This window comes from Geospiza fortis, unplaced genomic scaffold, assembly GCF_000277835.1.
Source record: "Geospiza fortis unplaced genomic scaffold, GeoFor_1.0 scaffold172, whole genome shotgun sequence".
In the NCBI taxonomy this organism is placed as follows: Eukaryota; Metazoa; Chordata; class Aves; order Passeriformes; family Thraupidae; genus Geospiza; species Geospiza fortis.
The window spans coordinates 7,693,832-7,755,062 of record NW_005054309.1 but is presented as its reverse complement, the minus strand read 5'-3'; the positions used below and the strand labels follow the sequence as shown (position 1 = coordinate 7,755,062).

The 61,231-nt window shown below is 46.8% G+C and overlaps 1 protein-coding gene across 1 annotated transcript; it reads right to left on the bottom strand.

Annotated features, from left to right (window-relative positions):
* Positions 1–552: 552 nt before the first annotated feature.
* Positions 553–44,653, bottom strand: PLD1 (phospholipase D1). The gene is made up of 26 exons (XM_031055389.1): positions 44,473–44,653; positions 44,020–44,147; positions 43,577–43,722; positions 42,715–42,823; positions 41,221–41,286; positions 35,605–35,663; positions 35,021–35,113; positions 32,425–32,577; positions 31,577–31,726; positions 30,714–30,797; positions 28,943–29,024; positions 26,836–26,946; positions 25,413–25,625; positions 23,823–24,039; positions 22,791–22,904; positions 20,678–20,806; positions 20,266–20,384; positions 19,980–20,093; positions 14,347–14,457; positions 13,602–13,690; positions 10,161–10,274; positions 8,646–8,695; positions 7,594–7,728; positions 5,533–5,686; positions 4,798–4,912; positions 553–4,235 (listed from the first exon to the last, which is right to left on the bottom strand). The coding sequence occupies exons 1-26, from the start codon at positions 44,564–44,566 to the stop codon at positions 4,011–4,013; spliced, it is 3,174 nt and encodes a 1,057-aa protein (XP_030911249.1). The 5' UTR covers positions 44,567–44,653; the 3' UTR covers positions 553–4,010.
* Between the last annotated feature and the right edge of the window lie 16,578 nt (positions 44,654–61,231).

Here is a 61,231-nt window from a genome sequence, read left to right as displayed (position 1 = left end):
GAGCTCCTGGCTTCAGCAGGACCTCAGCATGGCAGCAGCCATTGCTTGGCTGAAACCATCTGCAGAATGAGCACCATGAGCTGTGAGTGTGTTCACATCTCACGGGGCACCCAAGGGGTGCCAACCTCTGCTCACATCCTGCTCTGCTTCTCTTCCCCTTGGCCACCACACCATGAAAGGCTCTGCTGCTGCTGAGAGGGCTCAGCCTAGCCCAGCATGGATTTGGGGCTCCACGCGCAGCAGGAGAGGGAAATGGCATTATCCTGCAGTTCTCTCACACTTGTATGGGAGTGTCCCCACAAAAGCAGCTCTGTGACCAGACGCAACCCCCAGAGTGTCCTTGCTACAAGTGTTCAAGGCTCGTTACACTGAAATAACAACAGCACATCTGCACTTGATTGTACAGGGATGCTCCCTCTGGAAGGAAAAAACACATTGGAAATAATTCATGGAAGAGTCCCAGCCAGGCAACACCTGCACTGAGGTTCTCCCAGGGACAGCACCAGGATTGCAAAATCATGTTGTGAAACTTGATCAAAAGAGAGGAAAATGGAGTGTTTGGGGTTTAATGCAGCACAGCTCATCAAGTCAGGGGTCAAACTGAGACCAAGAGACCAGATACTGAGCTGAGCACTTTGCCTCTTCATGGAGCACTGGAGTGGTTCTCTTATAAACTGTTTTAGTACAGTTCTTGCAGACAATGACATTTTATCCCTCATTTTTTAGGTCATGCATTAACTTTACACTGAGACATTCATCCAATCCAATATCTATACAACAAAACACATATTTTAAAATATTAGACTGTTAAAATTTAAGGAAAGGAGCATAAGTTCTCAAAATGATACCTGTTAAAGAATAATTTAAAGGGAAAAGAAGTGTTCTACTCGGGTTGAATTACAAAATAAAGTCTGAGCCTGGGAGAATTTCTCATTTCCTATAGTTGTAACAAATAAATGCCACAAGAAACAGCTGATGTTTCTGGGGTTGCTAGTGCTTGGATCCACATCACCTGTTCCAGCTCTGGGTACCGTGGGTGACCTTCTCCAGTCTGAGGCCCACGCTGGTATGACAGACTAAGAAGTTGTGATTGTTCAGGTGCACAAACCAACTCTCTCAAGGTGTTCAACCTCATAGGCTTCTTAATATAAGAAACAAATCTGCAGCAGACAGGACACAAACAGCACAGCCTGGGCTGTGAATGAGCAGGGCCTTCACTGGAGTGGCTCCAGCCCTGCTGTCTGTCTGGGGTGAGCAGTGCTGCTTCCATAGGGAACCTGATGGCCCCACAAGCCACTGGAGATGCTGGGATCTCCTCACTGTGCTGAGGCTGCACACCCTGCTTGCATTTATTTGAATGTTTCTAAACTCCTGGTATCAGGAATTTAGCACCAGCCCAGGGCAGGGATGGTCAGCACAGTGCCTCTGTTTCCACAGAGGGGAACCTCCTCCCAGACAGAGAGCCAACATCAGGCCTGTCTGCTACCTCAATAATGAAAGACCTCCTTAATTAGCACCTTCTCATACCAAATCAGTCGATTAAATGTCCCTCCATGGCTCTGCTGTGTCACTGGGGACCAGCAGCTATCACACAGGGGCTGAGCATTGCAGAACCTGAGTGGTTGTTCCCCAAAACAGCCTGGCAGAGGGGGGGTTAACACCTCTGGAGTTAGGAAGCCCCAACAATTAGCAACCTACCATTTTAAAAGACAATGTAAGGATAATTTAACAATTATAAAAACCTTTGCTAGTATGAGGAGGAGGAGAATAAGAGCACTTAGAAGGTGACAGGTTCAGTGCACAGGCGGTGGGGTTGAACAATTTCTGACTCTGAACATGGACCTGTGTGACTGACAAGGATTCTCTGGCAGGCTGTAATTGTTTAAAGTCAGCAGCTTCAGTCAAACTAAAACAGCTAAAAACATCAGGAGAGAAAAGCTCTGAACCTGCACTGATGTGAAATCACAGGACCCCTTTGATCTTTCTGATTGGAAATGGTCAGGGCACACATTGCTTTGGCTCTGCGGGGGGTGACCCCGGGTCAGGTTTCTAAGGGAAAAAAAGTCAAGGGAAGATATTTATGTGCTTACAGCATGCCAGGTAAAACCATCAACCCCCTGGACTCAATCATATAAAATGCTGCACATGCACTTCCCAAAGGTGAACGAGACCACAGATGCCAGAAAGGAGCATAGGAGGCAACTGCATCTACAAAACACAAGTGTAAAACAGTGGAAGCTGTAGGAATGGGCTGAGATTTGGAAGAACATCTGGGGTTTGTTCCCTATTTGGGTGATGCAGCAGGGACAGAATAAGCTGGTGCCTATTTACAGGTCTGAACACAGAAGGCAATCAGCTAAAATGTCATGCCAGCTACCTTCTGGGGATAGGTAGGTGACCAGTGGGATTATTTTCCAGTTAAAAAACTGCTGGAAGACGTAGAAAAGAAAAAATATAAATTCTTCTGTGAAACAAAATAAATACCAGTTCACTGGGCCTTTTGACCAAGGAGTGTTGGGCACAGGTATAACCTTGGGAAGGGAAGGGATGCCCAGATGCAGGGACAGCAGAAGAGCTCAGCCTCCCACTCCTCCAGATCCAACTCTCCTCAAGTGTTTCCTAATGCTCCATTTCCCAGTGGCTGACACAGCACTGCAGACAGCCAGGAACACCCCAGGCTGGAGCTGGGAGACGTGGCCTCACTGCAGGATGGAGCATGGGGTGAGACCCAGGCTGGTGCCCACCACACGAGGTCCTAACCCAGGAGCTGTAGTGTTTTTCCCAGGATGCTGGATTGAACTGCTCTGTACAGGGAGGTGCAAAAGAGCTTTGGAAACCTTTTTATAGCAATGTAAAACAGGAATGTGCATGCTGAGTTTTACCTCTGCTTGGGAAGACACATCCTGCATGACTGCACTCAAGGCTGTGGCTGGTTCAGTAACAAAGCAGAGCAGAGACAAGGCTTTGCCATCTGCTCCCCTTCCCCCTTGCATTCACCCCATCTACAAATCCACACATCAGCTTGGTCTGAGCATGGTGTCAGCTTACTGGCCTTTCCCTTCTTTTAAGTAGGGGGAAAGGGATGGAAATTAAAATCTACCCATAGGCAGCAACATGAACACACAAGCAGAGTGCAGAGCTTGGTTCAGATCATGCTGCCTTTCCAGTCTCAGTCCTGTCACTTGCAGTGCCTTGGCTTCCCCCAGCTCTGGACACCTCAGGCTTGAGTTGGAACCCTGATCCTCTCCTGAGGAAACCAGTCACACTCAGTGGGACCAAGCTGATGTGCTGTGTCTGCGAAGGCCAGCAAGCTCCAGTGATCTCCAGCACCTCCAGCTCCAGAGACTGCCTTCTGCCAAGCCTGAGGGCTGCTGATTGCTCCAGCTGCAATAGGAAGAGGATTTTTTTCCCCCAATAGGATGAAGAGACTGAAATGCTGATTCTGATACAGGATTGTTAGTCTGTTTCCCTTTAAGAAGTGAAACACACTCAGAAAGCTGCAGGACAGTCCAAGGCAGCAGCAAATGGCACTTCCAGCAGTGGCAGGGCTGCACAGTGTGCTCTGATGGCACGTGGAAGGGTGAGATGGGGAACTCCAGCGAGCCAGGGTGCAGATACCCAAAGCCTGAGAAGCAGCACAGGCAGCCCAGGACTCCTGTGCAGCCACAGCACAATCACAACCACAGGATACAGCTGGCAGTGGTGACAACATCGACTGGGAGTCAGTTCCTGTCCTAGGAGCAGCCTGCATCCTTTAGATGTTCAGAACATGCCTGAAGAAGTAACTCCTCCAGAAGTTAAACTTTTATCTGCCACCATTTCCAAGTTTTTCCGCTCCTCTTGTCTGCTAGTGTTGATTTGCTTCAAGCTCCTCCACCAAAATCCTTCTGAAGGGCTCATTACCTTGGTGGAGAAGCTTTTAGTCTTCTTTCACATTCCAAAATCCTGTATTTTTCATTAACTTCTCTCCTGAAAACAAGACTTTAAAAGGTAAAGCAGTCTGCATCTTCTTAAGTCCAAACCTCCATGGGTACCATGGATTCCTTTGTTCCAACAGAGGGAAGCAAATACTCTTCCTCCAGAAAACGAAAGGGGAATTGTACTAAAAACCCACGAATCTTTTTCAATTCTTCTGCTGCTTTCACAGGATCATCAGTTGCTAATTTGGGCTTGTTGATGAAATCACGCAGTTGGGTTAAATTATTCACCTGGTCACTGGGCAGGCATCGAAACACCTGAGCAAAACAGAGAGAAGTAGTCACCTGTCAGTGGAGGGGAAATGCAGCAATGCAGAGCTCCTGAGAAAAAACCAAGCTTCCAGTGCAAATTCCCCAGGATGGGAGTGACTGAATCAATAGCCCAGAGAACAGGGAGGGAAGAGGTAAGTGCCTGCCCTGGGTGAGGATGGAGCAGGCAGAGGGGAAGCTCCAGGGCCTTTTCTGATCACTGCAAAAAGTCATTAAAAGACAGAAGTAAAATTTGCTTCTACTCCAGTTACACTGTGGCTAATTACAAGCAGTAACTACACCATGGCCATTCACTGGAGCTACAGCTGATGCAAACACAGAGAAATCTGATCTGCTGCCTTCATGGGGGCTGTCACACTGAGAATGCACCAGCTCCAGTTTCCTGTTCACAGCTCTTGCATCTGACACAACTCATTCCTTCTAAACATCTCTGGAAGTTCAACCCCAGGAACTGGACCTGCTGTCTTTGCCCTCCCTGTGCTGCTGCTCCCATTGGCATCTGCTGCCTCTGTGTGGGATGGAGAGAGGGGGAAATTGCTGTGCTCCTCACTTTATCAAAGATGGTGGCATTCCGAGCTGCTGTGGCAATCCACACCTCCTTGAAGAATTTGTCACAGACGGGATCCTGGTGTTCCGGATTGAGGTCGGAGCCGCCAAGGACAACCCTGAGAAGACAAAGGGATGGATGCTCACACAGGCTGAAGCACTGGGCACTCCCCTCTTGATAAATGCCAGGAGACAAGGAGTTTCCTTGGGACTTGCCAAACCCTGTGTGCTCCCAGCACCCTCCCACTCCCATGCCCTGTGATAATCTCTCAGCTCTAAAGCTGCTTGATTTTCTCCTTTTCTTCTGTGCAGTAACTGTCCAGATGGGGAACAGGGTGGGAAAAGAAAAAAAAAAAAAAGAAAAAGGCCTTAAACTAAAAATGCCCGTGTTGTGGGGCCAGATGGCTGCTCCCAGCAAAGAAGCTTCCTTTAAAAAGTGACACTGCCACCCAAGATTGAGAGAGTGTGCAAACGGGATCTGGAGGGGAAACACCACTTGTTTATGAGCTCTGCTAGTGAAATCCCAGAGCAAAAAAAATTTGTAAAATCAAGCCAGCAAGCTGTGGACAGGAGCAGCGTGAGGAAACAGCAGCAAAACCCTGGGCTAAGTCCAGGCCGAGCAGAGCTAAACCTGGGCAGGCAGTGTTAACCCATTGGTTTGAAAGGCTGTGGGGCAGGTGAAGCCTGAGCAAGCCCTCCCCTATCCCCTCTCCCTGCCCAGTGTCCCCTGCAGCCCCACCTGAAGCAGCGCAGGCGCAGGGACTGGGCGAAGCGGCCGGCGCGGTACTCCTGGCCGTCCATGACCGAGGGCACGGTGTCGCTGTCCTGCACGATGATGGCCATCTCACTGTCCCTCTTCCCCAGCATGCTGCGGTCGTTGATGTTGGCAGAGCCTGGGCAGGGCAGGACAGGCACAGGCAATGTCTCCCTGCTGCTCCAGGTGCTCCTGCACAGCCTCCACCACCACCCCTGCACCCCTCGGCCCCATGGGGAACACCCACGGCTCCGACAGGTAAAACCCAAGCCAATGCATTAAGGTTTTAGTTTTTTAGCTGTTGTGTTTAAGGTTTTAGCTGTTGTGTTTTTCAGATCCTGGACTGCATTAGTGTGTAACTCTGAACTCCATACAGAGTGTTGGTAAGCTCTCTTCACATTTTGGTCAGATCCTTCTAAGCCTGAGAACCAAGGACACCATCTGCCTCAGGCCCCAAAAGTACAAACAAAAGTGAATTGGGGTGGGGAGCAAATGGGAGTATATGATTTCATTACTTGAATCTCCAATTAGGGAATTAGTCTGATATGCAAACAGACCAAACTTATATCTGAGAAACTCATGACCATTGTCCGTTTTGGGTGTAGCCCCTTGGGGAGGCTTTGTCTGCCCTTACTGTACCTGAAGGCCCTTCAATAAATACATACACTTGTATCTTTTTAACTTTGTCTGGCCTCTGTTTCTAGGTAAGCCCAGGCATCAGCCAGGGGGCTTCCTTATGGAAACACAGACCCTGAGAGGAGCTGGGAGAGAGAAAAAAACCCAACTAATTTTTGTAGGCTTCAATGGAAGAAAATTAAATCACAGCCAAGCCCAAGCCAACATTTTCAAAATTTGTTCTTTCTGCAACTTCCCAGATACTTCTGCTGAAGGAGCCACATCTTTCAAAGGTCTGAACTGCATTTGGTTTGGATACCCAGTTACCTGAGGCAGGATGAGCTCTCTGGGTAAATCACAGAATGGTTTGGCTTGGAAAAGACTTTCAAGCTCCTCTCCTTTTAACCTCCCTGCCATGGTCAGGGAAACTTTCCACTAGACCAGATTGCTGTGCCATTCAGGGGGATCTGCTCAAGACCAGCTGAGGCTCTGTCCCCCAGACAGGTTTCTCTGTCCTACACAGACATCAGAAAGCAGGGCATGGGGGAACACTGTTTGCTTGCAGCTGTTGGCTCAAAGGGAACAGCAAGATTGTAGGTACAGAAAATAACAACTAAGAACTGCCTCAGGCCCCCCAGACCATCCCAGCTGGAACAACACAGCTCCTGCTGTGATATCAAACCACCTCAGAGTCACTCTGTGCACTGGGGACAGGATCTGAGAAGGTGACAGAGAAGCAAACCTCACCACAGGGCATCTGCTTTGAAGGGAGGGAGTATTTTGAGTCTTGTAAAATCTGGTATTAAGGTATTGATAGGCAAAGCTTTTATTGCTGATGTAACAGCTCAAAAAGGGCTTCTTTAAAGAAACAGGCTGAAATTCTGCTGCAGTGTAGAGCTCTGAGCCTGAAATCCCTTGTCTTTGCTTCATGTTCTCATAATAAATATGGTAAGAGAAGAGGATGAAATGATATCTATTACTCCCTATAGCATATTGTCCCATTCTTAGGAAATGGAGCTGACACATGACACATGTTGTCCAAACCTTCCAAATTTTACAGCACATTCTGTTCTTTCAGGAACAGATGACAAGTCTCACAAGTCTTCCTGCTAGAGCAGAGTTTGATACAAGACAGATGGACAATATTCCCTGCACTGGGATTCTCTGCACGGTTACACACAGATTTAAAAGATTTTAGAAAAACAAATGAAATGACAGCCCTCTGAATCCTTTCTTCCCTCTTGATGAATTTATGAGTTTGGTTTTTGGGGTTGTTTTTTTTTTTTTTTTTTACAGCAGAATATTTCTCAGGAAAGAAATGACAACATAGCAAAGTCCATGGCACTGCAGCCTGCACTGTGCATGGGGATGGGAAGGGATGATCCAGGTAGAACCCAGTGCCCCCAGCCCCTCCTGAGAGCCCCTGCTCACCAATTATAACTGTGTTGTCATCAGCAATGAGCAGTTTGCTGTGCACATAGATGAGCTCTGTGACCAGTTTTCCTTCCAGCTCTGCATATGTTCGAAGGCCACAGAAGGATATGTAGTTTATCCACTTATCTCCAACTGAAAATTAAAAGACAAGAAAACTGATGGGATGAGGGAAGTGGAAGAGAAAAAAAAAAGACCTTGTTTATATGAAGATCCCTATGAATAATAGTTCACTTTTGACTTTTAAAACTTATAAATGAACAGGTAACAGAAAGAGTTTTTTTGAAAAATAGACTTGCAAATTTGCTTGTGAACTCATTGTGCTGCTCTGATCTTGTGCTGCCTGCTCAGAGACTCCCACTTCAGTGAGAAATTACTCCAGTCTCCTGGGCACAGCACAATAGGTGGACTATGAGACTGTTTTTCTGCAGAGCCTGAGAAAGGAGGCTGGAAGCAGGTGTTTTGTCCATGGTCAGTATGGCAAATGTGTCCTAATGCACTTGTGTGCAGTTCAGATTTACACCAGGACCTAGAACAAATGAGGCATTATGCATGGTCCCAGTGTTTGTGATATTGGAGCACTGTGGGTTTTCACAGCGCTCCAATTCCCAGCAGAGCAAATTCCAGCAGGATTCCTCATGGCAAGGAAACAGCCTCCTGCTTAGGCAGGTTCTTCCTCTCCACATCTGACAACTGCCAGGAATAAGCCCTGTGTGGGATCCACGGGGAAGGCTGAGCGCTCACGGCTCCCAGAAGCGTGACCCCGCTCGGGACATTTTCCAAATAACACAATCCTGAGCAGCTGCAACTGTGCTGTGCTCTTCCCTGGGGTGCTCCCCTCCTCTGGATGAGGGCTGCAGCCAGGTCTGAATTCTGACAAGTGGCCATGGCTTGTGTGACCCAGCAGAGCTCACCATGGGAGGACAGGCAAGGAGGAGGTTGCCCAGAGCGCCACGAGCCCGCAGCACGTGTTGCATTACGTGTTATAGATGCATCCACCAAACAGCAGCCTCCAAAGTAAACAACACAGAGGAGAGGAATAAGGTTCTTACCCTCTGCCTTCAGCTGACCCAGGATGGAGTTTTCCCCTCGGCACATGGTCCTGTAAAGAAGGTAGGCAGCCATCAGCACCCCCGTGGCTCCAGACAGCAGCTTGTGCTGGAGCAGAACCGGGTGGGGTAAATCACAAACACAGCTGCCTCTCAAACAGCAGGAGAAACAGGGTGCTTCTTTTCCCAAATGACTGTTACTACATCAAGGACTGCTTATGTTCCAAAAGGAGCTTATTCCAACCCACAGAGGAGCTGGGGAACACTTCTGCCTTCTAGAGCACATGGCAATGATTGTAAACGTGTGACAAGCAGGGCTGCTACCCCCTGTGCCAGGCCTGGGTGTGAAATCATGTTAAGAAAACGTGGAAAACACCAGGTCAGGGAGTTTGTGTGATTATGGCTGGGCTGGAAAAGCCACAGCTGGAATTCCACTGAGAACCGACCAACCCATGGGCAATCTCCTCTGGCTGCCCTTGCAGGAGGAAGCTCAGGCAGAAGCATCAGGGGCATGTTCTGCTTTACATCTGCTTGTGTCCCCTGCCCCTCATCCTCCTGGAGGTGCAGCAGGACCCCTGCAGGCCAGCAGACAAGGGGGATTTCACTCTGAGGGTTCCAGCAGTCTCTGCACACTGACTGTGCCCTGGCCATACTGTAACATAGCAGCTTTCCAGTAAAACCATCTTGGGCTGTTTTGCCTTCTACATTTCTCAGCACAAGGACTACCCTGCTGCATCTCAGTCCTTCCTATGAGACCTGCTGGGCTGCAAGTGCCCCCCACAAAACATCCATCCTGGAGTCACACTGGGGAAGATGCCATTGACTGCATGGGGCCAACAGGCAGAGCCAGGGCAAGTATTGGTCAAAAAGGCAGATTTGGAGACAAATCTTGGTCAGCAAATCTGATTAATCAGCAAAGTGGAAAAAGTGGAAAATGTGATGGTGTTCGCAGGGGTCTTAGGATGAGGGAAGAGATGAGGATTTGACTCTATGTTTCAGAAGGCTTGATTTATTATTTTATGATATAATTATATTAAAACTATACTAAAAGAATAGAAGAAAGGATTTCATCAGAAGGTTAGCTAAGAATAGAAAAGGAAAGAATGATAACAAAGGCTTGTGTCTCAGACAGAGAGTCCGAGCCAGCTGTGATTGACCATTAATTAGAAACAACCACATGAGACCAATCACAGCTCCACCTGTTGCATTCCACAGCAGCAGATAACCATTGTTTACATTTTGTTCCTGAGGCCTCGCAGCTTCTCAGGAGGAAAAATCCTAAGGAAAGGATTTTTCAAAAAATATCATAGCTACAGAAAACAACTCATGGAATGGTTTGGGTTGGTTGAGCCTTAAAGCTCATCTAGCTCCATGCCCCTGCCATGGGCAGGGACACCCTCCCCAGGACCAGGTTGCCCAAAGCTCTGTCCACGCTGGTCCCACTGATGGCAGGTGGGGCTTGGGGACCCCCTGCAGCAGTGGAGGCGTGCAGGGGGCTCTGACAGCCTGGTGAGGTACCTGTAGTTGAAGTGCATGATGGCCTGCAGGGCGTTGCCCCCTCCTGTGGAGATGTCCCCTTCGAAGCCGGGCAGCAGCGGGATCACCACGTACACTCGGAACCGCCTGTTCTCCCTGGCAACAGAGAGCGTGGGCAATGTCAGCCTGGACAAGGCACAGCTTCACACCAGGTGAATACCCTCGGTTTCACTTCCCCTGACATGACTGAGCTGGTTCCCATCCAAGGCCACCATACAAATTCTGAGGGAGCAAAGTGTGAAGTGCATTTCCAGTTTCAGGAAATCATCATTTGCCATCAGTGCTGCTCTGAGAGCTCCTTCAGGAGCACAGGGAATAATTTACTCTCAGCTAACAACAAAAGAAGCTAAAGGAAAAGAAACACACTTTTACTGAAATTCAGGGGTAGGCTAAGGATTTTTCAGATTGTGTCTGCCACTATAGAAGTTTGTTTGAGCACCCCAATAGGCCAGTCACATTGATTCTGGTGCAGACTGGTGGGGACAGCTGCCTGGCAGAGCACAGCAAAGCTTACAGAAACCCAAAACCTAACCCAACATTCCCACCGCCTCCTGGTTTTCAGAAGTCAGAAACACCACAAAAGGTGGAAAAAGTTCAGGGCACAAGCAAAACATTGATCACTAGGGGAAGGCAAATATATCCTTGATACACCACAGCACCCAAAAATCTCAGTTCCAGAGTTCTCCAAATCAATCCTGACCCCATTCAGACAAAAGCTACCATGACGGCACTGCTTGGGGCTTTTCTCAAAGCTGCCTTTGGGTTTCCTCTGCTGACAATTGACAGGTGCATCTGCTCTGAGAGCACTTTCCAGGTGGCCCTGGGCGCTGGGAATTCCCTGCTCTGTGCCACGGAGAAGGAAGAGGAGGACGAGGATGATGCTCCATGGAAGGATGCTGCCACTAGATGGCAAACACAGTTTAACCAGCACAAACCCATTTCTTTTACTGAGGAAGAGCCAGTCTGCAGTTTTTGCTAACAGCACTCCTTCCTTGGGCAAGCCATGGCAGTGAATTTAGGGGTGTGGGAATTGTGAAGCACTGGGGTCCCATCTGAGCTGGGAGGGAGACAATGAGGATCTGTGTGTCTCATTTCAACCAGAGCTTCCTTCCAGCTGTGCTGGGCACTGCAGACTGGCTCTGGTTCACCAGCAGAGCTCAGAAATAGTTAATGAGGCCTGACCCAAACACAAGAGACTGTGAAACCAAGTCTGTTTGTATCATGAGAAAGGTCTACCAACACAAGCATTCCCCCAAAAGCAGCTTGTTTGTATAAGGACAGTGTTTACTAAACTGCTTAGAGAGCCACCCATGAAAAAAAGAGGAAACCAAGAAAAGAACATTATTAATAACATCAGTAGAAAATATTTAGTCTGGAAGAGTGAGAAGTATACAAGCTCACTAGAGACCTTAATTTATAATTAAATGCTGTTCTCCTGGGGCAGTTTGGAAAATTAGCATTGTGATACAAACCATTTAGGTCTGAATTTACTTTTAATCTTAGGTAATACAGAATTTGAACCTTATGTTCCATTAAGAATTGCCAACATTAAGCCAGTACAATACTGGCATACAGTTGGAGTAACGCAGAAGTGAGCATCATATCTGGAAATGGGTCACTAAGAGTCTGTGTGATCCCCTTTTGTGACAGACTTTTAGTATCTGGACAGAATGACAGATTACATAAAGTCTATAAAATGGGAATACCTTAACAGATTACCTGGAGAACTGGCTGCTGCCTCAGTAGCATTGCTACCAGCAGGCAACTGATGCAAAGGACCTGTGGTGGTCAGCTCCCAAAGGCAGGAAAGGCAACCCAGAGAGGCTCTCCAGGGGGACATCAATCAGCACAGAGATCACAGGATCCCAGAATGGTTTGGGTGGAAGGGACCTTACAGCTCCTCCAGTTCCAAAGTCATGGCAGGGACACCTTCCATTGTCCCAGGCTGCTCCAAACCCTGGCCTTGGACACTCCCAAGAATGGGGCAGCCCCGGCTTCTCTGGGCAACCTGTGCCAGGCCCTCAACACCCTCACAGGGAAGAATTTTTTCCCAATACTCAATCTAATCCTCTTTTACTTCAAAGCCATTTCCCTTGTCCTATCACCCATGCCCTTCCCCAAAGTCCCTCTCCAGCTCTCCTCTAGCCCCTTTAGGCACTGGAAGGTGCCCTAAGATGCTCTGTCCAGCTGTCTCTGAGCCTCAAAGCTGCACTACAAACACAGCAACAGCATTTCCAGCAGCACTGGCACTGCTCCTCATTTACTACAGGTGAGGAAATCCATCCCACCTTTTAATCCTTAGCTAATTTCAATTTTTCAGGCTACTCACTGCAGCTCACATAGATCACAGGCAACTCCACCCCGTTGTTAATGGCACAGCAGATAACACCCAGGCTCTCCCTGTTGCAATAGAGCTCTTCTTTCCACAGTGCTCTGAGCACAACCTGACCCAGGGCAGCTCCTGTGGCCTTGCAGACATTTCCTGCACTCTGGTGGCTGTCTCAGGTTGGGTGCCTTTATCCAAGTGGGAATTTCCAAGCTCAAGTGCAAAAAAGAAAAAAAATTCCTGCAACCTTGGAGAAAGAACCTCTGGAAAAGCAGGCCCTGCAGAGTTCTGGACAACTACAATGTGGAAAAAACAATCCATGCAAAAAAACATCTCCGTGTGTGGTGAAAAAGCCCATGAGAGATGAAAGGGAAAAGTTTAGAAAGTTTCCTGTATTTCAGCCCAGCAGGAGCAGGGTACAGTTTTATACTATGAAATGTATGTCTCAAAGAGACTCCAGGGAGCAACCCTAAGCAAGGCTGCCCAGGATCAAAGTGAAGACAAGCCACTACCTGTGGCATTAATGTTAACACAGGGTTAGGTGTGCTGAAGGAGTGTCTAAAACATGGTTGGATTCAATCCATCCAGGAACAAACAACGGTCCCCTTGCAAAGACTGGAGGTGGTGAACACCCTCCAGCATGTACCAGAAAAAGTTGTTCAAACAATAGCAGAACCCTGCAGTCAAATCCTCAAAATGTGTTTGCTTCCCCAGTTTGAAGCCGCTCCTCTCTAGATGATTTAAATAAACCACAAATCCCAGTTCACACTTCCCACCCATGGAACTGCCTGACCACCCAGCTCAAGGCAAACTGGCAATGGAGCAAAGGTGTCACTGAACCAGAGCACAAAGGACTTGTTTTTAAACAAGTTCTGTAGTTAAAAAATACATTTACATTGGGGTAAGTCCAGAAAATCACTTTCTGGATGCAAAGAAACCACTCAGGAGTCTCAGTGCTGCAAATGCAGATGCTGGACGCTGTCAGTTCTGTGTTGGCAGGGCTACTGTCCAGCTGTGGCCACTGAGGGGTTATTTTTTTGCACCACAGCATGGAAATGCACCTGAAGAGTTCCACTGCCTTATTAAGAACAGGTTACCTGTGAGCTTTAAGAATCCTCTGAGCAATTGCATCACCGATCTTGTTCCAGACAACTTTGTCATCAGCACAGCTAATAAAAAACTGGTTCTGCAGGAAAAGCAAGAGAAGCTACTGTCAGACACTGCCAGCAACCAACCCAAAGTATTTGCATGCTTTATTTCAGACCAAGAACAACTAAAGATAGCTGGGTTTGTGTGCCGTTGGATTGTAGGCTTTTTTAAATTATGATTAAATGATGTGTGTGTCTGTGCTTGCTTAGGGAATGAATTAGTCCTTATTAATCACACTCCTTAGAAAGTTCATGTAAAGAGCAACCTAACAAGAGCCTAAGGGGAAAAAAAAGAGGAGAAAAAGCATCTCTATTCAGCCAGCACTGAGTGTCACTCTGACACAAGAGATTGCTGCAGCTGAAGGCTGTGTGGCTGAAGAGCTGCCCTGTGAGTGGGAGGTTTGGGCATGCACAAGGGACACTGCAAAGCCACTGAGGGGACAGGGAGACTATTGCACAGGCCATTAAAGCTGCTGGCAATTTTCCAAAGAGCCTTATAAAGGAGAGGTCTGCTTTTTTCCACAGCTGTCACGGTACACAGCCATCAATCTGGCCTGAAGACCACTGAAGGTACAGGATATGTCTAAACGCCTAAAAACTGAGGACCAAACCTCATGAAGTAATTACCCTCCTGATGGCTGCAAGCCATGCTGAGAGCATCAGGACCCTCCTGCCTTCCCTCCCTGGCACTGACCTCTATGTAGATGTAGTGCTTGCTGTTCTCTATCACGCTGATGTAGGCTTTGTGGATGGACTCCTCGTGGTATTTAATGCCAGCAGACCAGTCAGCAGCAGAGCGGATCACCTGGAAAGCAGGAGAGAGACACCTTCAGCTCTGTCCATCCAGGACAGCACCATGGCACCTGAATTATCCCAGGGCCAAGGCTCTTCCCTGGCACAGCCAGGCTGTCACTAAATTAGGTAGTAAGTGCAACATTTATAGTGCATTTGTAATTGTGAGAGAGGGCAGACAGAAATAGTATTGATGCTTAGCAATGTTCAGATTAAAAACATAAGAGCCCTGTCCCATTGCTGTACTACTGGGCTCTCCCACCTGAGCAGCTGCAGATGCTTGCTCATGCTTAAGGTCTTATCATAAACTGCTTTTAAAACAACCTAAATTTGCAAGCTTTAGGGATGCACATCCCCATGAGTGATCTGCCCAGCACTTTAAAGCTGGTCCCCAGCTGGGGCAGGGTGTTTTTCCCCCAAGGAGGCTGTACAGAATCATACAGTCAGTCTGATAACGCAGCCGTGCCTTTGTCCTCACAGCACTTGAGGTCATTTGTTTCTTCTGCCAAATTCTTACACAAGCCATCCCATTTGTGATAATACAACTTTTTACATTTTTTTGTTCAGCTGCCCACATTTATTTCTCAGTTTTTACTGGAAATCCACTTTTAAAGTAGATTCCTGCAGTATTGCCAGGGCATGTCCTGCCCCTCCACCCTGCAGTTTTTGTGCAAGAGAGCCCAACCAACATGAGAAACAGCCTTTGTGCTCTGGGTCATGCTGAGCAAGCCCCACAGCAGTCAGCATCCTGTCTCCCCCAGCCAGAGATGCTGTGGCACCTCCTGCTCCTGCACTTTGAGTCAAGAGGCAGCCACACTTCACCCCAAGTGGGGCTTTCCTAGATGGAAATGTAGTTTTTAATTAAGTGTTGGCGGAGTACGTGCTTGGGAGAATAGTTACTCGTCATTAGCCTCTCTCTTTAAACATTGTCAAGACAAAAACATTGAAACAATAGTCTTAAAATATCTCCTTAAAATAGTATAACCATTACACTGGAACTCAGGGCCAGTCCCACACAGCATAAGACTCAGAAGCTGGGGATCTGTGAAATGTGTGCAAAATCCTGATCTCTTGGGAATCCACCAAACCAATCCTCTTGTCTCCAGAGGATCTCTGGAAATGGCACTCAGGGCCATGGCTGTTAAACAGCAGATGGCTCCTGAGCTAATTCCTTCACCTGGACAGGAGCTTCTCCCACATCTGCTTTTCCCAGTAAAAAACAGGCCCTGCAACTCTCAGCTGCTCTCTTGGCCAACAGGAGGGTGCACTCTTGTTGTGTGAGTGTTGGGGTCACAAATGTTGGAGTGAGGGAGCCAGCCTGAATGCAAGGGCTGTCACAGCCTTTAGCAGTGCCAAACAGCTGCACTTTGCCTGCACAAACCTCTGCAAAGCCATGCTGATCATTCCAAAGGTGTTTAATCATTCATTTTGTTTACAAAGCCAAGGCTGAGAGTTCCCACTCATCCCAAGCTGTGCACTGCTGAAACAACACTGAGCACCATGGCAGACTGAGATCTTGAACAAAATTCCACCACTGGCATTAATAAGCTGTTACTGGCATTAATAAGAAGAGAAAAAACAGTGTTTCAGGGTTGAACGCAGGGTAATTATTCCATATGCAGGACTGGAGCTCACAGCACTTCCACCCTCAGCAGCACAGCAATCTGGAACTGCACTTCAGAAAGTGGCAGACTGTAGCTTTTTAGTCCACAAAATCTGATTTTTTTTTTTTTGCTAGTTAACACAACAGAATCATCACTCAGGACCATCCCTTTGCAGCACCATGACTTCCCAGTACATCATCCCATCATCCACCTGCCCTTCCCTACATTCCTCCTCACCCCTCCACATAACAGGCACCCAGCTCACTCCATACCCTGGGCTGCCCCCATTACAGTGCCACCATCCTCTGCCTCACCCCAGAACAATGTGTCATGGCTAATTCCAAAAAGCTGGCACAGCACCACCCAAAAAGCTCCCATCAGGTACAACCTCAAATCCCCCTGCAAAGGGAAGAGGAGGTGTCAGAAAATGTTGGATGAGACACAATGAGTATAAGCTGTTTCATCTAGGACTTCCTCAAAATAAAGTTGTTTTTAACAGGTCTGCAGCCACAGGGACAGGACAGTGCCACCAAGGCAACATCCCATGGAGACAAAGCTGTGACACTCACACATACCCACACCTGGAAATGTGATACACAGCCCTTCCCTTATCACTGATGTTTCACTTCACATTTCTGGACACCTCTCTTTCCTGTCAAGGTGTTTAAAGGCAGCTGGTTCAAACCCAACCTATTTCATGGGGACAAAAGGCCACATGCTGCCCAGCAGAGCCCCTCCCATGCAGAGCTGGAGTCTCCATGTTCCAGCCTCTCCCTTCCCCTCCCTTGAGCCTCTCCATAGCTTGTCATCTCTTTAACTTCTCTAACTGATACAAGGGTAATAAATGGGATGTTTGCTGAGGGTTGGTGCATAAACCCTGAGCAAAGCAGGGCTCTCACGCAGACTTCAAAGAGGTGAGGGCGTCAGCTGCTGCCAGAGCATTAAACTTTCATTGCATTTCCATCAGGAATGGGATGTTGCCTCACCACATCACATCTTTTGCAATGCTGGCTTTGGCAGATAACTGCAAACTCTGGAGTGGAAATTGGGAGATGGAATAGTGGAAAAAAAATCTGGCAGTGCCTTTGGCAGATCTCTATTTGACTCTTGCAAAAATCAATGTGCTCTTGCAAAAATCATGTTGCTCATTGCAAGTTCAAATGAAAAAGGATGGGAGAGCATGCCTGACTCCTTTTCCTCCTTCCCAGCCTGTACCTCCACAGTGTTTCCCACACACACTGCATTCATCCTCCCTGCCCAGGGGAAAGCCCTTGTCAGTGCTCTATCCCCCCAGAAACGCTTTCCTACCCCTCTCCTCTCACAGAGGAGAGCAAAACCAGATGGTACAATGAGGCTGGAATCTGTTGCTGACAGGTCAGTGGTTTGGGCTTGCAGCAACGTTGCAATCCCCAAGGATCCTTTGTGTTTTCCCTTCCTCTGATCTGCCCACAGTTGAAGACAGATTTGCAAACAAGGTCAGAAACAAGAAATCCAACAGCCAGCCTTTCCTCAATCACCCCATAGCCAAGGACAGTCCTGGGATGCTGGATTTTACCTTGGGGCAGTAACTGCTGCCTATAAAATCCCTACACAGTACTCAAATGGAGATAACAGGGGATTGGCTGCTGGCCAGCCAAAGGATTCAATACTAAGGAGAACAAGAATATTGCTGTAGTTTTTCTGGATAAAAAGTTGGTAAAAGGTTTTAGGATATCTGCTTATTTCTGTGCAGAATTGTACCACTGAGAGGAGATGCAAGCACCTGAGCCCTCTCCTCCAAAATGAATAAACTGGACAGGCAAGAGATTGATATTTCTGTCCCTGCGAAAAGGAGGAGTCACACAGGGATGCCTTGATGCACCCCCTGGGAGCTCCAGAAAACGGCAACCAGGAGAGGGAGTTCAGATCCAGGCTGCAGGTGTTCTCCCCTGTCCCCACTTCCTACAGCAGCCAAATGTGAAACCTCCATCAGGAGGGGAGACTGAGTCACTTTTGGATTCACAGTGGGACTTCAGGGATGCTCAGGGCACTTGTGTCACCTGGGGACCAAGGGAAACCAGGCCAGTGTGGGTATTAGGGAGGAGACAGTCAAAATTTTACTAAGTGCCTGCAAATCCCTTCCTTGGAGCTTGAGGAGGTCACCCAGAAATCATAACCCAGCTGAAGCAGCCTGGAGACCTGCACCCAGACAGGGTGCCCCAACCTGGGCAGAGGAGCCCCCCTCGCTGGTTCCACCTGGCTTGGCACTGCAAATGCTCTTCCCCACCAGTTTTCCCTCATACTGGGAAGGTTGGTACATTTCAGGACAACCCATCTGCAGCCTAATATCACGTAGGTTTATTTGTCTACATGCAGGCCTGTTTTGACAGATGCATAAATAAGAAATGAGCAAGGTACTTTCAAATGAATAATTTACAAGACAAACCTGCTCTCTTTTTTGCTGTTTATGGCATCACTGAGAGCAGCCCCTCATTTCCTGGATGTATCAGTTCTTTGCAATGCCTCAGCAATGTGGTGGCCAGGCTGGTTTTCCAAGTGCTCACCCATCACTCAGCACCGGAGCCTGCGGATCCCGCACTCACCGCCTGAGCTCCATCCTCCTCTCCCACGGCCTGGTGCCCTGAGCCAGCAGCTCTGCAGCTGGGCTGAAGAGAAGCTGCATCTAGGTTTTTCTCAGTTTAATTTCTCCTTTGGGAACTGCTTCCAGTTCTGTAATCAGCAGAGCTTAACTTTTTGCTACAGCAAACCCCATGATTTAGAAGTTGTGGCTTATCTTGCGGCTAAAGTGTGCTCAGGGGACACAAGCCCCATCAATTCCATGAGAACAAGATTTCCCAAAAAGCTGGTGTCAGACACAGACAGGGAGGCATTTACAGCCACAGGGAACAGGATGATGCCTGAAGGGAACTACTTCCCAGCAAGCTGGGAGCCTTGCTTTGGAGGCTGATGTGAAACACCCCAGAACCCCGACACAAGATCCCTGTGCTGCCCATCCCTCACACCACACAGAGAGGAGCAGACAATGCCCTGGCAACCCACAAACCCAGGAAAAAACATCTTATTTCACTAAGCTTCCCCAGGCAGTGCTGTCATCTGGGCAGACCACTCCTTACAAAGAGCAAAGTCATGCATTTTTCCTGGTTTTGGTCTAACTGCTCTTACTTCATACATCTTTCATCCACAGAGACACACAATGGTTTTGCTGCTTCAGCATAACTATTTTGACTTTGTACTCTTCAACAAGTTCCTATTTCTGCTGGGTAAGAGCAATATTCAAGTATTCAAGTATGTGCACTTGACAGAGCAAACTGGGCTTTTAAACAGAGGTATCTTGGCAATTCTGACTGTGAGACTGATTGTCACAAATCAGACTGTGGGCTGACTGTGTGGAACTGCAGAGGACCCACAGGGGTGTAGGGCTGCATAATGAAGTGCAGATGAAGCTCAAGGCAGGAAGCAAGACTCCAGCCCCAAGACTCCACTTAATGCTGGGCTCTCACTGACCACCACCCATCTGAGCGAGGCATCAGGGCCTGGCAGACTCTCTGAGATCTGAGATAAATACTCAGTGGGTAACCTCAACCCATCAGGCCTCCATGAATCACAAAGCCCAAATGTTAGGTGTTAGAGGAAGAGCAGCAGAAAACAAACCATTAAACCACACAGCTGTACAAAGTCACAGTGTTCCCACCACTTGAGTACTGCAGACACTTGAGTTTCCTTACCTCAAAGGTGGAGATATAAATTAATGCCTCTCTACTAAAAGTGTTGCATTATTCTACTGCATTTGACGATCTGATCACCTAATCTATGAGTTGAATTAGACAAGAGTTTTGCATTTTATAATTCAAGTTCTGCAGAGGGTTCAAACTTCCTGGGAGGATGCAGAACAAGCCCTCCGAGGAGTATGTGACAGGAGACCAACACCCACCTGGACTGTGGCAGGAACAGCCTCAGGCACCTGATACTTCAACTCATGAGCAGTTTGCTGAGATTTTGGCAACAGGAATGGGTAGGACAGGGACCGGTATTTGGGTTTCATAATCTGCACAGGGGAGAAAAGAACAGATAAAGAAAAAATGCTTGCAACAGATAAAGAAAAAATGCCTGCAACGTACCAAACAACACAAGGAAACAAAACAGATGCCTGCAGAGGGCAGGGGGATGAGGCAAGGCTGTGCTTACCTGCATGCCCCCAGCAGTGAGGGCACACCCACCTTGGTGAAGTTCCAGCGCTGGATGAAGTGCCGGGCGATGTCGCGCGCGGCTCTGCCGTGCACCACGGAGGAGATGTCGTGCCAGGGCATCCTGGGCGTGGTGTATCTGTCAATGAAGTCTGGGCGACAGGGGAACACAGCTGAACTTCCTCAGATAAAGGACATGAGTGTGGAAAAGCACAGCATCCCCCTCCTCACACTGAGGTTTCTGGCACCAAGCATCCCCAAGGCAGATGACTTGGACTGCAACAGCATAATTGGCCCTAAAATCCCTCAAAGGGAGTTTTGCTGTTTTTTCCTAGCAACCAAACCAAACCAGCCTTGTTACTTCTGGCTTGAAGGCAGGAAAAATAAGATCTGAGACCGAAAAGGTACAGAAGAAAGTTTGGGGAATGCAAAGACTCCCACTCACCAGCAAAAGGCTTGTCGAGTTGAACCCAGTCTTTAAAGACAAAGTTGCAATAGTCTTTTCCATGCCAGAACCTGGTTTCCCCAAGCAGCTCTCCAACACCTGTCTTCAGGCTACGGATGGATCCTTTATCTGTGCAGGCAAACAAAAGAAAAACATGCTCCAAAGTCATGTCCATCCATTGCACACAGCAGTGAGAGACTCAGAGGAACAGCACTGCTGAGACCTGCCAGTCCCAAGTGGCTGAAGCTGGTTTCTCCCTGGTCCTCCTGTTACTTTCAAGGGGTATATGTCAGCATTTTTTCTTCCCTATTTTAGTATTTCTTGTATAATCAGAAGAGGTTATAAATAGGAGTCTATTATGGAAATGAAAAGCAGATGCTGAATTTTATCTTGGACTGCATCACCCAATAACCATTTGCCTTTCCCCAGTTCAATAACACCTAAATATTCCCATATGGCAGATCATGTATATCATCTACTTCATATATTTTACATTAACAGTGAACTAATTCCATCTTCTCTGCTAGAGAGTTTATTATTTTGCCTCTCTAGCAGGGTGCATCTCCTCTAATAGAAGTAGTATTTATTATCTAGAATGAGACATTCATGTTCCCTCATGAAGTATTGTGGGTTTTCTTAGTATCATTTTGTTTTTTCCAAATAGCAGTGACATTTGTGATACAATTTTATATGTTGAACAAATGGATCCTGAATTCCAAATTAGTGTTGACTGAAAACAGTCTGAAATATTGTATGCAGGGATATTCCCTCCTAACAGGATCCCTTTTCCAGAGCACATATTTTAGTGCAGTGAACTCTTCTTCCAGGCTCTTAAAAAATCCAAAAATGTTGGCCTAGACCATAAACAGCTACCTGGTGTTATTTCCTGACTGTGAGAGCTGCCTTCATCCATGACACCAAATATTAATGCAATAATTATACAGTGATGCCACGAGCAGAAACTTCCTCCTAACCCAACCACACCACCAGGTAACCACAAAACCCCTCAGTACACAGAAAAACCAACTTTAAACAGTCAACAAAACACACACTGGCAGCAGCACAAGACCAGGGGACACAAAGCAAGCCCTGCCAGCACCGCTGTGACCCTGCCAAGCCGAGCTGAGCCAAGCCATGCCAGAAATGCCATGCAGCAGGTCTGCACCACAGCTGCCTTGGGAAGCTCCAGCCTCTAGTGAGAGTCCAGGTGGAGCTGGGGAATCACTGACTCCACATGCCTGGGTGGGAATGGCAATGTGTGGGATGCAGGCCACCACACGCTCTGATGACTGCACAGTGACTCATGAGTGAGCATGAATGGCCACGGGGGAGACTGCACATTGTCTCCACAAAGACATGGAAATGCTTTGTTGCCTGCCACTACTTTGTAACCAATATTCTCTAATTGGCAATTAATGCCTTAGAGGAAGATGTTTGCAAGAGGATGATGCTGAAGAACTGCTCCTCACTCTGTTCCTGCACCCAAAGGCATCTTGGAAAGGTACCACACTGGGATAGGCCCTTCCAATACCAGTCCAGAGATGGGAACAGCTCAGTGCTCACAACCCCCAAATCCTGTCTCAACTGAGTGTGTTTTCCTTGGTTTTAATTAGGAGCAAAAGAGGGGACCCAAGTCTTTGTCCAAACACAGGACTGGCAGCAGCCACTCTGCTGCTTCCTCTCTCTGTTTGCATGTCTTCCTGCATCAGGCTTACTTTAAAAATATCCAATATAGAACTTCCCAGTTCCAGTAACAGCTCTTTACTTTACAGGATGAACTGCTGAAATCATCACATACCAGAATGAGAACTATTTCTGCAACTGTTCCCTGCTGTCTTTATTGCAAGTTTTTTGTTTGCTCATTTGTTTGATTTTGGTCTGTTGTTGTTGTTTTGGGGTTTTTAATTATTATTTATTTATGCAGCAGCATTTGTAGCTTCTGGAGAAGGCTCTTCTGCCAGGATGCCCACAGAGGCAGGACAAGGATGCTGGGAGAACAACAAGCAGCAAAGGCTGATCCTGGCACCCAGCCTCACTCTTACCATAGTTATAATGCAAAAACATCAGCAGCTAAAGCCTGAAGGAGTCCACAGCTCTGCCTTCCTCCACTTACCCTCCCGAGGCTCAGCGAGCCCCTGTTTGGATTCACTGTGGTGATGGAACATTTTCAGATGGGGCCTTAAACTCTGGATTATATTCGGCTGGCTCCTAGTGGGGGTAGAGTAACCTGCAGAGAGTCAAGATGCTCTATTCATGGCAAAAACACACGTCCACCTCTGCCACCGTGGTGTCTGCTCCTGTCTGAAGACACCTGGCAGAGAGGAACTCAAACCAGACATCAGTTTGCTGGAGCTGCAAGTGGCTGCCAGGCAAAGGACCTAATTCAGGACCCAGCAGGTTTTAACCCAAACAGATGTAATGAAGTACAAAGCCATGGCTGGGTCCTGAGCTGACTGCAACCAAGGCCCCCGTAAGGAGCCAGAGGCAAGAGAAAGATCAGCAGGGAGGGATGGAAATTCCAATAAGTTCCCCCTTCTTCAGGAGCCAAGGACTTTCAGGAAGGATTTCATTCTGGAACAATTGCCAAGCTGATCCTTGTAATTTTAGCACTGAAGTTATCTTTAATGTTGGGAATTAAAAGCTGCATTTAAATATTCAACTGTTGAATAGACTTTCCTCTCTAGTAAGTGGGTAAATTTGGAATATTTCCACTTATATGAACTTATTTAAAATCTAGCTTTTAACACTAGTCTGTGAGAGGGGATAATCCCATTCAAAAATTATTTGCTTGTTATAACAAATCCAAGTTGAAAAATGACAGATTCAATTCTCTCTTGCAGGAACAAACACTTTTCAATGACACAAACATTAAGAATCACATACACTGTATCTCATCATCTGATGGCTCATGAAAACTGCTAATTAGCTAAATTAAAAAAACACATAAAACTTTTCTTCTCTATTTCGCAGTGACACAAATTTACATGTTGGCTACACACAGCTCTTATTCTGATAGTTAGGTAACTTGTCAACTTTCCTTCCATACAAAGAACACATTGGCCTAGAAATCATGTGAACGTGCACAAACACCCACCACCACCTCCACACATCCTTTATATACATTATTTAGCTGAGCATCACTCACTTGACTCACTGTCGATGCTGCTGACGCTGTCAGAGTGGTGCATGCCGTGCTTGTGCAGGTGCTTGTAAATGCTGAACCTTGAAAACTTTTTGGGTTTTCCTACTCCTTTCATCTTTGATGTGTCTGAGGCATCATCAGCATTTCTCTCAAACACGTGGCTCTCTGGGGCCAGACCTTGAGGCTGCAGTGGGACACGTTCAGTCGACTCTGCTGCAGCCTTAAAAGACACAAGCCATAGCTGCAGGTCAGGTATGGAGAGGCTCCCCTTTACAGATTCTCGTGCAGATCAGCGCTCAGAAACAACCACGAGAGCCAAATTTTGCTCTGTGACAGACACATTTCAGTGGGAACTAGGCATGCTTTCTGGGGAAAGTCTGTACTGAGGAGGTACTCACCAGGAAAGCCTAGTAATATTAGCAGCATTTGGATCCATAAATTTACTCTGGATTATTAGTCCCCTTGAAATTCTCATCAACCTAGACCTCTCAAATTTTTAGAGACATGTGGTTGCATACAGAGCCAGGTTAGCAGAAAGCTCAGCAAACAAGGCAGCTGCTGAGGGCACAAACAACAAACATTTCAGAGCACTCTCCAAGTGCTTACTCTGCATCTCTAAGAAAAGAGAGGTTGCCCAGAGAAGTTGTGGATGACCCATCCCTGGAACTGTTCAAGGCCAGACTGGACAGGACATGGAGCAACCTGGTCTAGTGGAAGGTGTCCCTATCCATGATGGAGGTAGGAACAACATGATCTTTAAGGTTCCTTCCAACCCAAACCATTCTAAGATTTTAAGAGCACAGACTTCAAATTGTGGCTGCTGTTCCAAGCTCCAGGGGAAACCCAGCCCTCTTATTTCTGTGCCCTAGCAAGGGCTTCTTAGTAGCTGGACATAAAGAGTCATTTGATGCTTAGATCCTTCCTCACACCACTTATTTGTCATTAAAGCTCCAAAACCCAACCCCATGCTCAGAAGAGCACACAGCCCTTTCCCCCCTTCCCCAGACCTGCCATGGCTGACCGTGGCCACAAGCTGGACCCTGCCCACTCATGTGCAGGCCCAGGAATTTACTGGGGAGAAGACAACAACTACACCCTGGAGAGATGCACCATAGGCTCCAGGCATTCCCCATAGGATAGGGTGAGGAAAGAGGCTTCTCCCATAGTGCTCTGCAGTTAATTTATCCCAGTTCTGTCTTCCTCACTGGTCCATTGGCCTTCCCTACCCCTTTTACCCTTGTATGTTAATATTTAGTAAGTTCTCCCTGAGTCTTCCCATTGGTTTATGTAACCCTGCCTATCCAGCCTGGCACTTCCTGTTGGGCCCTTCCCTGTGTACTACCCCTGAGCCCTCAGGCCCTGATGGTCTCCTCTGCCCCTTCTTTCCCTGGATTTATACCCTGGACCCTCCTTTGTCTTTGGCCCCTGGACCCCTTCAGCACTGCCCTACATTAAAGCACGTTGGAACTCCATGCCTGGACCCTCCTGTGTCTTCACTGCCAAGCTTCTGCCTGTGTATGTGCTGGTGCTCTCGTGGCTCCTACCCACTGGCTCTAGGGGAAGTTGCATTCCCCACCAGCAGCACCCACTTACAGCCAGGTTGGCGGTGGACAGTGACTTGGTGGCGGCGGCGGAGGCGCGCTTGACGCTGCCCACGTCGGTCAGGCGGTGCTCGTCGTCGTCCCAGCGCCCGTAGGCCAGGTCAATGCCACCCACGAACGCCACAGACTGGTCCACGATCACCAGCTTCTCATGGTGGGCCCACAGGTACACAGAGGAGGACACGTGGTCTGGGTGCCTCATCACCTGTGAGGAAACCAGCAGTCGAGCTCAGCGTCGCTGTCAAATTTAAATCCTTCCAGGCAGAGAGCTGGTCAGCCTTTTTTGGCTGTTTGGGGTGATGGGGAAATGCTGCAGTTGTTATTGGATGCATCCACTGCTTAATTGGCAGAAGCTACTCAATTTCCCCATAATGGCAGGAAGGTGTTTCCCCAGGATGCAGGAATCCCAAGCAGCAATGATTACTGATGCTGGGATAGGTCACCATTACAACAGCTTCATAAGAGGACCATAGTTAAAGAAACTGCTTCAGTTGAGCTGTAATAGCTGAGCTTTCAAACACAGTGCCTGCTCTGAAAGAAAACAACATATTGGTGATCTGAGTCACTTCTCTGGTTGTTGCCATCACACAAGTGAAATGAGAAGTCGGGTGTTTTTCCCCCCCACTTAAAATCAAGTTGTTTGGCATTTGTTTAGGAATTTCTCTTTGACAAGTGTACCCTAATTTCTGCATCTAAGCTCAGGGTTTTATTCATGATGTTAGAGCCACTAGACCAGTCTCCTGGAGAAAAAGCTACCAAGTTTCACCTGGCTGCTCCCAAAACCTGAGACACAGCTTGTGTGTATTGTCCACTTTTGCTACAAAGATGATAAACAGATGCTTCCCTTCCCTGTGGCAATTGATCAAGTGAAAATACATCAATTATTCTAGCATAACAAGTATCTTACTGCTCATTAAGGTGTATGTGTCTCTGAGAGACTGGATCTAGCCTTATCTACTGGTTTGTCTGCCACAACTGATTTTCTGCTTGGTGCCAAAAGAGCAGTGTAACAGCACAGGACAGTGCAATGCTGTTCTTCTGTGGTGGGAACATTAACACCCAGGGCTGACTTTCATCATTCACATTTGAGCAGAAATGCTGAAATGAGACAACATTCTCAATTTGTAATTTTCCATTTGATGTAATCCCATTAACTTGTCACATGAAATACACTTCTTGTGAATTAAGGCAAACAGTTGCTTTGGCAAATCTAAACTAAATTTTATGTTCCATTAGAACCAAAAGAAATGAAGTTGCCAGATGTGGCATTACCATATGGGTGTACCTTGTCAGACACATTGCAATGGTGGGAAACACTCCTGAACTTGCAGTTCCCACCCAAATACACCAGGGTCAGCACCAGCCATCAAGAAGACCTGAATGCAAACACCCTCCACACAGCCCTGTGCAATTACCTTGATGTTTGGATGGAGGTGCATGAGTGTCCGCTTGCTGTATTCACTGTTGATCCCCAGGGCAAGCTCCACCTCTTTGTACAGCATAACAAAAATTCTCACTCCTTGTTGCTGTCAGAAGTAAAAAAGAACACATGGAATGCAGGCACATCAATAGACAGTGTCTGTTTCCAAAGAGAGGAAAAGTTAGAGGCAGTAAATGTGTTGTGTTTGCTGATGGAAATGCTGACTGAAGTTATTTGTTCTTGGTTATGCTCTTCCAGATACTCCAAGGGGACCCTACAGCCTGGAAGAACCTTGGGAAAGCTCTCCAGCTTTCTGAGAAAGGCCCAGTACCTGAGTTTGTGTGGGTTTTGTTGTTTTGTGTGAGCTATGCCAAGGCCCATCCACAGGTCATTCCTACAGCAGCTCCTTTTACACACCCTTTGAGGTAGATTTTGCAAGCACGATTCACTCCAGTCATGTTCATCCACTACAGTTCAGTGTTCTGCTGCTTCATGTTGCCCTGAGGGCTGCCCTCAGTAAAATGTCCCTGCAGGATGACATGACCAGTGAGATTACACAGACATCCCCCTCCTGAAGGGGATGTCACCAACTCAACACCAGCAAAGAGGTTCTTTCTGCTGGTAGAGCTAAACAAGCTCCTGGAACACACTGAGCAGTGCTAAAAACATGGTGCTTTTTGTGACCAGCATTGTATCCATGGCAGGGTTTCTAAAAACTTTTGTTAAAGCACTTTCAAATGTGCCAAGTGCCTCCCAAACCTTGGCAAATAGTGGTCACACACTGGGACACCTCCACTTCCCATAAATTAGCCTGGATTAAAAGCCTGCACTAGAGTTTGCCAGCTTAAACTTGGAACCTAAACTTTCCACAGCCTTTTGAATTTCTATTCCCATAAAGCTGCTACTAAGAGCTAAGGCAATCTCCAAATTGTGGATGATATTCTGCTCTCCACTGCACCCAGGGGAGTCCAAGGCAATGCTGCACACACAGCAAGCACAGCCTCACCCCTACACCATGACATCAGCTTGCTGACTGCCCTGTTGAGTCAATGCAACACCACAAGTGACAGAGCAAGCATTTCCAGGGACTGACCTCATTCACCTTACCACAATGTTTTTATGATCATAAGAAAATCCATGTCAATGTGACAAAAAGAAGCCAAATTCCTCCTTTGAGTGAGTGATGCCTTATGGCCAGTTTATTTTTGCCAGAAAACAAAAGTAATTCCAAACCAACAACAGTCAGACACAAAGCTCTCATTTTTTATCTATGTATGTGGAGGGATGAGGACTGTGATGACAACTGGCTGGAAAGGGGAAAGAGGCCAAGACTATTTCAGCACATCACAGAATCACAGAATGGTTTGGGCTGGAAGGGAACTTCAAGATCATCTTGTTCCACCCCCAGCCATGAGCAGGGACACTTTCCACTAGACCAGGTTGCTCAAAGTACCAGTCAACCTAGCCTTGAACAATTCCGGGGATAGGGCAGCCACGATTTCCCAGGTAACCTGTGCCAGGGCCTAACCACCCTCACAGGGAAGAATTTCTTCCTAACAGCTAATCTAAACCTGCTCCTTTTTAGTTTAAAGTCCATGTCTATGGAATGCATGGAATTCTGCCCTTCTACTACAGCAAGAGTCCAAGAGGTTTCCCTTGGAATGGGAACAAACCTTGTGACTCTGCTGATATGGGCAAGCTCTTTTTAGCACCGGTGTTATCGGTGTTATCACAGGGTGTGTGAACAGCTGGAGCACAGCCCACACTCATAAACACAACAAAGTGCTCAGCCTTCCCTGTACCTCTAAATTACATAAATCACACGGAGAGCAGGGAGAGCAGCAGGTCTTTGACCCCACCAGGAACTGAGACAGTTGTAAAGCAAGGCTGTGGCCCAAACCTGGGGCAATCAGAGGATCAAACCTTCTGCCTCTGAGCTCTCCCAAACCCAAACGAGGGGAACAAATCAAAACACGTGGTTTTCCAAGGCCATCTGATGTGAGGTTTTAACTCTCATCTCTACCAAAATGAATGGTGGAAGTGCTCCAGCCCCAGTATGACCCCTGGCTGGGGGGTGCAGGGGGCAGCTGGAGCTCACTTACTGCTTTCCTCTTGAGGATGCAGTCCAGCCGCCAGCGATTCCCTTCCACCACCGGCCGCTTCATGAAGATTTCCGGGCTCAGCCTAAGAAAATAAAGGTGAATAAAAACCACAGCAGATGTGGCCTGCAAACAAAGCACTGGCCTAAATAACCAACTTGGGAAGCAAAGGAATTGAAGTTTAAATAAAGTGGATGTGAAAGCTCATGTCCCAGAGTGATGCATTCTCCAATATCCTGCTCTTTGTTCTTTAATAACTAGGCATTACAGAGGGCAGGGGACATGTCCAGCACATTCATCTTCATTCAATAACCCACGAGACCAGGTTGAACAGTGATGTATAAATAGGGAAATTTGGACTCTATCTGTGAAAGAAAGATGCAACAAAAGAAAACACCAAGGATTTTCTGAAAGAAATATGCAGGCACAAAAAATAAATAAGAGTGGGATTTCAGTTCTCCTGGTGCCTGAGCTATCTGAACAGAACAGATTTGTGCTGAATTTTCCTTGCTGCCCATAGACAAAGCAATAGGATCTCTCAACAGGACATGTTATTGCTTTAAGGATTACAAGAAATAGTTAAGGAATCTCATCTAACTCCTGCACAGCAAGGTGACAGAATTGCATTCCTTTATTTTTGTAACAAGCATAGCAACTAGGGCTTGGATAAAGCATATTGCTACATCCTATTTTTATCTTATACATCAAATTTTAGGTAAGTTTTGGAATTCCATGATACTTTAACAATTGTCTGAATAAAACACTAAGTAAGAGACAATGGGTCTGAAATGAGATTTTCTTGAACTGCCACCCGATTTTGCATAGGGGGAATCCATGAGCATTAGGCTTAACTGTGGTCATGGCAGGAAACAGATTTACCCCACCAAATGCTAACATGGTATGTCGTTTTCTCATAATTTCCTCCTAGAAACTAAGTGTCTCAGTTCCCAGAGGCAGCAGATAAGCAGCCAGAGGTTCATTTCAGAGGCAGAGAAAGAGGAGCACAGAGACGTGCCTAAGGTGAACAGGAAATCTGAGTCATGTCTTGGAAGCCTCCCATGCCCAAGGTCCAGGCTGGCTCAGGCAGATTAACCTCCAGAAGGCTAGACATGGGCAGCCACAACCAGCACCCAGCCAGGAGACTCTGCCCAGTGTGTGAGAGCACCCTCTTCCTGACACAAACAGGAACCAGAGCACTGCATAAACACATAAACTAGGGAACGAGTGGGCAGAGCCAGGTCCTTTGGCAAACACACAGCTCAGAAAAGGTGACAAACATCCCCTCCTCTCTTATCTGGCCCATTTAAGAGCAGACCAAAAGGACATACCACAAGATGCTCTCACATTTGGCATGAGGCTTCCCAAGGCGGTGAGGAGGAGCTGAAAGGGGATCCCATGCAGGATCCCATAGCACTGTTGAGCATCGTTTTCCCTGATACACTGAAAGACACCCATGCCCCTCAGACTTGCAGCTATTTACACTCCTGAGGAGCCCCTCAAGCCCCCCCACATGTGCAGTTCAGGTGCTGCCTCCGTGTGATTTCAGGCATTTCCATGGAGGGAGACAACCAAGCTGTTGATCTGAAGCGTGTGCTTTTGCTGCCAGCCCTCCTGAAAAGGCCTTTGAATACAACACAAGGAGAGGTTTGGGTGTGCTGCCAAACCATCTGGCTGCAGGGCTAGCTGCCATACTGTAGGGCTCTGAACAGTGCTGCATTGTCAGGAGCGTCCCCGGGGAGAAAGCTGGGCAATACCCAAACATGGCACTACTCACCACCAATCTGTGATGAAAATTTCTTCCTTAGCAGCTTCCATGGCATTTGCGACGTCTTCGAAGTACCACTTGGCATTGACATACCTGCAAAAGCAAACACAGTGCAGAGTTATGCCTCCTCCCCTTCATTAAGTAAAGTACACAGCTGAAGAGAGATGGGGTTCTGTGTTAATGACATTTACGTTCTCATCTCGAAAGCAAACACAATCCAATTTCCAGAATCAGGACAACATGCAGGGAGAATTCTATGCTGCTATCAGTAGCTTGATGAAACAGCACAATAAGGGAATATTAAGTGCCTCTTGGCACTTCTGCCAAATTCACACAATATTCCTGGGTTCTGCTTGACATGCAAGCCAGGTTTGTCTCTCAGGAAAGGATGATGGAATGGTGTTTCCTTTGATTTATGGAATGTACTCAGGCAGAGGGTGTTGCAAGGCAGATGGTGCAGGGTAAGTACTGGTCTGCTTCCAGGTAGAATCCAGTTTTTGAGGCACTTCTGGGATTAGTGCAGTCAGGATTACACTGGGGACAGAACGATTTCTCAGGGGCTGCTGTGTGCATAAAGCCCAGCCCACCCTCCTGACTATACCCAGATCTGCATTTGTTGATTTCCTCTTCTTCTCTTTATCCTTACAATGACAAATACCCAACACCTTTGAATATAAACGTAACTTGACTTGCAAAACACAATGAGCTGTGACACTGAGAGCTCCTGCCACCAGCACTGCTACTCTGTCCCTGGTGAAGAAAGCTTCATATGTTTTTGCAAGTTCTTTAATTATCACCAGTCCCCAAGCTACCAAAGGCTACCAGCTCTGTTGGTGAGAGGGGCTGAGGGCAGGCAGGTAGCAGGTGCTCACCACTTGGCCAGGGTGTTCTCCTGCACGGCCGCGTAGGAGCCGAAGCGATGCTCCGTCAGAAAGTCCTTGCCGTGCTTGCGGATGAACTCGTCTATGCCCTGCCTCCACCACTGGGCATGTCTGTAGCTGTTACACTTCAGAATCAGTGACCTGTAAGAACACACGAAGCACAGGGCAGCAGGCTGAAGCCATTTCCATTTAATTGGGCTGCTCCTCACTGCCTGTCCACGTTGGTAAATGCATCTGTACCAGTCATATTTTATTTACGCAAAAAGTAGGGACGTTGCTGCTTTGTTTGCACAAGAATGCACAGCACTGAGCTGCTCTGAGTGACTAACAGTATTGCAGTGCCAAGCATGAAAAACCCACCCATGTTTAAATTATTAGCACCAGCTTAACTTGGAGCTGGAGCCAGCCAATGTTGTATTTTTTAAGAGATGAATTTATACTGTGCGCTAACATAAAAACATTAAATCTCTCTTTATCCCCCACTAGCATGTCTTTTGAGCAATACTCCACTGGGATGCAGAAGAAAACATCCCTTCTTGCAGCTTAAAGAGAACGGAGAGGCTAAAAAATTACCTAAGCAATTGCTGTTGAACCAGACTGTGCAACTCAGCATGCACCGTGCCCCCAGGCTCCAGTAATAACCACAGGGATGGACAAACAGAAGCTCCAAATGCCTCATTAAGGCATGGAAATAAACAGAATTAGGGCCAAATCCCCAGCAGGTCTGAGCACACCAGCAGTAGCCACCCAGGTTTGTTAACCTCTCCTGCAGAGCAGCATCGATTTCTCCATAAAAAGCAAAAGCAAACTAAAAGGGATAAACAAAGTTGTTTTCTTACCTGGAGAGATTGTCGATCTGCAACCCGTATTTAGTTTCTGTTTCTTTCTGGCCTATCTTGATGTTGAATTCCTTATCAACCAGCAGGACAAAGGAAATGGCCCCTGAATCAGGCTTCATGTACATCAGGAAGGAGTCCTTCACCACCAGCCACCTGTACAGACACAGTACTCATGTCACCTGGATTTCACATCCATGCCAGGCCTTAAAACATGAGCCACCGAAAGAGCCAATAAAATGGAAAAGTACTTCTTCAAAACACATGCAAGTCATTTATCTGGGGTATCTACTAAATGGTAAAAATTATTCTCAGGAGCTAGACTGGGGGTGGTTTTCTTGAGCAGAAAAGTGTCTATTTTATGAACTTGGGTAATGAGTTTTAATTCAATCTAGGACTTTTAGAGGTATGTAATTAAATTCTTTTTACAGGAGTCTTTAAAAATACAGGTTCCCTTGTTAAACAAAACCCACAAGAACCTCCCTGCTCATAAACCTCTGAGCATGAGGCAAGGTACAACAAGCATTTCTCCATCCCTGATTTTTATTCAGCTTGTATGCTATATGGGAGTTATTTGACATTTCTTACATTAATTCTGATGCTAGGATCACTTTCACTCCTATCAAAATATATGAACAAGGCATTTTGGAAAGCTTTTATTGCCAAGCAACAGGCACCCTGTTAGAAACACATGAGGAGGGATGACCGGCAGGTTTTACATAAATACTGTAGCCTGAAGGCAACTCTGGGAAAAAACACTTTTTTTACTGTGAATGGCATTTCTAATTTTTTCTCCCCCTGCAGCGTAGCTGGGGTAACCAGTCCCCTCTGTCCCACACAGGTCTCCCTCATCAGACCTTCGCTTCATTCTTCTGCACACTCAGAAACACACAAAGCAGCACAAAACACTGCAAAAATCTGTTCATTCTTGTATCTTTAGTAACAGCCTCAGCTCCTCATCTATTTCCCATATTTTTTTTATTAGATCCCGTAATTTTTTTTCTTGCTTTCAGGGCCCTGAAAGAGTTACCTGGCATCACCTCTTATTTGGTGCCAAAATATCTCCCCTCTCTATTTGGCCCATAATTTCACTCTTAAACATCCCACAGGGTATCTTTCCAAGTACTCTCCCTTCTGTTTTCCCCAGGCAGCTCTACATGCCTGAGGAGTCCTGCCTGTGCCCACTCACAGCTTCACCCCACTATCCTCCTCCATCTCCTAAAATCCTCCCTTTAAATAACCCTCTCTGGGAAATATTACTGTTATTTGCTTATTTATTGATGCATAAACTATCAGTCCCAGTGGGCCAAGATGGGAATTTAGTGTCTCACTTGTGATATTCTGTACACAATCCCACTCAAACACTTCTCCTACCCCCTTTCTAGGCTCAAAAGAAAAATGGAGATCCATCAGAGCTGGGTGTGCTACTGGCCCCACTACAGCTTAAGCTCTGGACAACACAAGGAAGGGTTAACTGAGGAGTATGAAGAAGAAAAGGCATATTTTCCATAAAAAAGAAAAAGAATTGGTGACGATTTAATGATTTGACCTGAAGGAAAGTCATATCTTTGTCTCCTTGTGCCCTGATTATAGAGATCTTCTGTAAACCTAAATTAGGAAATGTTGGAAAGACTGTGCAGAAACAGAACCTTTTCTTCACAAGAATGCAAAAAGGTTTTGTTAGAAAACAGAATTATTAAAGATAAAACTAATGACAGTCCATGGGTGATGCTCAAATCCAAAGGTGCATAATGCCTGGGGTAAGCTCTATTGACTAAGAAATTGTTGCTGTAAGGCAGATATGGGCTGTTTGGATTTTGAAATGGAAAGATTTGCCTGGGAAGGGCATGCTCCAGGAAATACACCCTGCATTTTTTGGAGGCTGGCTGGTAACACAGGTACTCCCCCACAGCACACACCTCCCTGTGCTGCAGCCCCAGGCAATACAGAGACCTAACACAGAGGGTAAAGGGGTGGGAACAGCAAATTATGTCTGTCTGCAGCAGGCAGGGACATGGGAACAGGAGAAAACACTGGGATTCAATACCTGCAGTAATCAGCAAGAGGCAATACATAAATGTATTTAATGCCAATGTTAATTGCACCAAACAGCTCCTTAGCATTGCAGGTCACATCTGATTTGATCCTGCCCTGAAGCAGTCCAAAGAGTGTTTCAATTAATTGATTTTCATTTTGTAAATTGAGGAAGGGAAGCTCAGAAGGCTAGGCTGAAATCTGCCTGGGGCAGGTCACCAGCCACATTCCCTCCCAAAGGCACAGAACCACCTGTGCTCCTGCAGCAGGGAAAGCTGGGCACAGTCTGGGAGGGCACTGCCATTTCTGTCAGCTCTAGGAAATCCCAGATTTTCTCTGGAGTAGCATGTCCCTTCTGTGAACTCCAAAGGAGGAAAAAAAAAAAACCCACCAGATGGAAGGGTGAGGCAGGGAATAGCCCACGGGCCCTTCCAACCTGAAAATCTGCGGCTTTCGTAAAAACAGCAAGATTCTCTCCCACAGATTTTTTGGGAGAAGGAGACAAATGGGGGTTTTTGTGTGCCCAGGGAGCAGTGGCATCCCCCCTGTGGCAGCCCAGCAGTACCTTTTGGACCAGCGGTAGCACATCCTCCCTTGGCCACAGCAGTTGAGGCCAGGAATGCGGTGGCCCCCGGAGCGCTTCATGATGAACCCTTCTCTGCAAGGACACAAAGGGGCAGGGTGAGGCATGGGGCTCACCTGCAGCTGCAGGGGGGGTTTGCAACCCCCAGCCCTTGTGCCTAGGGCTGGCTCTGCAACCGTGCCCAAGCAGCCTCTGTGCTGTGCCCTAAAAGCCAGATGAAGGGCAAAAATAACTCCCCCTCAGAAGAGAATAATGGAATTTTAAGAAGCACAGGGTCCCATTTTACAGCACTGGAAGCAGAAAATTAAGTGGCTCAACAGGGAGGGCTGCAGAGAGGGAAGAGTGGAAACCCCATAAGCACTGTCTTGTAAAGCAGCTCATTCTTAAAAACATTTCTCCAAATTGTAGCATTTCTGTCTGAACAGTAATAATTTTTCATATCTAGATGGCAAAATATTCCCCAGTCAGTTAGTGCTGGGAAAGGAAAGCTATTAATTTTAACAGTATTTGTGTATAAAGCCATGCTCTTAGTGAATCCTAACTCACAAAGACAGCTCACAACTCACATGCCCTTCGGTCCCAAGTCGTGGATGAATGACAGCTGGCTTACTCCAACAAACTCCATCTGGGAAAGAAAAAGAGATTCCCCCATTTTCATAACCCTGAAATCCACAAAAATTTTTGCTTTATCAAAGTGACCTGCCATAAAGACCTACAGAACATCCAGAGCAGATGTTATCCACCATCACTTAAGCATCTCCAAGAAGACCAAGGAAAGTATTTTGGTTGAGTTTTCTGTTTGTTTATTTTACATGTACTTTGGAGAACACATTTCAGGACAATTAAACTCAAATGCATCACAGGGGCTTCCTGGTATTCTCCCTCCTGGATCTTTGGCTGAAAAAGGACTGAAGTTTGACACTGTTCATGAGTCTGTGTGATCTTGGCTGGCTACCTGAATCCTCTCCTCCCTCCAGGGACCCTCAAAGAAAGACTGCAAAGGAAATGAGGACACATGCCCAGAGCAGGGAGCACCCTTTAAGTCTCCTACCCCATGGAGACACCACAGGAGGGTTCAGCCCCACCACCCATGAGCATCCTCCAAGGCCACTGCAGCAGGTCAGTGCTGGACACACATCACTGCCAAGTGGCTCCAAAACCAAAATTCCACAGGAAAACCACAGTGGGGCAGGAGGGGAGCAAGTTCAAATCCAGGAACCTGCCTCCTCATGGCTCCTCCTGCTTCAGCAGGGATTGCAGGGCACATAACAGTGAGCAAAGCTGGTGAGAAAGCTCAGCATGATTACATTCACCTCTAAAAATAGGACACCGGGCAATTTCAACTGAGCAGGCTTTTCTTGGCACAGCAGGACATTCCTGGCAGTCTGCTGGTTATTAGCCCTGGGCCCCTTCAGCAGGGAGAAACATTCTCCCAGGGTGTCCTGTGCAGGACAGGGCCGGGGCAGGCACAGCCCTGCAAAGGAGTCACACAGCAGAACCCTGTCTGCACCCAGGCACTTCTAATTTATTGTCACAGCAAGTTGGCCAAGTGCAGAAAGGTGCTCAGGGCAGGTGTCACTGTCCCTCTGGCCAGGCAGCAAGCCAGAGGGAACCTCTAACAGCACATTTTGGCAATGAAACCTGCAGTCCAGGGCTCAGCCCATGCTCCAGATTGCAGTGGGGACAGGAGGCAGCCTCGGTACCAGCTTCAGGATATGCCCACCCATACCCACAGTAACTCCAAGGAAAGGCTTTCTCTTCTCATGGAAAGGGCCACTCTGGCAAATCAGCCTCAGGGCCCTCATCAGCAAAATCCAATTTTGCACAGGAATTACATGGGTGGAGCCCTAAGTCTCAAAGACATTTTCAGACACTAAGTATAACAAAAAGTATCAGTAAATTTGGGGTCAAAGTCTATCTTGCCATTACAATGAGGTTAGCACAGGCTCCCTTCCCAATACCATCATTTTTTCCCAGAAAACAGCAGCAGAACTGAAGATCCTTCCATCTCCTCATGCTCAGCTGCTCCTGGGATCTTCCCAAACTTCTCACATCAGCCAAGGCCATGAAGAAGAACAAAAGACACTACTGCTTTCCTCAGGGACAGAAAGTAACCTCTCCTCAGCTGAGTCAATTCTAATGCTTTGATTTTAGGGTGATTTCAGCCTGTTTTCAGAAAGTGGTCAGAACAAGTCATTCCATGCTATTTTACCAACCATCTTGCTCTCTCTGCTCTCCCAAAGTGTTCTGGAAAAGCACCAGGTGTGACCAATGAATGTTTCAGCTGTTTCTGCAGCAACAGTCAGAGCAGGGTAGGAAGTGCCTGAAAAAATCCAGTGTATCCTACAAGTCCTTATCAGAGGTCCCAAGCAAATTCTCAGGCCAGTTCTTTGTCTGAATCCCATTTTAACTTCATGGCATTTCATATCAGACAAATCAGAAACCCAGACATCTCTCACAGTGGGCACACACACAAAAAAAAAACCACAGAAATGTCAAAACCCTTTGAAAATGCTGGCTGGAACCAGAAAGCTAGCAGGAATTTGAGGATTACTGCATGCAGAGAAATAATTGTCCTCAAAGAAGCAAAAAGAAAAACCAAGAGGAAAAATTACTTGCAGAAACAGAATTACTACCACATAAAAGAGAAAGAAATATTGTCTGGCAGCACAGCCACCTCCTCTTCAGCCAAGCAGTCTCTGGAACAGCAATGACAGGAGCCCATCCAACACATTGATCGAGTGTTGGTTTGTAAAAAAAAAAAAAAAACTTAAATTCCTGCAGTTCGTAGGAAAATTCCCCAGCGCAGTGCAAAACATCTGATGGAATGATTTATTGTTCCAATCAGCTATTTTTACTGTCACAGTGTCTCATCTGAGGTGCTCATCATTCACAGAGAGGCTGGGAGAGGCAGGCAGGAGCTTTCATCTCCGTCACATCAGAATTCCTGTGCTGCCCAGCTGCCTCCCTGGGATCTGGCATCCCACTCTGGTTTCAGAGAGACCCGCAGCAGGATGGTTTTGGTATGAGACATGGGCCTGGAGAATGCAGCTTCAATGACATTGTTGTGGCAGACAGGAGTGATGGGCTGCAGGAGGACAGGCTATGGGAGGTGGAGAACCAGCTGCAAGGTGTTCAAACCATCCTGTCCTGCCAGCAATGTGGAGCATGCATGACTTACGTAAGTAAAAATTTCACAGAGCATCTTCATTTCAGAAAGGATTCAGCCTCTCCATGCTGTATTTTTTTCATTTTGACTCTTGTTCTTTATTTAGTGGGTTCAGAAATGCATCAAAAGCTGATTAGCACTGGTCACTAGCAATAACATGGAATTACACACTCTCCAGAATGATATTGTTCAGCACAATTTCTTACACAAAAAAAAAAATTTGCTTATACAAAATACACATTAAAAAAACCCCAAACGTGCTGCATTTCAAGTGTAATAGCTGGAAATATTGATGGGTTGGGTGGGGACCTCCACAAAGATCCAAGCATTGTATCAGAGGCAAAGCAGTGGCCTCTCTCACTTCTCAGCTGTTCCTAATTAAGATGAGGTTTTTACTTTCTCTAAAGTTCATGCAAAACATTACACACATACACACAATCCAATCAAATCTTACTTTTTATTTTGCTTGGGCATCTTTTAAGTATGGGAGCTTGCACAAAAATAATGCAAAGGTCCAATTAATAAAATTTTTAAACAGAATCCAATTAATCCTTAACATTCTGAGGCTATATTCCTCTAATTTTCAATTTTCAGAAAAAGAAGTGTGAACAGTTAACTCACTGCGATTCCCACAACATTCATTTTAATGGTAATTGTCTTAAAGCACTTCAGCTCAAAATACTATAAACAAGGTTTTGGAAGGAAGAAGAAGACATGAGATTTAATCACATAAATCAAATAATTTAAAAAAAATATTAAATATAAAAAGCTAGATGATGTACAACTTCTCCAATGCCATGTAGTCACTGTGGACCTGACCCTTAACCCAACCAGTGACTTCAGGTCTTCAGGCAAAACCATAAGCCTGACTTGCAGGCTTGACTGTCTTAGTGCATGGCACATCCTCCAGACAGTGTATAAAGCACTTTGCTCTCACTGGCAAATAATAAATTAACCACAAACACAAAATAAAAAAATAAAAAAGTAAATTCATTAAATTGTGCAGCTCAGATGTAAAAAACATCTCCTCAGAGGTGCTCCTGACCCAAGCAGGCTCTTCACAAATGACCAGGGGTTACACTCCAGGCAGGTCTCAGCTTGCCTTTGCAACTCCATGCCTGATTTAACAGAGTTCCTGATTTTAAAAAAGTCCTCAGTGCATGGATTTGATGAGAGGAACACAAAGAAGTCCAAATGCGCTCCAAGATTAATATAGTTACAGCATTTGTCAGCATCCAGGCAAAAGGCTTCTCAACCACAGGAAGAGCAAAGCCCTCATTTTGTTCTCAGGAGGACAAATACAGTTCCAGGGAAAGTGCCAGAACTCTCCACTTTAGTCTCCTCTGAGAATGGTGGGGGTGGTTTGGGTGCTGTTTTAAAGGAAGCACTTCCTTCCCTGTGCTCTCTTCCAGCACTGCCTGCAGGACCCGTGCCGCCACCACGGGCAGCAAATCCTCCCTGAACACTTCTCTGCGGCCAAATGCAGTGAAAGCCAACAATAAACTGAGACTTTATGTGCAAAAGGGACATCTGGCTCCAGGGACTGGGGACAGAAGGGCGATTCAGCCCAGGAGGGAGCACCCCACAGCTGCTGGGAAGGCAGGGCCGCCCATCTCCTCTCCCAGCCCCCACTGTGCAGCCTGTCTCAAACCACAGCCTGGCCAAAGCATCACCCACGTTCTCATAGGAGCAGAAATGTTCCAAAATATTTTAAAAAGGCAACGCCTGCCTAAAAGTGACAAGATGGATCCACACTGTAAAATAACTCTCCCCCGCTCTGCATATGCTACTGATCAAAATTGCCAAGTTACCCCAATCCTGCTTCTAGAACAAAAGATGACTCTTTTCCACATGCAGCTCTTCACTGCTTTGGAATTAAACTCCACAGCCTGTCCCCTAAAGAAGCACTCTAAGGAATGCAGCTTCCTCAGCCTCAGCCTGAAGATTTCCTGCCATCCAGAGAGCAATAGCCAACCCCAATGGGCCCTTTGTCCCATGGAATAAGCAGTGCTCAACACTGAGCTCTGCAACAGAGCACACACAGTTTTCAAGTTTTTATACACAACATCCAGCTATGAGCGGCCCGACATCTCTACACAACGGAAATCCTGCAAAATAGAAGAATACCTAACAACAGCCAAAGTGGAAGAGAAGTGGCTGCTACAGAAACCCAAAGTTCAGTCTGTATTTTTGGCTTGTTTGAAAACCAGGTGTTCCCAGCTATCACTCTGTGCTCAGAAATGTCACCAAACTTGGCAGCTACTCAGTGCGTGCATCAGATTTTGCTGGTAACACAAAAGATGAAGTAACACAGTCATTATGCAGCCAAAAAAAGGGGAAATAAATTACCATCCCCAAGAGATGTCACAGCTGCAGCTGACAGGTGAGGACTTCTGAAGAAACATTCGAGGATGAATTTCGAAAGAAATATTTTTGCTTAAAATAGGCCTGAAGCTGGATTTGACATCTCTCCTCATTTCAAACAGTGTTGACTTCGGGAAATAAGCCAACTACCATCTCCCTTTGGAACTGACAAAACACTCACCTCTCTGGGTATCCCACACACACAAATTCAACATCACTAATGTCCAGGGAAACTGCACAGAATAGAAACCTGAGACAAATCTGCACCCAGAACCACACACAAAGCCCAGACTGAAGGAGCAAATACAAATATGGTTTGGATTCCAATTTTTTAAGTATTTAAAACTGTAACTTATCATCTTACATGGTCTGCAGAATTAAACAGAATCTCACTGTATCATACATGTACAGCCAGCTGTCTGGACTGAACCAGCTTGAGGAGGTTATCACTGTGCTACACCAGCAACCACTGAGTCATTCCTTTGGTTTAAATCATATTACATCTGTGTTGGAGAAATCAGCTAAGCCAAAATGCTCACAAAACAGCTGTAAAATGTTTCTTGCAGAAGCTGCATGTTTTCTTCCAATGAATTCAGCATTTGTAAAGTGAATATTCTTTAGATAATTAAGCAAAGTAATTTCTACTTACTGTTCCATGGTAGTTCCTGTACATTGGCATTTTCAGGATATTTGTCAAGTAGTCCTCCAGCTGTTTCTACAATTAAAATGTTGAAACTTTAGAGAGGATGTGGAGGTTTTTCTTGAAAATTCCTGTAATTCAACTGTCTGGCATTAGGAAGCAATCAAGAAATCAGACCCACTTTTCAGTTTGAGTGGATAAATAAATCCATTATAATGAACTCACAGGATATCACAGCTCAGCACCATAAACAGTTTGGCCATAAAAAGGTTGTTTACTGTTCACAGTCCTGTGTTTGTACCTTCCACCAGCAGACCTGCTCTGTGGCAGGGTCACTTTGGAGATAAACTTCTGTGACTGAGCTGAGGTTTCAGAACAATTTTAAATACCAAATCAGTCCCCATTGTTTCTGACCCACAGGAATCAGCTTTGTGAGAAAACAGGCTCAGAGGCACTGAGAGAGCCTCTTTAACCAAAACAGAAGGTTCACAGGGTGAATGACACAGGGACCATGCTGTCCTGTCCAAAGGACACAGACAGAGCAGCGGCTGGGCCTGTCCTCCCAGCCAGGAAGGGATAAGAGAAGAAACCATGATGGGAGAAGTAATCTCTTACCATCCTCATGGTAAAAGGGGAAAGAAAAAATTAGACTGTCTGGGCATGAGCAACTGGGCAGAGTCCTACAGGACACAAAGAACACTGAAAGGAAACATGGGCTAAAAAAATAAAAAGCATCTATACAACAGTTTTCCTCCTCTTTTAAACCCACATCTCTCTCCTCAAACTTCCCACACATCAGAGAAGCTGTGAACAGCAGGGTTTCTGCATGGCACAGCCACAAGACACAATCCTTTAATCCTTTGGGCCTTGAAGTTCCAGTGGCACAAAGCCCAGGGAGGGAAGGAGGGAGGGAGCAGCAGAAAGGGAACGATAAGCACAGGCTGAACAAATATGGAGTTTTTAACTTGTGAGCAGCAAAGCTGCAATGAAGAGGTAGGAAGACATCCACCCTCTCCATGGAAGGGCCCATCTGTTAACATCTGATGAAGTTACACAGAACACGTGTGCCTGGGCTAAAATTACCCACTTCAGCATCAATAGCCTGACTGTCATCTCCTCTTTCAGAGGGGGATGGCACTGAAATCTCTCAGATTTTGATGGCCACGGGGTTGCCTCCATCACACAACTTGACTCTGAAAGCTGCCTTATCTATCTTTAAATCAGAGCAGGTGGGAGGAGGGGAACCACCATTCCCAGCATCACGGTGTTCCTCAACTGCAGAGGAAAGCTCTGCCCACATGAACCCCAGGAGCAGCATCCTCATCATTGCACAGCAGAGAATTTGGCATTAAAGCTGCACTTGTCAAAGTCAAACTTTGTCAAGAAAAATACTGTAATGACACCAAACATGGGTTTTGATGGTGTGTGGCTTTGCAAGCAACCTGCCAGGCTTCTCTGCACCTCAGAGCATCCCTCTGGCCCCATAGTGAGGAGGGCTCTTACCCTCCTGCTGGAGAAGTGCTCCTCCCGCACCGTGCTCTCTGCGGTGTGCGGCAGACTCGGCATCTGCCTCGGCTCTCCCCTTTTGATGGATTGTCTTCTCACTGTGTGACTGCAAGGAAAAACACACCCCAACATCAAGTCTCAGTGCTGCAAGTGTCTGTATGCCTCAATAAATAACCCTTCTGCTGCAATGCCTTTATTTTTTCTATCCGAGAAGCCAGCATGCTCCAAGTGTCTTACAAACTAAAACACAACACAGAAGTATCAGTTTGATTTGTGAGGGCAAGCTTTTGGTCTCATAAGGAAAAGGAGCCTACATCCTGTTTTTAGGGCATTATGTTCCTCCAGCTCTTAACCCCTCATAATTTTACCTTTCCTATCATGTTCCCAACATTTCTCTACGTTAGAAGGCTCTCACTCAGCTACATCACTTCCCTTCACACTTATTTTCCCTTTCCTCTTACATTACCAGCCATCCCAAGCACCAAGGCCAGCCTGGCCAGGGATCCCCATGCCTCCCACATCCTGCCCACACTGTCAGAAAGCCACAAAGCTCCAGCAATTTCCATTAGCATTATCACAACCCTTCTCCAAGTTCAAGGCAAATCCAGCTCAAAAGCTGATGACCCAGGAGACAACGTTTTCTGCGTCAGCACAGAGATATTTGCATCACTTAGATTATGGCTGCTGAACACATAGATTAAATATTTTTATTATAGCTGCTAAATATTCATGGAGACTGAATTCTTCTGCCCTCTCCTCCTCACAGCAAAGCAAATAGGACCAGTGAAGCCAAATAGATAAGACATTAAGTTAACAGATCACACCTCCCAAAGCTGTGTCCACAGGGATGCACACTCACCTCCTGGTGGGGATAGGGATGCGCACGAAGGCTTTGTACCTCAGCAGCTCCCTGTGAAACTCCTGGAAGTGCTTGAACTTCCTTTTCACATGCCAGACAAACTCTCCATGGGTCAGCTCGATGGTATAAACATTGGGGCTTGGTACCTGCAGGGGAGAATATCACCACATGGCATGCAAGTTTTGAAATAAGCCATTTTCCTGCAGCTGCTAATCTAAAGAGCCTTTATTCAGCTTTACTTAAGGATTATTGTGTCTCACGATTTCTTGTTCTGCTTTATTAGGTTTTATAAATAGACAGATAACCTTCTCTCCTAAGCATTTTCTGAAACACAGGCATTGCTGCTTCCTCAGCCCATGAACAAGCAAGCACAAAATTAAGGCATAAACAGCATTTTAAATACAGTTCTACAGAAATCAAACAAAATCTCTGGAAGTTCTGACCTTCTTAGTGGAAGTAAATCGTTCAACTTCCAGCACACGCACTCGGACAGGACATCCCGTGAGGTACGTCTGCGCGCCCGGCTCTTTGAACCCATGGGTGTGGTAGATGGCAGAGAAGGGAATGCACACTGCAAGGACCACAAAGCCCACAAATCTGTTAGCTCAACAGCCTTGTAACAGGGCATGAAAGGCAGCCAACAGCAATGCTTTAACATGGGAACATTTATACAGCATTAATTCCAGCAAAAGAGAGCAATTTTTATTAAAGAGAGCTCAAAACATAGGTTACACAGAAGGGACTTGACTTGACAAGCTCAAGTATTAAGAGCCTCCAGGTTCTAAATCAGGGTCAATGCTGGGCTTGGTAAAACCCCTGAGGCTGTAGCCTATCTGCCAACAGATTGATAAAACCCAGGCAGGACATGGGATAAGAACACAGAGGTGTCAACTCACCAGTGCCTTTGGGGTCAGTGAGCACCTCCGAGTCCACCTCCTCCCCCTCCACATGGAGCTCCCTGGTGTCCAGGCTCTCGATGATGTTGCTCATGTCTGCAGCGAGCTTCTTCAGCGTGGATGTGGCTGCATGGCTTTCTGCTCACAGAGACATCTCAGGGGCCTGCGCTCAGGAGCCGCGGGGCGCTGCGGAGAGAGAGCACAGCTGCCACCACCTTCTCTGCAACACAGGGCTGAAGGAAACCACTGGCAACGCATGGACACGTCTTCCTTCCATCCCTTTAGCCACATTCATCCCAACTATCCCATCCTACACACCCAATAGCAAAGGTTCAACTGTAAAGCTACAAATCATATCACTGCCTGGCCAAATCCCAGATTTAATTCACCTGGGGCTGTGTTTCCCAGGTCAGGCTACACGAAGGAAATGCTCACTCAGAAAATCAGTAGGAGTTTTTGCTACATGTTCTTCCTTTGAGTGAACTACTGCTAAAAACTCCTGGCATTATTAAGATTTCCTCTATTTCTATGCTCCTTACACAAGGGCCTGTGGTGTCTGTGTGCCTCGTGCTCTCCCACGGCTTCATCCTCTCAGCAGGCTCCGAAGTTACAGCTCTAAAGGTTCCTCTCCAGGGTCAGGAGCATCCTGATCCCCACAGAAAGCCTGGGATCAACAAGGTGGACCCCACATCTTCTGTGCTCACCCCTCCAACATCCCAGGTGGCTGCAGGGGACCAGCCCACTGTCCCTTAGTGACGGGGACACGGCCAGGGAAAAGGCTGCAGCCCACTCAGGGCACTTAGAGGTGTTTGGGCACTGGTGACTACAGCACTTCCCACCTTTATTCCCACCCATCCATTCCAGGAGCCTGAGTCACAAGAAAAATAGGGAAGGAAGAAGTAAAAAGAATAAGGAAACAAAAGTAAATCGATATATGAGGCATGGCCACTGACACTAGCACAAGCCTTTCCTCCTCGTGAATATTTGCAAACCCTCTTCCTCTTCCTCCTCTAGGCTCTGCATCTCACCATGAGGCTGTGGAGTTGGCTGCTGGTCCCTGCACAGGACCAGCTCCTCCTGGGCATTGCCCTAATGATGATAAAAAGTCCCTTCAATCTTTGTCCTGCTCTGCAATAAATGTCACAGCTACCCTGAAAAAATATGGATGGGACAAACTGGCAACATTTTACAGAAGCCAATACAAGGATGCCCATTTATCCTTGTGGAAGGTCTTACATTGTGTTAAAGAATGATTTTTCCAAAAAAGTGTGACATTTCTGATGTTAAGTTCTGCAAAGAACACTGTTCAATTATTCTTGTGTGAGCTCCACAACAAGAGCTGGGTATGCTGTAACTTGGAAATAATTTAACATTTTAATAAATCATGTGTTTAGCTGCTTTTGAAAGAGCATTCTTTATTATTGTTTCCTTTTGAAACAAGTCCATTATTTCATTACTACACAAGGCTGACACCATGTATGCCTAAAAACATGCTAGAAGCAGCTGCCTTCAGAAAAAAAAAATCCATTTGCACACAGACTTGAATCAAGAAAAACTGGGTCAATCTCTTCTCTCATACCAAAGTAAATGTAGAAGCAACAGCTTCATCTTGGGAGTGAGGGCTCCAAGGGCCTGGGTAGCTCTGTCACCTTCCATCAGTAGCAGGGAAAGCCACCAGAGCACAGAAGGCTTTAGGACCAGACCAGGGGATCACTGGGACCCCAGGTCACTTCAAGACACCTGCATGAATAATTCAAATAGAAACACACATGTGGGTACCTCCTTTCCCAGTAATACACTGAACTTTGGGGCAATGTCCTGGTTTCAGCTGGAACAGAGTTAATTTTATTATTAGCTGGTAGAGCGTTGTGTTTTGGATTTAGGACCAGAAGAATGTTGATAACACACTGATGTTTGAGCTGTTGCTAAGTTCTGCTTCCCCTAATTCAAGGACTTCCCAGTTTCCAAGGCTCTGACAATGAGGAGGTGCACAAAAAGCTGTGGGGCAGCATGGCCAGGAAAGCTGGCCCAAACTGGCCAAAGGGAAATTCCATTCCATTCCACAGGACACCATTCCCAGGATATCAGCTGGGGAAATTGGCTGGGGGGTGCCAACTGCTGCTGGGGGCTGGGCACTGGTCAGAGGGTGGTGAGCAATTGCTGTATTATACATCACTTGTTTCCATCAGTGTTATTCCCCTTTCTTTACAATTATTACTATATTTTATTTTGTTTCAATTATCAAACTGTTCTCACCCCACTGATGTTACCCTACCCAGCCCGTGCACCCTCTGTGCAGCAGTAATTTGGCACTGGCACTGTCCCACACCTCCCCTGTCACCACTTCATGGAAAGCCAGCTCTCCCTCTTGGAAGCTTTACACTTTTCCCATTCTAACAATGTACTGCAGGGGACTTCAATTATTCAGAGAGCAGAAGGTACATTTTCATTTGTTTGGAATGAAGTCATTCCACCTGATATAGACTGGCTCTGGATGTTTGATTTTCTCCCTGGAAAGCAGGCATACATAAACAGCATTCCCAAGGGAGGGCATGCTACCAGGCTTTCCCAAATAACCCTGGGGACGGCAGGAGGGAGCCCAGAGTCTCACTCTGCACTAATACCTACATTAAAATCCTATTTCCCACTCAGTACTTCATGCAAAGAATTTTTTTTGGTATACTTCTAGCTGGAAATAAAGTAGCATCTTGCTTTGTATTTCTGTGTACATTCACATTTAGAAACAATTTTTTTTCCTCCATCAAAATATGCTTTTACTTCATGGAAACTTAATGCCCTTTACAAAAGAAGTTTTCCATGGTCAAAAAGAACACAAGCCCAAACACACTCTGGACGTGCCATACCAGCAATTACACTTGAAGGAAACCAGCAGACAAATACCACATCACCAGGGCTGGAGGAAGAGCAACAGAGAGAGGAGATGCTCATCCTCCCTCCTCCTCCTCCTCCTCTCCTCCCCACTGTGCCAGGTACAGCTGGGTTCTTTGTCAGATTAATTGACACAGTTGGTTAATGGATAAACAATTAACCAGTGTATGCAATGATTATTTCCAAGGGACCGCAGCAGGGCTCCATAACTCAGGATTTTATTTTTCTTTTAAAGCTAAAGCTGTTTTCATAGCTGGCACAGACAAATCTTGCGATAAAGCAGGGTCCAAACTCAGATGGACCTGAGTCAGTCCCAGCAGCAAGATTCCCCCCATCAAGATTAAAGCCAAATTTTGGGGTTGAGAAGGAAAATGTGACCTGCTCCTGGCCCTGCCAGCAGCCCCATGAGCCTGGGCAGGGTCCCCTCCCTGTCACAGCTGGCTGCTGCAGAGCCTCAGGACACAGGGCAAACCCAAGGCTGGGCAGGGCAGATGGCACTGGGGTCAGCTGGAAAGACAGGACATACACAGCCCCTGAAAGCTTTGCCAAATTGCTTTACAGGGCCCTGCTCCATAAGAGCTATTTAACCTCTTGGGCAGAGTTTCCATGCGGACACTCTGCATTCCCATGGGCAAGCTGAGGAATGCTGGGGTTAATCTGCAACAGGCTGGGTGTAAACAGGCACCACACACAGATATCCAGGATTTTACCACAAACCAGGCAGGCTACACCAAGAAGGCCCTGTCTGTCCAGTGCCACTCACTGCTTGCACTGCTGACGGAGTAGAGAAGGGAATTGGAAACCTCTGACACCGAACTCAAGTGATACCAGCAAATCGCAGGAGACTGCAAATAACAGGATGAAACTTCTGAGAAATAAGTGCTGCATTTCAGCATTCAGCTGTTGCCATTCAAGATAGAAAATAAGCAGCATGTGTTTTGAACAACCAAACAACCAAAAGAGAAAAACCAGGATCTGCCTGAGTCAAGAACCAGCAATCCGAACAAACGCAACATCTGTGCCAAGATGAACAAACAGGACTATTGCCTGTGAGCCAGGAAGGAAGAGATGATGCAGAACACAGGAAAACTCAGACCTAAAGCATTTGACCTGTGAGAACAGTGTCAATACTGAGAGAAGGCAGAGAAATGTGACAGCAGACTGCAACCCTGTAGAAGGCTACTGTGAGCAGGGTGGACAAGGGAGAAGTGCTCTGAATTAGAATCACAGAATTGTTTAGGTTGGAAAGGACCTTAAAGATCATCCATTCTAACCCCCAGCCACAGGCAGGGACATCTTCCACTATCGCAGGTTCTTCCAAGCCCCTTCCAACCTGGCCTTGAACATTTACAGGGATGGGGCATCCACAGCTTCTCTGGGCAACCATTGACTCAGCGCCCTCAAAGGCAGGAATTTGTTCCTAATATCTAATCTAAACCTACTCTCTTTCAGTCACTGCTGGTTAGAAGCAGAGATTAGGGTAGAAAGCACTATCTAATGGCAAAGGCAGGGCACTGCCTGAGGAGGGGTTTGCAGAGCCCCCAGGGCTTGGAGGAGGCAGGGGAAGAATTGCACCCCAGCACCCCCACCCCAAACCTGCTGCTGGGGCAGCCAGGAGCTGGAGTGGCAGCCTGTGTTTGAACAGAGGGAAGGTGCTGCTCCAGCTTCATCCGGCTCAAAGTCTGCCTGGGCAAAGGCAGCAAGAGGCAAAACACAATGAGAAGACTCAGCAGTAAAGGAAAACCTTGGAACAGACAAGGAAAAAAAAGGAGATGATTATAAACTGGAAGATTTTTACATACTACAAACCCTATAAACCCTACAAACCCTATAAAGACAGCTGACACTGCCTTTGTCCAGCCCAATTCTCATATCAATTACTTCCTCTTGAAGCACCACTTAAGCTCTCTGCCTTCTGTCCCAGACTGTCCCCACAGCACATAGGCCCCAAACCTCTTGAACTAATAAAATATATACACTGGAAATGGTGACTTCACCAAGAATCAGCCAAGATTTCAACTGCAGAGACAATTACTAAAAACTCAGAAATTAACTATATTAATCCCTGAGCCCTTGTGAATATATTGCAAACCTGTAGCTCCATCCTGCAACTTTGCAAGCCCAATATCTACTTGCTCTTTGCCATTTTGGTTATGCTTTAACCCCAAGTTATTACTTCAGGGATCATATGACCATCTCAGCCTTCACTAAAGAAAATTTTTTTCTACTTGTTGCACAGGACAACAAAAGCACAGCTTCAAAGGCATGGAAACTGGAAGGCAGAAAATACATATTTTTGTAAATATTCATGAACAGTTCTGTGTTTGAAGACACTGACGTCCTGATGTGAAAATGTATGCAGCTGGTAATAGCACAGACTACCTAAAACTTAGTCAGCCTAAGTTTATTCTTTATCGTGGCAGATCAGAAACAAGCTCAGACAATCACAGCTCCTTAATGATGTTCTGATGCTGAAAAGTACCACAAAGAGCTATGAAATCCAGAAAATTTTAATTTGGAAAAAATGGTAAGCAGAGAAGAGAAAATATATCCAGGAAAAACAGACATTTCCTGCTAATGCCTCCCAGGGTTTGATGCTCTCTATCAACGCTTATCCCTACGGTGAGAAACGCTATAATCCCTGAAAATGATCTAATTCCTGTTCTCATGACATCTCTCCCAGTACAGTGACCTTTTGGCAAGGGCTGTGACAAGTGACCCCTGTTCCCACACTTGGTTTTCTCCTGCAGGCAGCGCCCATGGTGGAACACACAAAAACCTCCCAGGCTGCCTGGAGCAGAACAGACAGGCTCAGGCCGAAACAGGGCAGTGAAATGGGCTCATTAAACAGAAAACAAACAAACAACCAACCAAAACAAAGCCCGAAGAATCAGAGCTTGGAATTCTCTCTCTCGCCTCCTGCTGCTGCCAGGAGCCTGGGTGCAAGAGGGGCACCAAGAGCCCCAATGAAATTCCAAGGAATTCCCATGCACGACGCCCTCAACAGCTTTTTGCTCTGTCCAGTGGTGATGACTCTTTTGCGTGTAAATATTTCCTCATTCATCCCATTTTAAACCTAAAATTAGCTTTGGACCACTCCATGTTGGAGAAATAATCTCATCTGATAAAAGCCATTTCTGAGGAGTTATTTGCCTCCCCCCTTGTCAGCACCCCAGATTTATGCCCTGGCACACCTTCCTTCCACAGCCCTGGGCAGGGGTCAGCCCTCCACCACAGCTAGGAAGTGTTCCCTGTGCTCAGGATCCCTGCAAGCACCTGCAAAGAGCATCCTGCTTTTCCAGCCCAGGAAAAATCCCCATACTCACACCAAGCAAAACAGACACACACTGATTTTATCTTCCCCTCAATATTTGATCAAAAACCCAGGGCTCTTGTAGGTAGTATGTTACATTTCCTAACTATGAAACTAAAAGACAATAGGGTTGAAAAATGCTCAGCAATGCCTTAACCCTGTTCTTCAGCTCAGTACATGGAAAACACACAGCCAGAGGAGCCAAGAGCCAGCAACAGCAAATGCAGACGCCTCCTGAAAACCTGCCCTTCTGGATGCTCATACTGCAGAGGCAGTGCAAAAGGACTAGGGTTTGTTTTTTTAAAACACACAAAACAGCCCTTGAATAAGAACCAAAACATTGCTCCTACCCTGGAAAGATCTGGAGCTAGAGAAGTTAAATAAAAATCCAGATCAACAATAGACACACTGAAACACCATCCAGACCTAATTTGCTTATCTTTAGCCCAATCCTGATAAAACCAAAATATTTTAAAATACCGTCTCCAAAACAATTATTCCCACAAAGTGCTCACATTTAATAGCAACACCTCTGAAAGCAGAAAGCAATTAGTGCTTCCTGCAGCACAGTTCCCTGGCTCTGCATTATTGATTTCCACAGTCCTTGCCACGTGAGGCTTATTGCCAAGCCACCAGCCTGCCCACAGGAACAGCAAAGTCACAGGAATCCACACAGCCTGTTTGTAGCAGGGCACGAGATGCTTCAAGGCTGGAAACAACAGGTTCATCTTTGGAAGTCCCTGCTGCACTATCCACACTGGGCAGAGCCCGTTCTGTCCCTGGACAGGGCTCTGCAGCATCCATCCCACAGTTCTCCCACTTGTGGGAGAAAAGGACACAGAAAAGCCAGGCAGGTCAAGGGAAAGGATGAGGTAAGGCACTGGTGACTAACCTACAGCTTCAGCCAGAAAGCCCAAGGACTCGTTGCATTTGATTTACAGAACAGTAGAGGGAAAACATAAACATCCTCGCATGGGCAGCACTTGATCTCATGCTGATGCTCTGGTTGCATCTCCTCCCGTCCCAGCAGCACCATCCCTGTTCCCTGGGCTGCCACAGGAAGTGCAGCCTCCCCAGGAAGCCAATCATTAGGTATTTATTGGTAATTAAGGCTGGCCCTGCACATACTAATTCATCACCCTGTTTTGGATTCCTCAGACATGGACAAGAGTGTTTAAACACAGCACTCACACCTTGGGCTGTGCATCCTTCAGGGATCACCATCAGACCTGCACTCTGCAGCCCTAAACCCAGGAGCACTGCACATAACACCCCTGAAAACCAGGACAGGGGATGCCCAGAGCCTCTGGAACCTGGTTACTCACCCCCAGAGACAAACTAGCACTATTGCTGCAGGCAGGCTAAGGGAAAAAGGTGACAGCATCTTGGGGATCGGCTCCATCTCAGCATCCCCAAACCACACATCCAAGATGCAGCAGAGTGGTCAATAGTGTCCTGGGCTGATGGAAAAGAGAGGATTGGAAAACTGCCTGCTGCAAAGAGCAAACAGCAGGAAGGCTGAAGCATACAGCACTTCTGGGTGCTAATAGACACACAGAGTTTGGCACAAGAGAGAGCTCACAAAAGCTTTATATAAAATCCTAAAAGCAAGGAGCTAGCCAAAGTGATGGTGTAATGCACAGGACTCTTAGAGTGACCATCTCCATGAGATCAGGGATAACAGGGACCACCGTGGTGCTCACAGGATGATATGCATGGCTGCAGCTCTTATCTACAGCTGAACACATCACACAAATACAGCAGGTGCTTTTGCTACCTAAATGTATAGATACCTACGTGGCTGATACATCACTCACCACTATTCCGGTATCTCCTAGTGCCACGTGTGCTCCAGCAAGTGCCACCTGCCAAGCCACATTTCCGCAGGGAATTCCGGCAGCTCGGAGACAAGCGGGCATGCTGGCAGGCAGCCCAACACCTCCATCCTTCTCTCCCTCCCTCCCACAGCGGGGTTAGGTGGCAGCTGATAAATGCAAACACAGACCTTCACATATCTCCTACCAGCCAAGCTAATTCCAGGGAAAGCACTGCAGTCTGTGCTCTGGAGCAATTCAGCAACTGCAAGAGGATCTCAGCTCTGGACAGCCACTGGCTCCTGGCAGCAGCTCTGGATCACAGCAAAGAGCACAGGTACATGTCAGGAGGTCGATGTCCCCGTTCCTGCTGCCACCCTGCTGCTGATTGAACTGTTCTCATTAAGTGGGAACATGACTTTTCTTTTTCCTTCTGCTTTTTTCCATGTGAAACCACAGAGAGGTGATTTTGTTGACCTTTTTTGTGACCTGCTCAAAGAAAAGAGAAATTCCTGCAGGTATCACAGCAACAGGGAGTAGCAGATTTAGACCATATATTTTTACTAACAGCTTAACTAAAAGTTTAACACTTCAATAAAATGTTGTTTCTATTGTCTTGACTTTTGGGAGTTTGTTTGCCCTAACAGAACTTTTAAAATCATTTCCATTAAAAAAAACCAAACAAACAGTTGGCAGGAGCAGAGGGCCACAATGGAGGAGGAAAACAACCCTCCCACTAAACAGTCCTACTGTTAGTGTGGTCCCCACTACAGCACACAACTCAAATGTTCCCACGTGAGCAGCCAAGTCCAACTCCATCCCCTGCCTGGGGAGTGCAAGGCACAGGCTCATCTCCCAGAGTGGCTTCCCCAAAACACCACCAGCTTTGAGGACAACCACTGCAGGGTGACCACCACCACAGTTTCGCTGATGTTTCTGTCCCTCTTGGAGGCAGCTCCAAGTGCAGGGCTGGGACCCACGTGCAGGTCCACACAGGTGCCTGCACGGGGCCATCCCACACTGATCCTTCCTGGCAGCATTAATCAACCCTGTGACTGCTCAGGCTGAACATGAAGCTGTGCCAAGCTTTTGCTGACTGTGCACACACTGCCAGAAGTGTACTTTGGTAACCCAAAGCACAGGATCACCTCTGGTTAATGGGTGTGAGAGGAACTGCGGCACCTCGGGGTCACCAGGCTGTCCCAGCAAGGGAATGTCCCAGCTCCTCTCTCTGCTCCTCAGCCAGAATCCTGCTGCTTCCCCATCCCAAACAGGACCCTGCACCACCCTGAAAGCACTGTCACTGACAGGCTGGAGCCACAAGTGCAAAGCCCCATGATGTGGTGCAGACCCCAAAACGCTCCTGTACTCCTGCCTGCAAACCTGGGTTCAGCACCTTTCCAAAGTGAAGCTCCCTAGTGATTTCTAATGTTTTATTTAGCAACACTTTTGAATGTGTTTGATGCATTCTGGCTGATAAGCTCCACAAGAATTTGATGTCTCTGTCCTCATTTGACTTCAGTTATTTTCCAGTCTACTCTTAAAGCTGCAGTGCTCAGTGGCTCCCACCATGGAGCAGGGACACCCAGCACTAAAAGGCTGCTGTACAATCAGACATCATTCCCAAAAAATCAGCAACAGCAGGTGACAGAGGTGACAACAGGAGGGTGCATGTGTGCTTCTGATCCACATTTCCAAGAACAGCGGCTTTTCCTCAGCTCAGCCAGCACCAGCACGAGCAGACATCAGCCCTCAGCCTCCCTTTCACACCCAGAAATCTCCAACCAGTCCCCACACAGCTTTATCAGTGGATTTAGGATAACACTAAGGTCTTGCAAGAACTGCAATTTCCTTCTCTGTGGCCGGCTAAAAAAAAAATATTTGTGAATATCTTGTTAACAAGAAGAAAACAGTCGGCTTGGGGAAGTCCCAGAGGTAACTGTAAGAGAATTACACCAAGCTCAGAGGGCAGAGGTGATGCTGTCCCCAAGACTTCACAGATAGCTCCAGGGGGCTTTGCAAACCAGCCTCTCCCATGGACATCCTACATGGGAACATAACAGCACCTAGGTAACAGGGTACTCAAGCTAGTGAAAAGTTGATTTTTCTATACCTTGAAGTGTTTGATTCATTATCAGAATTAAGGATGAGTAATTACAGTAATTGGGTGCTGATTTCTCAAACAATTCTGGAATGATGGCTGAGGTTTCAGACTAAGATCAAAGGCAAATTTAATAAGAAATTGTTATGAAGCAGTAACTTGCAGGAACAGAATAGCTCCCTTATGTTTCTTTCTTAAATACAACTAAACACCTGCAAATTTATGCAAAATATCTCATTTACATACGTTGACAATACTGACAGCTTGCTTAGAACAAAATAGATGCTGTGGACAAATTTCTTTTAACCACTTTCCTAGAGAGGGGAGAAACAATGCCTCCATCAAGCCTGCACAGGAGAATGGTGATGGCAGGCAGAGAAAGATGAAGCTCATCTCAGAGCTCAAATCAAGCCTCAACTGCCCCCTCTCCCCCACCCAGACCTCCAGACCTCCAGCATCTTACGAGCAACACGGGTGTCTGGCCAAGGCAGACACCCTGCAGTTCATTCTCCTCTTGTTGAAACTTCTTTACAGTATTTTTCCCACAAATTCCTAGAGGAAATCAGAGCATTAATATTATGACTTACAAGCTTAACCCTCCAGACCTCAGCACATAATGAGGCAAAAATTAAAGACTATTTTTCCTTCAGCTGCCATGACCTTCCGGAGCAGCCCTGCCCAGAAAAGTGTTTGCAGAGAGTTTTCTGCATGTACAAAAAAAAAAAAAAAAGCTGTTTGGCAGGAAGAAATGCAATAGTTTTGGGAGAGAAGTAAAAAAGGCTAAACAGGATCAGACAGCAGTTCCCATCTTGCCAGGTCTTTCTCCTGGTGAACAAAATGGCTCACTTGCCACAACTGCTGCCAAAACTCTGCAGGATCAGGTCTAACCACAGAGATTTCAAAGCCACCATGAGTCATCTACTATTCTTTCTTGGTAAGACTTAACACTGGGTGGGACACACACAAAAAAAATCTATTTGCAGGAAACCTCAGTCATGGAAAAATATACTTCAGAACATCTCACAGGGACTACATAAATAGCAAAAGAGAAATGAGAAAACAAAGTACTTCTTTCTGAAAAGACTATGATGCACTGCCTGCTCTCCAAATTGTTTCAGCAGCCCTTCAGCTGTGACAGAGAAAGGACAGCTGAGCTTTCTAGAAGACCCCAGCAGCCACCAGTGCTTCCCAGTGCACTCAAGAGAACCACAAGTAAGGCAGATTTGTGTTCTTCATGTGAAATCAACTGCATCATGTAACTGCATCTTACCTGAACTGAAAGAGGAAATACAAGTGCAAACCACCCAATCATTCCACCTCTTGTGTGTCATATTCAAAGCTGGTTGGGAGTCAGAACACTTTTAACTTTTTAAATAAAGAAAAGCCCCACCAGCAGGGTTGGCTTTAGCCAGGTACCGGGGTGCAGTTACGAGGTCCTGCCATGGCCACAACACCTCAGCTACTGAAAGTGTTGGAAAGGTGCAATTAATTACTCTTGCTGGTTTATTTTCCCCCTGCCCGAGGGTTTCCTGGAGGCTTCAAGCAGGAGTCAGCCCAGCTGATGGTGAGAGAAGGTTCATCTGACTCAATGCAATGCAGCGAGCACTGCGCTCACCAGTGGGTGTTTTCTGGGTGGGACAAAGACAGGCAGGAAGAACAAGAAATGAGTATTTCTGATTAATAAAATGCTGCCAGAAGTCTGGCTGGTAGAATGGGAGAAGTTTCTAGGAAATGGTTCAGTGATGAGTGAGTGCTAGTGATGAGGAAGAGCCCCAGGACACAGCACTGGCAGATCCTGGAGGGGAAAAAGAAGCAGGTTCTTGCATGGCCAGAAAACCAGAAACTGCAACTGGCTCTGAATCAGCCACTTGCACAGGCTGGGACAGAGGCTGTCAGAGCACTGCTCTGTGGGACATTGTCTGCCTGGCACTGCCTTTTGTCTCTGGTCTGGAACACTTGCCCAGAGAAGAGAGGACCCTCTGTGCCAGGACCACCTTCCCCAGCCCTGGGGAAGGAGATGTAAAGTGCCCCCAGCTCACTGGGATCTTGCTGCCAGTGCTTATCAGTAGGTTTATCTTATTTCTCCCAAAAAAGAGCCCTCATGTGAAGGCTGCACACGAGGGCTCACTGCACCGGCAGAAAGAAAAACGTAAGACAGGAATCAGGCCCACTCACAGCCTGACCTGAAAAATGCAATCCAGGAAATGCAGTTTAGTTCTTTCTTCACCAGCAGGTGTAAGCCAGGAAAATAGATCTCAACACCATGAATATTCTGAATACTTGCTGCTGTCAGTAAAGTGCACACAGGACTCCCCCACCCAGACACAAAAGTCTCCTTCTGTCAAGTAAATCTGCCAATACTGATGAGGTTTCTCATCCTCAGCCCTGCAGACTTTCCCTGGGTGGACAGTGGAGGGGTGCTCTTTCTCTTCTGAAAAACGTGCACCCCACCACTATTCACCATTTTATTACACCTGCCCTTGTATTACAGCCTTTCTCCCTAAATACTGAGTTCCTTAGGGCAGAAGATCATTCATTTTATCTACTCCTCCTCTGCCATAGAAAACAGGATAGAGGAGGAGTGTTACTTACCTTACACTAAGGTAACTAATGCAAACTGGCTACTTTGCTGTCAAATCCAACTAGAGGTGTAGCACCATTTTATTTGATGGAGCTCAATGTGGCCCACTCTGCGTCCCCAGGGAGCAAAAGGGAAGATTTAAAGACAAACAAATCACAGAAAACCAAAGAGAACAAAGAGTATGAACACCACACACAGCCAACACCAGTTTCAGGGCAGACTTGGCACAGATGGGCACACCCTGAGTGCCAGCGTTTATTCCCACCCAGCCCTATGCTCAGACACTTTTACTGGCATCCAAGCAAGCACAGGAGCCCAGTAAGACTATCTCAGGTAATTACCTCGATATTAAAGCCCACATTTTGTTTTGGCAACAAGCCCTGGGCAGGCTGTCACCCTTACTGAGCTGATACCATACTCACTGCAGCAGCAGATCCTCCGGCACTTGCCCCATCCCCCTTCCCTGACCCTTTTTCAGTAAGATTGCCCTGACCTGCATGTATTTAGACCTGTGTGAGCCATAAGTGTTTTTAAATAGAAGGTTTTATTCTCTGAGACAAAACTAGCCTCCCTTCTGGGGTGTGTGGCTTCCTCTCTGCCTGGTGCCATCCCAGCTCCTTTGGGATCCAGCTCTCCAGTGTGGGAGCAGCAGCCACCAGACGGCTTCTCCCCCTCTCCCCACACCAGCAGATGGGTGCCTGGGGGCTGGAGCTGTCTGACAGACACAAGCCCCACTCCCACTTTGTTATATAAACCCCCAGGTTTCGGTGTTGATCTGCTTGAAGGATCCAGAAATCACTAAATGCCACCCCAGTGTGTGGGCACCAGGAGCGAGGGATGTGCAAAGTGCTCGGGGCAGCGGCGACGGCACACGATGCTCCCACTGCTACTGCATGGAAACAGAGAAAACTCTGGATTCCAAAGACAAAAATATATAGAAATATAAAATTCATGATCTTCAAAACCACACTTCACTCCTGTTTGCACCCCCCCCTGCAAAGGAGCCAGGGTAAGGGGGAGAGTCCCTCACAAGGACCATGATGCCACCCTGGTCACCCTGTGTCAAGCAGGTGAGGGAGCAACACTGCAAATATTTTGTAAATAAAACCTGGCAGTTTTATTTACAAAATAAATGGCAGATGGAGTTTTTTCCATCAGTCCCTCCACTACCTTCTGCCTTCCAGGGTGTCTGTACATGCAGAGCTGGTATGTACATGTATCAGATGATCAGAAGTCCATGGAAGTGAGGGACAGGGCAGGTGCACCTGGCTAAATATCTGTTAGAAACTTATTTATATATCTAAAACAAACAAAAAATTGAATTGACACTATATATCTATCTCTATCCTGCAGCTCAGCAGAGCTGAAGTCTGGCCCTGCATAGGTGGGTGCAGAGAAGCCAGGCTGCACACAAGCTGCACACACATCCCACTTCTCAGAGGGCAGAAGCACGGCAAGCAGCACCTAAATATGGACTGAAAAAGCCCTTATTTTGGAAAAAAAAAAAAACACCAAAAAAACCCCCAAAAAAGGCTGGCCAAGGTATTGTTAAGGGAAAGAAAAAAAGACTAAGCTGCAACTCCTGTCAGGCAAATGATCATGACCAAATCTCAGTCCCTGCAGGAGCTCCCAGGGTACAGGGCATGTGAGTGCAAGTTAAAAACACATCATCAAATAACTGCCAGTCAGACAATAGGAGGAAAAGGCATGTAGAGGTTTGCTCTCCCCTTCCTCACCCTTAGCCAAGACCAGGTGCCGACATCACACTCTAGAAGAAAATCAAATTGCTTTTTCAGCTCTGCTATACACAGATTTAGGGCCACTGGCCAACGCTGATTCTCACTAAAGCATTATTATTGTTGTTGTTGTTATTATTATTTTAAATCACTTGCTGCAAAATAGCTGTTCCAAAATGAAATTAAGGAGCCACCTGTTTGCAGCAAAGGCATCAGAAAGGTGCTGCTCCTCATGGACCATGATGCAAACCCCAGCAATTTCAGTCCCTGAGTTTCCCCTTTGATGTATTCACAGGGTACGGACAGAGAGAAGATAAAACTACAAGCCTCTATGAACATTAGCAGCTGATATCTTCCTTATTATGCCATTTCAAGGAATAACACTTGTGGTAGTGCCAGCATTTAAGTGCATTCCCCTGAAATTTCTTTCCCTGAAGGTTTGATAACCTGATTTAAATCCATTTTCAGAGAAGGAATGACTGTAAAATGCAAGTTCAGCTGGCTGAAATTTCACTTAATCATGTAAGAGATTTCTCAAATCACTGCTGGAGACAGAACCCACTCCCTTAAAACATCTCTCCTCCACCACAGACACATCTGCAGTCTAAAGAGCACTTCCTAATTTACAGGAATAACAATGTCAAAATGGCACAACCCTTTACACTTTGTTACTATAAAGAGTAATAAAAATTTCTAGGAGAGGCATGAGATTATAGCCTGCTTTGTGAAAGATTAATTTCACCAGCAACGATCACCTACCTAGTGCTTATAATTTCATTCACACACGTGAAACAACATCTTCAGCAGTTCAAAGAACGTGCAATTCTGATACCAGCACACTGGTATCAGCTGTGAGAGCTCAAGAGACATCTGTCAACAACAGCATTTTCTGGGGGGGCAGTTCAAGCCTCTCAAAATAAGAAGAGCATCATGGCCTCCAGGAAAATTGAAGTTATTACGTCTTTTCTAGGAAGACCAGAGCCTCAACGCTAATTTTCAATAATCCTGAAAAGGATGATGTTATATATATCAAGATAAAACTAAAAATGCAAATGAGTATGTAAGTGAACCCCTTTAATCTTCTCTACTTAGGAAAGTTAAATCCTGGCAGAACCAAATTCAATCGCTGTACCTCTCAATAAACTTTCATTCAATCAGCTGAAGCAGAGTCCACAGCAATCTCTGTAAATTTTAACACGTCTTTTCAGAGGGATCTGACCTTGGCCCTGTCCCACAGGGAGCTCTGACCAAGCCTGGGGCTGGCCTCCTCTCCAGAGGGAAGGGCAGATGCAGGGCTCAGTGCCCCAGCCAGCAAACCAGCACCAAGATGGGCGATGGGGATACCGTGGGATGTCACCCACGTGCTGCACCCCAGGCCTGGGAGAGGCCAGACACACCTTCCCACTGCAAAAAATCTGATTTTATAGGCTTAGTGCTACCTCATGGCAGAAGGACACAAGGAAGGGCCTCTTTCAGCTGCAGGCAAGGGCAGGTGCACAGGGGGACTGTTGGGGGGAACTCTGCAGCAACCCCTGAGCCCAGATCGGGGATCCCAGCATCGCTGGGGAGTGCTCAGCATCACAGGGTAACAGCGACCCTGAGAAAAGGGCTCAAGCAGCAGAGGAAGGGGAACCCACAGACTCAAACTCGGAGCTTTACAACTTCTGGCTAAGCTGGGCAGGATTTGGCCATGAGACCCAAGTCACATGGCTAACACTCCTGTGAGCATCATGAGGTGGTTGGAAATTAAGTTCCCTGGTTACCTGCGAGCCTCTGGCATGAGCTCACGCTTATCAAATGGTAGAGACAGCACGGGAGGGAAAACACGAATTCTTGAGCGATTAAAGACACTCGAAGGAGAGCTCCCACCCCTCGAGCTGCAAACACAGGCAGCCCGAAACACAACACCGCAGGCAAACAGGGAGCTTTTGTCCCAGCAGCCACACTGGCCTCGCCGTGACATCCACCCTTACCCATCTTCCACCAGTGCCAAAGCAGCAGAGCTTCATCCACCCAGTCCAACTGCCGGTGCCTGTCCCCAGACAGCCTCACTGGAGGGCATCGTGCAGATTTACTGAAAGGAGGGATATGGGGAGCACCAGACCTGGGCACACAATGGGCATTGTCCTTCTGTGTGCAGAGAGCTTGGTCAGCCCGCGGACCGCTTCCAGAGCCAACGGAGCTGCACTGACTTGAACCACGGTCCAGCTCGGACCAGAGGCACCTTGGAGCTGAAGATTTCTAGAGAGCATCATGCCAAATAAAGAAAACCAGCAACAGGCAGAAAAGGCTTTCACTGCAAGAAACCCACCCAGCAGCTCGGGA

Coding starts and splice junctions, on each gene's coding strand:
- PLD1 (XM_031055389.1), bottom strand. CDS start 44,566: ATGAGCAACATCATCGAGAGCCTGGACACCAGGGAGCTCCATGTGGAG. Junction 22,905..23,822: donor CAGCATCGACAGTGAGTCAA/GTGAGTGATGCT, acceptor GACTCTCTGCAG/GTTACTCTACCCCCACTAGG. Junction 13,691..14,346: donor AGCACTACATCTACATAGAG/GTCAGTGCCAGG, acceptor CTTTTCCTGCAG/AACCAGTTTTTTATTAGCTG.